The 62,603-nt window shown below is 57.8% G+C and overlaps 1 protein-coding gene across 1 annotated transcript; it reads right to left on the bottom strand.

Moving 5' to 3' along the window:
* Nucleotides 1-8,674: 8,674 nt before the first annotated feature.
* LOC119113153 (Krueppel-like factor 8) lies at nucleotides 8,675-58,690 on the bottom strand. The gene is made up of 6 exons (XM_037237508.1): nucleotides 58,448-58,690; nucleotides 44,740-44,945; nucleotides 37,512-37,665; nucleotides 17,740-17,896; nucleotides 10,449-10,657; nucleotides 8,675-9,732 (listed from the first exon to the last, which is right to left on the bottom strand). Exons 2-6 carry the CDS (start codon nucleotides 44,764-44,766, stop codon nucleotides 9,557-9,559), a joined length of 723 nt encoding a protein of 240 aa, XP_037093403.1. The 5' UTR covers nucleotides 44,767-44,945; nucleotides 58,448-58,690; the 3' UTR covers nucleotides 8,675-9,556.
* Nucleotides 58,691-62,603: the final 3,913 nt, after the last annotated feature.

Here is a 62,603-nt window from a genome sequence, read left to right as displayed (position 1 = left end):
AATGGTGAATGCAGTGCAACCTCCTCAACAAAGCGAACCGAAACCAGCCGCCCGCGTGCGAAGCGGTGTTTCCTACCTCGGTTTACAAAGCGGATAACAGCAATGCTTGTATATAGTGCCACGCCTACACGGGTAGCAGATCTACCAGCCACGATCACGCTGCCCTGAGAAAGCCTCGGCCGTACTGCAGCACCAGGCGCCTGTGAGGAGCAAAATACTCGTCTAATCAGACGAGGTACGGTCCATTATCACGTGATGAAGCACTTGCCATTTGACGTAGGACGGCGGATCACGCAAGCGGGCGACGTGTGATCTCGGAAATGTTCCAAAAGCACGCCAGCGAGCTCGATTTTTGTTAATTTATGTAATGTGTCCACTTGACACGGCATTCACATACACGTGGCTGCTCTCACATTAATCATACGGGTGCGAGAGGCGTGTGGATCATCTGGAATTGGGTAAGGTAAGCAAAGATGCGAGTTCGGTGAAAGTTACGTAATGAAATCTGCAAGGAACCTCAGTTGGCTATGATTTGAGATCTCTACTGGCTCGTAGCCATGCTCTGAAAATTTCAAGTTGGCAATTTTTCAAATAGGTGTGATGTTAAGCTCTTACTGTCGAAAGGCAAGACGAAAAGCATATGTACGCATGCAGTTAAATTGCTGATGAGATGCAGTTCTTGCCCTAGGATTCCGCTGTGTCGAGCTGAGATCAGACTGGTCGCGAAGACTTGCCTGCTTCACCATCCAGATCCAAGTGAGCAAATTAGGCGTTGTTCACTGCCTGCATCTTCAGTTAATGTGCACGCCTAACACGAGGCAGGTCATTGTCCCCGCACTCACCGCACGACCGATGACGACGGACGGTGCGTGGAAGCGCCGCCATCCGAGGGCGCATGCGTCATCCCGCGTGTCCGCGCCCACGTCATGCATCCTGGAGTTGGTGCGCCGCCGCCGCGTCAGCCTCGGCCCCTGTGCCGCGGAGGCCGGGCGGCGCCGTGCAGGTCAAGGTCGCCCGGGAGTGCCGGGTCACACGGCGCGCGGCCCCGGCCCAGCACGACGGCAGTGACGTCACGCCGACCCGTGCCCGCTGCTGGGAATCCCGACACCTCGGCTGGGCTGTTCTGTGAAGGGCAGTCGGCGCGGGTCGAAGAAGCGTGCTCGGTGGTCGGTGCTCGGTCGGAAGTTGACGTCGACCTGAAGGTTGAAAGCACCAGCGACAAGATCGACTGTTTCACATTTGTTCTACCAGCAGTACCACCATGACGAAGACTAACGCGCTTCATGTTGGAGCTAGCAGAGGCTTCATGTTGAATGGTGGTGTTTTGCTACATGGATCAAGATCAGAGAATATAGCAACATTGATTGCTGTTCGGCACACTCGTGCATCTGTGTCCTAAAGTGCATTTAATAAGCTTAAAGACTTTCCTGTTCTTCGTGGGGCGAACGGAAAATTTTGATTTAAAGATAACCCCGATGATTTCCGACAGCCTGAAATGTTTGCACATTTTCCTTGAGCGATTCGACGTAATGTTACAAACCACAACCACCGCCGTGATAAAAGCACACTATGAGTTGTTCTCCCACGATGTCCGCGTTGGGACCAAAACTTTTCAAAAGTATGTATTATTTACAGGGTAAAGAAAGTCTGTCAAATGTACCTGTTCAGTCAGGAGAGCGCACCACAATTCGATACATTTCCTCAAAAATGTTTTTTGGACAGATTTGATTTCTTCAACCGCTTTTACTGCATTTTAACTTCCTCCTGATAATCATACTGCCTGTTCGCTTCGGCATATTTGCCCAAGTATCCCCTCCCTCCAAGCGCTGCACCTGACAGAATTGACAACCTTAACTCATCCACGATAATGTTAAAGTTGTGCAGACTCCGGTAACCTCCGTGCTATACAATAGTATGCCAGGCCATGCCCGCCAAAGTAGACATTGCCGGCCAGCACATAACACAGCTCGCGGTTTCCCTGTCGTTCTGGGGATATTGCATGTAACTCAAAACCACATTCAGCTGCGTTGGGTTACAAGTGTTTTGTCTGGTATTGCAAGGCTTATGAGCTTTGAAGATGTTGGCATTGCCTGATAATGCTATTTCACAAATGAAGACATTCAACGACACCCGTTTTCGAAGGACGAGCTCATTTGGCAAGAATGCCTGCCAACCACGCTAGGTGAGCGAGCTCATAGCGCGATGGTGAAGACGCATATTGCTTACACAATTCGATGCTGTGGTTTGTGCAGCTGCTCATGCTGTCCTGTGGGCAGTGCAAAATAGCTGCATTACCGTCGGATAATCCATCTGTTCACCAAGCGTAAGTCGGCAACTCCGGACGGATCTCACGTTTCATCGGCTCGCCGGACAGAGCATGACTCGCCGCTGTAAGACCGGGCTCGATGTACTGTCGCGCGCCCGTCGTAGCATAGTGCGATGAGCACCTCACACGTGCGTGAGTCAACAGGCGGGACGGGCGGGGCCAGTAGCCGTGCTGACTGAATCCCTGTCCGGTCCGACTGATGGTGTGGGCAGAGCTGCGCACACTCACACCGGCCGGGTCACGCCCAGCAGCTGGTCCGCGCTGGGGCGGTCCGGGCTGGACGCCCACACGCGCCGTATTTAAACACGGCGCACCTGGTCCGTCCGTGCACTCTCCCTGCCCGAGCCTGTCGCTCGTCCGGCGTGTTCAGCCGTCCGTGTGTCGCCACGCTTCGCGAAGGCCGTCGACCGGTCTCGCCACTCTCACCTGCTCTCTCCCCGGGCGCGCACCAGCAGCGCCCACCCGTCCGCGCAGTCACCGCCATGTCCCCGCCGCGCCGCCTGCTCATCCTCTCGCTGCTCGCTGGGCTGGCGTATGTGTCTTCGCGACACGCGGCGCCCACCAGCGATCAGCTCGCCGAGCTGCGCCGCGGACCTTGTCTGCATGGCTGGACCCTCGCGAAGGACCGCTGCTTCCGCCTGTCGCCTGCGGCGGCCGCCTGGCCGCAGGCGCAGCACCTGTGCGCTGGTCACCACCCGGCGGCGCGCCTGGCCGGCGGCGAGTCCACGCCGGGACTCCTGCGCGCCCTCTGGCGTGAGGCGGTCCGGACCCGGCCGCTCGCGCGCCAGCCTGAGCCGGCCCTCTGGGTCCTGCCGCCACGCCGGTCACCGCGGCGTCGGGTGTCATCGGCCAAGTCCAGCCGCGTGGAGAGGTCGTTGGGGGACCCCCCGAGCCTGGAGGAGTCGAGGTTGTTGGCATACGGCGACGTACTGAGGCCGCTGGAGGACTCCTCGAGCTTGGAGGAGTCGAAGTCATGGGCAAGATACGATGGCGCGGCGACGTCGGCGTCCGCCGCGGTGTTCTTCAGAGAGTCAGCACCGCAGGATGCAGGAGAGTCGGTGGTATTGGTGGAGTCGGCGTCCCCTGGCGAGACGCCGGCCGCGGGGGATTCTGTCCCGCTGGGCGCAGTCTGTCCAGCCCTGGAGGTGGGAGAGGGCAGCTCCGGCATGCCAACCGACTCGGCCAGCGGCACGGACTGCCGCCGCCAGCTCCACTACGTCTGTGAAATGGACAGCATGGCTCTGAACGAAGCCGATGTACTGTTTTGACCGATGCAGTCCTCTGTGTTTGATGCAGTCAAATCGTGTGAATTTTTCCGTGTATTTGTCGCTGGGAAGTTCTGCAAGATATGAATATGATATTGTAGCTTAAATTGCCATGTGACTGATTTTTTTATATTTTTCCGTACTGGGTCTGGCTGAAAATGGATTGATAAATGTTCTACACAAACCGCGTGAAGTCATAAAGTATGACGCTACACTTAAGGATAGGATATAGACTGCACGCATTGCACGGGGATTATACTGTAAAACGTGCATTTCCGGTGCGACGCTCGTGTTATTTATGGGTTTACCGCTGTTTTATGTCATGAAAATATACTGTGCCTGATATACATCGAACACTGCGTAGGTACATGACATTGATGTGTTTTCACATCGGTGTACCGGTGTGTATGTGCACATTGCGGTATACGGCTTAACAGAGCGATCAAACCTGATCTCATAAAAAATAATCCTTGCTTTGAGCTTCGCATTTCACTCAACACTTAACCTAACGATATTTCACAAACTGACGTGGCAGGCGACGAAGCTCTCTGACTGAGACTTGTTAGGATATGCCACGGATAGATGCAATATGATTGCATGTACCGCAGTGCTGGCATCCGGCACTGGATCCGCCTCAGCTGCATTGCACCGGTGCCTGCACTTTCAGCGTCAGCGCAGGGCTTTGACGGAACCAGGGAATGTCAGCCTACGCTGAGTATACTGGAAGTCGGTACCAGCCCTGATACCAGCCAAATGTTTCCTGTTCTGGGCCCGTGGTCATGCATTTGGGGGTGTCTCAGTGCGTTGATCGTGCCAGGTTTGCATATGTGTGTTATCACTCGTGCATGCACAGTAAAACATCCCCAGTGTAGAGCAAACCGCTACCAATGCGGGGCTTATCGGGTCAGTAGGGCAGGGGGACAAGACCTGAATGCGGCATGAACCAGCAGGTGAGAAATCACAAGCTTGAAAACGTACGTGCTAGCGGGAAATAGCCATGGTTCGATCTGGAGAGGCTTACGGGATGGTTGGAAACCGACTCCAGAACAAGCGAGAACGAATAATGTAACGGAAGTATAGTCGTTATTTATGCCGCGTATCGAGGTCACCAGGCAAACTATTAATGCGCTAGGCAGCACACAGCTACAGTAATGCTATGGTGTGGTAAGGTAATGTAATATAAATAAACGTATGTCAGGCATGAACTAAGTATGTACCATCACTTATACATGCATGCACCCATACATTTTCTCGCTGCTCCAACAAGTCTGCGAGTTGGAAGAGAGCTTTTTATCTTTCGCGGCGCGCATTTAAATCACCAGCCACTTAGTGCAATCATTCGCAAATATATGAACTGTCTGCAGCCCGCATTTATCGGGTATTCTTGCATCGTCCATAACTCATTGGGCTGTCTTTTCTGAAAGGCCACCTATCGGGCAACTAAGAGCGTAGGTATATCATTTCGGGAGAGTCATAGATCATGGTAACAGTCATGTACTATACCCATCTGCAACACGGTGGAGCTGTGTTGAACCCTACTTCCGCAGAATTATTTCTGACTTCAATATAATGTAAACGATGCCGACTCCGTCCCCAAGCGGCAGGGAATATCTGCAAGTTGTTTTAAACATGGATTAAACATTAGGTTGCAATCCCAGAAAATAATGTATCTAGAATGCCGAGGCTAACTACGGATTAAAACTGTCTCTCTAGCTGTCCCTCTGTCCCTCTGATTAAAACTGTCCCTCTAGCTGTCCCTCTGTCCCTCTGATTAAAACTGTCCCTCTGTCCCTCTGATTAAAACTGTCCCTCTAGCTGTCCCTCTGTCCCTCTGATTAAAACTGTCCCTCTAGCTGTCCCTCCGTCCCTCTGATTAAAGCTGTCCCTCTAGCCCCGCCCCTTGCGCGTGTCCTGCTGAATGTATGTGCACTGCGTACACGTATCCACATGGGCGTATCGATCATTGGATTACGGTGGAGGCCAATGTTTGTTTCGGGTGCAAGTTATCAAATCGTGTTTAAAAACCCAATCAGGGAAACACGACGCTTCTGTTGTCACTCACGTTAGTTTTGTTTGCCTCTTCGCCTTTTCCATAGCCTATTACCCATCCAATACACAACATTATACTGCCGCCGCTGCAGTGTGGTGAAGTTTGGTGTAGCAGAGTGTGCGGCAGAGACGTGGTGTAGCAGAGCGTGCAGCAGAGACGTGGTGTAGCAGAGTGTGCAGCAGAGACGTGGTGTAGCAGAGCCGTGGCAGAGCTACTTACAACGTGGCCGCGGTCCTATCAACACGCGCCCAACGAATCCCGTACAGACCGGGCTCTAAACAAACGCCGAAGCGAAGTCCGGCGGGGAGAGGTCAGCTCCGTCTGGATGCTCCTGTAAGCCGGATCTCATGGCGACGGCTCATCTCTGTCTGTGCATGCTTCAACACTCTCCCTACCGTGACATCATATCCGTAACTGGTGACCCGCATGCGTGCGTGCCGAGATAGGCTCGGCCGGGGAAGTTCAACAACCCTGATCACGACAAAGCTGACGATTAGCAGGGTGACGTCAGCGAGAGCAGCTACTCGTCGTGATTCTGCTGACGAGTCCGGTAGTGTTTGGAAGCCACTCCCAGCCAGGCGCGGATAACGCCACTGGCAGTGTTTGGAAGCCACTCCCAGCCAAGCGCGGATAACGCCGCTCCTGGAATGAGCTGGTTTTATCCACCGAATTGGCCTACAGCTGGCGGAACTCGGCCAAGTAAAAAGGGAACGTTAACTTCCTTGGTCTGGCCTTGATTTGGCCCTCGCCAGTGTCGTGGTGTGTTACCGGTGCAGAAGTGGACGATCTTTTGTTGGGTGCTGGTTTGAAGGATGTATAAGCATTATTATAAGAGGTGCAATGGAAGAAGTCCAGGCACAGATTATGGGCGCCATATGACCAACGTAGTCGGTGCACCCCAAAGCCCAAATAATCATCACAGATTCAGTGAGCTAAGACATTTTTGTGCAAACCGTTTCATCATGTAAAATAGGTCAAGTTGATGTTTTTAAGGGGAAAAGGGTCGATCAGCAGCCTTCTTGGTGCCCTTTTAACTGCTGATCCCACGGGTAGATAGTGAGGTAACAGGAGAGACTAAATTGATGCTCAGGAGGTCGAGACTGGAAAGATATTTAGAACGATGCCAAGACGCATGTTCGGGAGCTAGCACTGGTGTCATGCGATCTGGGTTAGTGTATATGGCGTGAAAAAGTCCAGGCACTCATGATGGCCTTGAAAAGAAAGTTTCCACTTCCATGAGTTATGTTTCTCTTTTAATAAACAGCTCATGCGTTTTCTAGTAAACTTTGGGTCAAGTTCGGGTCATTTAAAAAGGCATGGCTTTTCTCTCTTTACGAAAATGTTGCAGACTCCTGGTATTTTTACATCGTGTTGCGTAGTCCCATTTTCTTCCAAGACACTAAATCAGGGGAATCGAGCAACGCCAATATTCGCGATGGGCGACTTTCCGAGACTTCGAGAGTTACTTCAGTGTTCCGACTCATATTTACTACCGCGCTGCCGTGTCCGATGAAGTGTCCATTTCGCCGAGCGACACATCACACGGAAGCTAACCATATCCAGTAAACTTCTGTCCATTGACACAGGGCGTGTCCCTCGCGCTCGGATCTGTGAGGTCTGGAATGGCGTGCCGTGCTTCGAGCTGCTAAAAAAACGCGCACGATATGCAGAGGGCTGGGTGTGTCCAGGAGTATCTTTTGCCTGAACAAAACGCCTGTATCGCTGTATCAAGGATGTTCACCCTGCATGCAAACGCATTCGAACGAGGTAAAGTGTTGTGCGCCGTCTGTGCGGTTGCGACTTTATGTGTCCCGGGGTTTTGGGTGCAGTTTTTCACCTTGCATTCATTTGGGCAATGACATGCTTTCTTGGCGCTCCTTTGTTGCATTCAGTTGCATGGGTATGGTACAAGCTGGGTTGCTATAAGCAAACCTCAGTGCAAAAATGCAAATATCAACCTCGGGTGAAAAGGAAACTACACACCAATGAATCCTCGTATTGCTTACTGGTCGTAATGTATTTTCCTGGACATTGCGCCCACGCTAAATTACTCGTGGACCCTCGCGAAATCTCGTGAAATCTCGTGAAATCACTCAAGACGCGTCTGGCTTCACACACATCACTAGCTCGGAATGCCGAACAACCGGAGCACTGCTCCGCTGAATCAACAGCCTAGCTGCGGCCGTAAGCCGGTGCCATCACGTCAGGCAACATCGGGGTTTGTCAGAGTCATCCGGTCGCGACACGGAACACGTCCGAGGGCGTGAGCATGGATACGGTTGATCTCGGATGATGATCGTAGATCCGCGATCAGTGGTGTGATCTGTGGTACTGATCCGTGATTTCAAACCTGTAGTTACTGGCCAATAATCAGTTTCTAAGCCCAGTGGCTTTAGCAGAGGAACAAAGACAAACTTTCGCCGAATCGTGCCGTCCAGTCAAGTGCCCCCCAAGCAAGAACCATCCGGTCACGCCTCAAGCAAAAGCCGCCCGGTCACGCCTCAAGCAAGCACCATACGGTCACGCCTCAAGGAGGAGCCGTCCCGTCACGCCTCAAGCAAGTGCCATCCGGTCACGCCTCAAGCAAAAGACGTTTGGGTGCTTGCAGCTCGGGAGCCTGAGGCTCCGCCAAGGCCGCCTGCTCCGCCACCGAGGACGGGCGACTGCTGCGCATTCGTCTGCTTTACCTCGGAAGCAGAGCCTTACAAACTTCTGCTATGTAAGCTGGAGAAAGTACTACACGTCTGCTTTGTACGCAGAAAAGTGTGTGCCTCTGAACATGCGTCGGCGTGTGTCACACACTTCTGCTTTGTAAGCAGAAACGTGTGTGCGTCTTAACAACACGTTTGCTCTCTCCCATTATTGCAATTGGCTGCCCCGCCTGCACAACAGACAGTTGACATACTGCCTGTATATGTCCCCTGATTATCGCGAACTGAGCAAGCTGTTGACGAGCTGTGAATCTACGATGTGTCTGTCCCAGATTACTGTCAGCACCACATATCTTCTGCTGGGAACTTTTCTTATCTGATGACAGAGTCATGCACCTTGATACAATATATATCATATATTTTGCACTATACAATATGGAATGTACAAAGTTGGCCTATGAACGAGGCACTCTTCAACCTACGCATACAAAAATATAACAATTATGACTTGGCACAAGATTGGTCTCAAGTTGTTCAGGGGAATACACGCACTTCAGGTACCACTTAAGGCGACGTGCGCGTGACGCGGCGGAGTGTGCAGATCACGCTTACGGCTCCTCCGCCGGCCAGGCGGCGCGCGGACGAAATCGGCCGGGAGGTGAAGGCACGTTCCTGCCGCGGGGGCCAGGCCGAGGCGTCGCCCCGGCCACACCCATCGGCAGTTCGAAAGACAGCGGCGCCTCGGGTGTGAGGTGTCGGGGCCAAGCGACCTAAGGGCAGCGCACTGTACGTCCCGAGTCTCCGGCCGCTGTGCGCCCACTTTTCGCGGAATTCATCTTGAGACCAACATGTTCACAACCCTGTAAGAATGCTTTAAGCACCTGACATGCGCCCACCGACGCGCGTGTATAAATTAGTAATGTACATATTTACCATGTCGTGTACAAACGTTTGCGGCGCGCCGTCGGCTGTGTGTTGAGTGAGGCCCCGAGTTCCTCCGTGGCCTCGAGGGGAACATCACGTTAACTACTGGGCCGTGTCTCACCAAACAGCTGGTCCTTTGTACCACTTGAAAAATCAAATGACGTCAAGAGCGCGGCGGCGGCAGGAAAGCGTCGTTTTCCCGTGAACCTCCGGCGACTAGCCCGGTTCTTCTGCGCTCGCAGAGCGGCCATCACTGCGCGTCCTCTCACACGGTGGCGCCGCCCGCACGCACGTCGGCAGCACTCGGGGTTCGGTCGTCCGTCCACAGATGTCACTAGCATCACACATGTCTCCGCGCGTGAAGCGACAAATGGTCCGAGCGCGAGAATGACCGGTTACACTGGGTACACCGGAACGGCTTCTGTCCCGTGTGCTTTCGGTAGTGCCGCGTCAGCTCGTCCGACCGCGCAAACTTCCAGTTGCAGCCGTCCCAGGTGCATTCGTAGGGTTTCTCCCCTGCAAAGGATGAATGGGGCTGTTTGAGGGCCGGACAGTGATGTGGCTCTCGCGCTGCATTGACGAATTCGACTCCCACCACAGTGCAAACTGAGGTGGCTTATCTTATCACATGCGCAAATTCTTGAAACCCTCAAATTATCATACGCAGAACGTATCACAGCAGGGGCTTTTATGCATACACATTCCACATCATCCCCACCACACTAATGCTAAATTGACGTATGTGCTGAAACCACACCGACCTCTTCGAGTTCATGCATAAAAAGACAGCGATGAAGGCAATAATCAGCAGTGCCTCATATAGGGTGCTGCAAACCAATTGCAGTCAAATTAGTATTGTTCCACGGGAAAGCTGTCAACTGAGCGTTCTTAACGGATTGTTAGTCACGCTTCGTGGCTACTCAGGCCTCTATATTGAACCCAGCATCGAATATACGCGGTCCACCATCGTGCAATAAAATCGCTCGCACCACATACCCGAGATCATATAAGGCCACGCCCATCTCTTACAATATATGCCAATCCCTTTCAAGGCGTTTCTTCATGTCGGTGCTCCATCCTTTTTGCACACATCTTTTCATTTCATCATTTCATCATCATTTGCTTTCTCTGCACACATCCACGTCAGAAATCACCAGCGCTGTTCTCAGATTGCAGCAATAAACATGACGCCCTCCCCGCGTCCGCCACCGCCCGCCAGAGGGGGCGCGTACCTGTGTGCGTGCGCTTGTGCGCCTTGAGGTGGGAGCTCTTGGTGTAGACCTTGCCGCAGCCGGCGTAGTCGCAGCGGTGCGACTTTTTCCGGCGCGCCTCGGCCGTCGCCTTGCTAGACGGTTGCGAGTCGGACGGCGGCAGGTTGGAGAACACGCTGTGGTGCATATCGCCGGCACCGGCCAGGCTCACTGACGACGGCAGCCGCGCACTGCGAAGAGAGGCACGCACTGGTCAGACGGCAGCGGCACAGACGGCGCCGGGCACCCGGTGTTGAGTGTCGGAGCGCAGCGTGACGGCGACCATAAGCTCGCGTACAAGAGGTGCACAAGGAAATTAGAACATAAAAGGCAGCAGAACATGATCAGCCTGGTAGGCAAACGGGGGTTCGGGTTACTGTGTCATCGCGAGAAGACATCAAGCGCCACAAAATATTCAACTGGCAATAATTACAAAATGACTTTACGAAACTGTCTACATGAAAGCATTTCTGAAAAGAAATTAAGGAGACTGTCCACGGATAAATTAAACCATCTCACAGAAACGTCACTAGTGACAGTATCGACATAACTCTTTCCCAAAACCTTCTCAATTGAGCTATGATCGGCGCCACAGGCCGCCATTTTGCCGATGTCAGCGGCGACGCGCGCGCGGCGGGCGGCCAAAGCCGGAGCCGGCCGGCTGCGGCAGCGCACAAAGCTGCAGTCGCCGACCGGCGGCGCTAACGACCAAAGCTCAGCTCTAATCAAGCCGCGACGGCGCCGCATTGCGACGTGGTTGGCGTCGCCGTCGGCGTCGCCACCGGCGGCGGCGCGGCGACGCCCCCCCCCCCCCCTCCCCACGCACGCCGCGCCGCCCGTGCACACGTCGCGGCGTCGGCCGGGCTGGGTGGTGGAGAGGCCGATGAGAGGCCTTTTGGCAGCGGCGCCGGCACTCTCGTGTGATTGGTCGACGTGGAGCCGATTTCGTGCTACCGGCCATCCAAATAGCGGTGCGCTGCGTTTCAAGCTGGGCGTGCCGCGCGAACATTGGCAGGCGATGGCGCCGTCCGTTGCGAAGGACATGCATCTAATGCAGCTCGTTCGGTGGAGTTAGAGGCGGTTCGGGCACCAAATGCAACTGTGACACGATGCCTGCTTTATATGCCGTTCATGCGCGAGTCATTTGCCCGACATTAAAGCGGCATAAACAGTCCGGATCAGCTGGAGAAGCTTACGTCTCTAATGCTGAATACGGTATCGGCCGTAAAGCGTCAAGTTTGGTCTGATAGCATCTTAATGAAACAACATCACGTTGTAACGTGGGCGTTAAGAATCCCCACCCTCTTTGCAAGCTGCTCAGTTCGATTACGTGGGATCTTTGAGAGCGGTCGAAGGAGGGCCGCTGGCACCAATGGCAGTAATGTAGAACGGCCACTCTGCTGTTTTAGGGGAGTGACACATTATTCGGCACTTCAGATTTGGCCAAGCATAATGATCACGTCGTAATTAAGTCTAAATTAGCGCTCACACTCACTCCCGACGCACAACCGCACCCACCCTGGGCATCACACTGAGGGGAGCGAAGCACCAGCGCCGAGAGAGGTTTTACACTAACAACAAATAATTGTGGCGAACTGAATAGATGCAGGGTCAGGTACTAGTGAAAGCATATATATATATATATATATATATATATATATATATATATATATATATATGTATATATATATATATATATATATATATATATATATGACACCTATATCCCAGTAAAACAAGTAATTTTTCATGTGTTTTGCGAAAAAGGAATAAAGTGAATCAACGTATTTCCCGACCAACAGACTGCTTGTGTCGACATTCTTTCGTCACAATGAATGAGCACCTGCCAAGCTTTACATGGTTCCGGTCCCAATTTCCGGCAAGACCTCGCCGGCACATATTGATTGGTTAGAGATGACCACACCTCTGACTCTTTTCGACGACGTGCCGATCCACACCCACTCCTAAGATCATTCATTATGTTTTACCGAGGCAGGAAGCTGGCCTGATTATACAGGCATTATTCGCTTTATTGGTTGGTCACGCTGTGCTTTGTGTACTTCTAATTCAAAACCATGATATGACTCATCAATCTTAAAAGTAATTGGCGATAATGATTAAGCAGGTGTGCCGAAAACAGTAAATGCAGACCGTGGGACCCCTGATTTCAGGACGGGCCATGGCAAACGCCCATTAATGACAGAGTGGTCTTTATAGATTCGTAAAACTCAATCACCTCGCGTACCAATTTGACAATGGAGTTGAAGTGCCGGCCATTTCACAACTGGTTGCGTCAAGCCCAGCAGGTTTCCGTCAAATGCGGGGCCACAACACTGGCGTTCTCACACGAGCTCACCGGCGGCGTATCGGGGACGCGTCGGCGCATGCGCGCCGCACGCCCGTGCCATTCTCCTCGGACGCCGTTTTTCTGCAACGGCTCGGGCCGTTCTTTTGTTCGCGCTGCACTGATGGGATGCACCACTGACCCGAGCAGGGCCTTTGTGCCGGTGAGAATTATGCCCGTGAAATGGGCCGGGCTGCACGGTAGCCGGAGCAGCGGTGTGACACGGCTGGCGGCCGGCGGGGGCGGTCGCGCCGACAGTCAGCCGCCGCCAGCCGCCGCCAGCAGGGACACTCAGCAGGGACCAGCAGCGCCCCAGCAACGACGCGCGTGGAGTAGTGCGGGAGCTCGCTCCCGTAGTCGCCAAGGAGGCTAACTCATTTGAGCCGGGTTGGCTCGCGCAGGCCGGGGCAGATCTCCCGATCCAAACGCAGCCTCACTGTCACGTCACGGACTCCTGTGCGTAGGCCGGGGAGAGGAGGGGGGGGGGGGGGGGGCTCCAGGGATAGGGCCAGGTGCTGATGGACGCAAAGTGTCCGGGGATAGCGTTGCCCGCGGGACAAGCAGTGAGTTACTAACGCACGCATCGTGCGTGAGAGAGAGGAAGCAAGGGTGCGGCGGCTCTGCAAGATACTGGCTGAGTGACGATGCACTCAATGTGCGTAATATGGGGACCTTAAGGAAGGGGTGCTGGGCGCAATGGTATGTACGCGCACTCAGCAAAATATATGTGAGAGCGGCTGGAACATTTGCAGGACGAAGAACGGTGCACTTTTCCACTCCGATGTACTGCCTGCGGATAGGGCGCGATTGATGAGCCAAGGATGGAGGGAAACGCCTGCCCCTGACACAGAGAGGTAGACCAAGGCTCGATACCAAACTTCGACGTTGCATCGACGGACTGATGCGGATCTGGCGGAACTCGTCGATCCGCCAGACCTCAAAGGACATACGAATTCATCAATAGTCACGTCGCGCACACTCCAGATCCATCAGACCACCACCCGCACACCCTGAGGGACCCACCCGACATCCAGCGTGGCGGCAGAACAGCTCAGGCCTCAAGGCTGAGCCGACTGTGGCTGCCCGCGTGACTGCAGACGTCTCGGCGGTCCCGGCGGCCCTCCCGAGTGGGGTTGGCCGTGACGAGCGCAGCGGCCGGGTGCGGCCGACGGTGCCCTTCGTTCCTCAATCCTTGACCCGGCCGTTGGCGCTAACGGACGCGGCCTGGCGCCGCGGTCCGCCGGCTGGCAGCCCCGCCGGCCACAAAGCCACGCATACCAATGAACGGGGCCGCGGCCGGCCGGTGGCGGCGGGCCCGCTCCGGCCAGCTAAGGAGCTGATGCGCCCGACGGGGAGCGGGTGCCTGCTGAGGACTGATCATCGGTGGAGGACTGGGTGACGGCAGAAGACCGGGCACCGGCGGAGGACTGGGTGACGGCAGAGAACCGGGCACCGGCGGAGGACTGGGTGACTGGCAGAGGACCGGGCACCGGCGGAGGACTGGGTGACGGCAGAGGACCGGGCACCGGCGGAGGACTGGGCAATGGACGAAGACCTGACATGACGGGCGCAGATTCAACACCAGCAGTTGGCCGGTGTGCGGGGGGTCACCCGTTGACGGCCACGGCCGTGCCACCGCAGCCGAAGACCGTGTTCACCGCCGGTAACGTGGCCGCTCCGGCGAACGGCACGCGCGGCCTCGCTGGAGCTGTGGTCCGTTACCCCACGGGGTACCGCATGTCCGGGAGTTGAAGTCGCCAGCGACCACAGCGCTCTAACAGGACGGCATCCGCCGGAGACTGGGTGTCGACATGGAAAGGTAGCACCACCGACGGGTGGCGAGTGGTCGAGGTCGAGTCAAGGTCGAGCATGTACGACAGTTGAAACCTGAGGAGTGGTATTTGCAAAGTTAGCTGTTCCCTTGCAGCGTAGTGTAAACTAGCGTTACTTAATGTCCCTGAACACCCTAACCCGTTTCGCTCGGGACCAGATTCGTTGCCCAGTCACGACGCAATGCGAGCGCAGTTCACGCGAAGAAGACGCTCACATTGCAGATTTACTCACAGCTATACGGACAGAGCGCGACACCACGCCTGATGATCCGTGTCGCCCGTATGGCCGTGTTCGAGATGTTCTCGTGTAGGCCGCCACACCACCGGAACCCAATGGCTGTCGCACGACGCGCGCGGTAGGAGCGGAAGCATCGCACGACTAGTCCAAGCGTCCGCCCTCCAGCGAGGAGCGTGAATAAATGACAGGTCGTGCGATCTCCCTCTGAAGGCGATCTGTGCTGCGTTAACATGTCTTTAAGCGTCTTGGTGTACAAACAAGTTTGGCCGTGTCTCTGAGAGGACATTAGAGTCAGATAAATCAAAACGACTTTCTTTAATGGTGTCATATCACATGACATAACACATGTCGTCCCAGGGCCCTGCCGGCAGCGCATTTCAAGGCGAGGGCATGACCAAAGGGTCTTGGTATCAACTCCGTGTTTAGCGAGATCGTTGGAACTGAACCCCATATAACGTCCAAACAGCACGCGAAGGGCGCAGTCATCTTCCCAGAAGAGCAGATTCTACCTGGAAAGACCGTCGGGCGCCGAGCTGACAAGACGCCCAAGGCTGCTGTCACGACCGCGGCCCGTTCGTTTGCGATTTGGGGGGCTGATATGAGCCGGTCGAGAGCCGGCGCGGCCTCGCAGGTCCGGGTACGCCACGGACACTGCTGAGCCGCTCCAGCGCGGCATTTCCGGACATTTGTCATCGGCGCCAGCCATGGGAACAGCATGGCTGGAGCCTTAGTGCAGGTCAAGTATTGTCCTATTTGTGTTTATGGCGCAGATCGCTCGTAACAATTAATAACTGGCACGTCGTCTTCGGCATGCGCCAATCCTGATCGGGGGTGATTAAGGGCTATTTTACGATACAATTCGTAAGGAATGGCCACGATGACTGCTCAATTTGTGACACGCCCAACGCCCGTTGTTACCTGACACTATCGGACAAGCGGGATGGCGAGTAAATCGCGCAGACGGCTACAGGCCGTGATATCCCATACAAAGCATTCGCCGCTGCTTTATTTGTCTGTCACAAGTTTATCGTTGCCCCAAAGAAACCAGATACTATAACGACCGTGCTAGCATCGAGTCGTCTCAGCTAACGAGATAATGGCTCCTGTGGCGAGTCAGCCATCAGCAATATCGCAATTTGAACGTGACAAGTCAATCGCTGCGTCACGCGCTAGACCCTCGGCTCACGTGTTAGCAGTAGCTTGCTCCACTGGTCGCGCTGCATTTGTGAGATCGGCAGGTTTCAGGTAGGCCCGTTTTATTGTGTCAGTTTGGCAGGATGAAAGATCGCTCTGTCAATCGAACCGGTTTATCATGTTGAGGTCATGTTTTAAATTACTTCTTTTGGGAAGCTTTACAAAAAGCAGGGTCAGATTGTCATGTGATATCGTTTCGCTTTCATTTGTTTTTGACCGTCAGCCCACCAACTACAGCGACTCAGGCGACTCGAAGGAGAACAACAACAGAAGAAGACGTTCCGTCCAAGAATCTTACACAAATAGAAAGAAAATAAGTTTAGGGCTAATGCTTCCTGAAGCATGTTCTTTAAATATGCATAAAGCAGAATAACTGGGAAAACGGCGACCTTTGTTCGTCTCAATAGCTCCGTCAGTAACAGCGTCTGCCTTCTGGTAACCACGGACGGGTCGGCTCAAATGGCTTCAGGCACTCGTCATAAGCGGCTGACTGGGATGGTCTGTGAAGATGGCAGCGGCCGAGCTAAAGGTCAGGTGATAGTTGAGGGCACGACGGACCGGGCTAGTATTGCTGCACGTTAAGATTTTGCCGCGAGACACTATCATCGACCTGGAGCTTGCCGACCGGATGGTACGGGCAGGGCTCTGCCGACCCGATGGTACGGGCAGGGCTCATGCAACAAGCAGTGCCCAGCGTAGGCGCTGATCCCATAAATCGATCCAATCCGAAGGTGTGAACTAAATCTTTCGAAGAAAGCTTGTAGACCAAGCGTAATAAATCACGGAATGCAGAAAACAATGTAAATCATCTGCTTAGGTCCTTCCTCAAACATATGGCCCCCTGGCCATAACAACTCTCGTAAGGACAAGGGCCAGCGTTTGGTCAAAGTCCTAAACTCCATTCCACAACGCCAACGCGATGCAGCTTCCTTCTACCATCACCACAAACGGACGCGACTGGGAGGAGTGAGTCGAGTCTACCCAGTATGTAAGGGGCGGGTCCCAGGCTCCCGTCAACCGCGCACGGGGATAAACAAAACTATAAATGAGATGGATCCGACCCGGTCGCCCGGTGGTGCCTCGTTCGCCCTATGCATATATCAAACTCAATTATGTGCTGTCTTGTTGCCGGGCTGGCGCCGAGGATTGGTATGAGGCGCGGACGCCACGCGCCGCATACGAAGCGACGGGGCACGCGGCCGCTACCCGCCCGTAAATCCCCCGGCGCAATTGTGTAAAAGGGTGTGAACCCAAACGATAAATCCGATGTAATCGGCGGTCAGTCGGCCGACCGGGCGCTCTTCTAAGCGGAATTACAGGGTCCTCCATGCCGTCGGCCCTCCCACACACTCTCCGTTTACGACCACCTAGTTCACTCGACGTTCGTATTGGGATATTAATTTCGGAGGTGATCAGAGGGCGCCCTACACAACTTCTGGGCGGCCGGGTGTATCATGCTTTCACAAGGTAACGGACCTTTTTACGATGAGAATGGCGATGCCCGCAACAGCACCTAACGCCCGTTCATGGCGGGTCCCTCCCGTGTACTCATTGTTGTCTATGATGATGCAGCCCACACGCCGACCCCGCCGCCGCAACATTCGTTTTGGGAGAAACAGAGACCACCCACGACAGAGGGCGCGCCACGTCCCAGCGCGGACTTACTGGTTGTATCCCTGGATCTTCTCCAGCGCCAGCAGGGTGGGGAAGCAGGCGTGGAAGTCGAACGGCGAGCCGTACCGGCCCGACATCAGGTCAGAGCGCGGCGAGCGGGGCGACCCGGACGGCGAGGAGCTGCCCGACTTGTCGCTGACCGGCGACTCTGCAACAGCGGGAGGGGGGCGACCCAGTCAGGCGGCGTGCGCACACGGAGCAGGTCGGGTCAGCGAGGTCTGGTCCTGAGCGACTCTGCAGCGACGGAGACGGCCACGGTTACGTCCAGTGCTGACGGAGGTGCAGGCGGCGCTCAGTTCAAAGCACGATACCCCCACGCCTGGAGCTGCCGACCACTGAACCATTTATTTGGAGGACGACACCTGCGGTATGACTTATTGCCGAGTGAGGATCGCGGCCCAAACTTGCGTGTCGAACGTTACACGTCCACAGGCAGCATAGGCAGACTGATCTGATGCACAACAGGGCCGAAAAACACCATTTTGCTCCCTGCGCTGGCGTCTGCTTTTTCAAAGTTCAATTCCCTGTCACGATCGGACAAGCAAGGCCCTATTCGTGTGGAGCCCTGATAAAGCTGATACTTGATCATTAATTCCGTGTAATCGTCTTTAAATTACAGAGTATGGATGCTTAGCGCCTGCCTAATTCTGCCTCGTCAGCGTGCCGCAGGAAACATTACACGCAAAGCTGGCAATGCGACAATACCCGGGGCGTGCTGGGCATTGTCGCAGAACTAACGTGAGCGACATTGAGCCAACTTTCATCCCGTCTACGCCCCGTTCAAGGTATTGGATCAGTATGGTATTGGTTAGCATTATAAAGTCATAGTCTGGTCACAAAGGCCATAAATCAAGCCTAATGGACCTCGAATAAAACCTTGGAAAGCCCAAACCTAATGGTGGCGGCTGGTGTGCATAGGCGACTTGAGCGCTCCTCACGAGCGAAACCCCATTAGCCCACCTATTTAGGGTAATGAACCTTTTCGGGGAATATGCAGCAGCGATGGCCCGATAGCGGCGCCTCGACAGCTAATCACGCCGTGGATACCGAGTACCCGGACCTCGCCCTGGCCGTACGCAGGGACAGCTCTCAGCCCAGCAGCGAAGCTCGACATCGACCGTGGGAGCAGCCGTCAGCTGACGTCGCTGAATCGCCTTACACTGGGCGTCAGCAGCTGTTTACCCTGCCATTGGCTCATCTCCCGTCGCCAGCCGCCCGTCGCCGTCCACCACTGGCCCGTCGGTCGCCATCTGGCATACACGACGGCCGGCCTGACGGACGGCGTAGGGAGCTCCATGCATGGCCGGATGGCGTCACTTGAGCGGCCTGCACGCGGGCTCCTCCCACGCCCGACGTTTATCACTGCCATCTGCAATTAGTGGCCCGTTGCCGGCGGAGAGCCTGCGTCGGCGCACATCGCTATCAATTACGCGCGCGCATCGGCGCCATATTCGGCCGCCGGTAGTCGGTAGTTAGGTACGGTTTGCGCGAATTATGACCTCATTCGCGGCACGCACCTGGCTATCACACGAAACCGGAGGACCCCTGCCCGTGGCTGGCGAGCGGCGCATCGCTGATCCGGCAGCGCCGACCCCGCGGCGGCCGACGAGACTGCAGCGCCCTCCGACGCCCCGCCTCCGACGCGGTGGCGTAATGTCGACGGCGTGGAGCGAGTGGGCGGTCTTCCCGCTATACAATGGGTCGACGCACCGTGACCGAAACGAGGTAGAGAGGCTGGGCTAGCTGCGTTCCAGTCCGGTAGCCCCTGATTGATATGCAGTGATGGTGGCAAGGACGGAGAAACACGTCATTAAGAGAACACCCCGGGCCGGCCTACAGTCGTCAGCCGACCCACGCGCACCACAGCCCGGTGGGTCTTCACAAGCCGACGGGTAATTAACACTTGGGAGACGCGCTATTAATGGTGGGCTATAATTGTTTATGTGTGTCTGCTACGTGCATACAGAACGATGCAGTTTGATTTGACAGATTTTGCGCATGCAACGGAACTGCTGCGCACGTGGTTTGCTAAGCCAATTCAGTTCGCCCACCCTTCTAATGCCTTGAAGTCCCGTACTTTCTACGAAGCGTAGCCAAGTTGCAGTCTTTTGGTATGCAGTCCACCTTGCCTGTCAAGCTCAGTAATTTAAGACCGAAATACATACATGAAGAGCATTCATAAAGAAGATTTGCAGGTTATCAATGAGGCTGTTCATTGAACAGTGCAAACAAAACGTATGTAATTCTGATCGACGGGGAGCGCTTCACTGCAGCATCGTTTTCATTTGGTTGCAGGCACTTCACACTATGATGTGGGCCACGAGGCCGGCAGACATACATCCCGCCAGCAGCAGACTTGTTCAGGTTTAGTACGATCCGAACAGAGAGCGTTCTTCTTCAAGATTAATATACAAATCATTACGCGAGCCGAAGGCTAATTGCGCGGTCCATTAGGGGAGATAAACGCGACCGCAACGACTTAAACGCGGCCGCTTGAGCCCTGCCGCAGCCGGCGAGCCTGGCGAGCCCGGCGCGCTACGGCGAACGGCTCCAGGAGAGGAGTGGCGGTGCCCCTGCCGCCGCCGCAGCCGGGACTGGGACCGGCAGAGAGCTGGGGGCCCGCGCCAGGGGGAGCCGGGACCGCCCGCCGCCACCGGTACTGGTCACTGGTGTCAAGAGAGAGTGGGAGAGAGGGGGGGGGGGGGGGGCTCCGTGCGAATGTTGGTGTCGTCGCAGCAAAAATATGCCACGCGTATGAGCCCTAGGGAAGCTTTCGCTAATCAGTATTTTGCTCCTGATAAACTGCTGATATCAGTTCGAATGCTCGCATAAAGTACTTATAATAGCCGGGATGCTCGGATAAAGTGCAGATAACAGTTCGGATGTTCAGATAAACTGCTGATAACAATTATAGCCGTTATGTTTTATAACTAAATCACTTCATCGGAATTATCTCAGCGCCGCAGCGGCGCACCCACCGGTCGTCTCTGGGCCGCTCCCTACCCTCAGGGCACCGCCCGGGTCGTCGGGGTCAGCCGGCCCCATTATCGCAGGGCGCGGCATGAGGCGATACCGATCACCGCCGCTGCCGTGGGAACGGTGACGGCGCGCCCCGGCGGCCGGGCCGCCACACGACCTCGGCGGCCGGCGGCGCGGGCTGGGGCCGCGCCCCCGCCCCGACCCCCGCCGCTGGGCGTCGCCGGCCGGCCGGTCAGGCGGGTCACGGGGTCAGGGGCCGTCCGGCCATCGCCGGTGACCAGACGGGGGCGGGGGCGGGGGCGGGAGAAGCGATGCCGCCCGGGCGGGGGCGGCTGACCGACCGCACGCGCCGCTGGCCCGTGCATCAGAGACGCAGGGCCCACCGAGCGCGGCCTCGTGATCTATGGACGCCGATGTGGGCAGGCGGGAGCGCACGCGTGTGCTAGCGCCGCCTCGCCCAGGGCGGCGCCGTCATTAAGACGGCCGCCGCTCCAGCACCGTCCCGTTAGCCATCCAGAGGAGCAGCAGAGCGCTGGCCGCCGTCAGCTGGCGCATGTGCCGCTCTTCTTAAGTCGACGACCATGCCCCGTACTAAAGAATATGTCATGCTAAAAGTTCCGTTTCAAAATTTATACGATTCGATATAGCGACTAAAACAACACATCGATGTACACTGCAGTCATGCAAGAGAGGGCATGCCCGGCGTATGTTCTCGCGCAAATTGGAGACTTAAGCTTTCGAAAGTTCGGGAAAAATGACGTCATATTTGCAAACTACTCAACGAGTCATTGGATCAGAGCCCACGGGTCAAAGGTTAGCCGCAGGAAGGACAAATTGCCGTTATGCGCAACGGGTTTCGCTGACTGTTGCAATGGGGAGATGGCATGCCATACTAGAATTGGAAGGTAATGAAAACCCTGGCGGGAATTAAGAGGCTGTTCACGGTGCAAAGGCTAACAAAGCGATGTGGACCGGAGCCCAATAAAAGCCTTACCCCAATTCGCCCTATAAATCATGCCAATCCAATTGCAGTGCCAAGGCTGGCTTACGAGAATTCACCACTAGCATTCTACATTATTACCCTCATCGTTCCTAATGTTTGGTTTTCGGGGTTTACATGCCCTAACGTTGTCCAAGATATTCTGAGCGCTATTTAACTATGAATGGCATACATCTGTGGCGGGCAGAGAGGCCCCACCCCACAAACCAGCATTATGCCTCTCGCGCCAGGAGGGCGACGATGGTACACAGACAGCTCGTAGGTCACGGTAGGCACAGGGCACGAACAAAGAGAGTCAGCACTGGCGTTGACATTGCGGTCCTGGTAGGTTCGTTGTGAAGGGCCCTGGGAACGTCGTGATCGCGAACAAAAGAGGTGAACGCCTTTAACGAGTCAATGAAATTACCTTTACAGTCAGCCATATGAGCAATTACCATGGCAATGGTTGTCTCCAAGCGGTAACGAATCTGGTTCCCTCCGACCGGCATAATAACAATCCTAGACCGTGCTGAGCTCGGCCGTCTGCAGCATGCAACGGCAATGAAACCAAGTCAAAGGTCGCGCTCGGCGGGGAAGCCCAAGCAGTTTGCACTAGTTTTCAGCCCGAATCGACAACGGTCGGCCAGCACGCACCAGCGGGCAGCCGTTCCCGCGTTCCATCTCGCTGAGCGCACCGCCAGAACGGCCGAGCTCCGTCCTAATGGCAGCTTCGAGGCCACCCGCCCCGGAGCGTGATGCCCTGCTGGCGGCAGCGATCCACAAACCGCATGAACCAGCCGCCATCGACGCCATCGGTGCAACTAACGGGCCGGCAACGACACAAAACGATCGGTTGGCGGCCGGCGTTTACACCCCCGCTCTCTCGTTCCCAGTCAATCACCTGTCGGGAATGGCGCCGGCGCATTAACGGCTAATTTCTCAAACGACAAAAACAAATCACGTGGCGAAACGTTCGCGGCGAATCCGCGCTGTCGCAACATCTTGCGCAGAATCGAATTAAGCCCGGCAGCCGGCGCCGACTCCGCCCAGTGGCAGGGCCTGCACGTACGCTGCACGTGCAGTCGCAAAAAGGCCGCCGGACATCGCACGCCCTCCCTACGCGCCGCCAGACTGGACAGTTTAATTAGCGTGCGCAGCGATGAAAGGCGCCTCTGCTGGGTCATGACAGTCTGCCCGAAAGGGGGCGCCGAGAGGCCGGCGTGTCACTTCACACCTCGGAGGGAGGGGAGGATTGCCCTTGCGCCCGCGCCCACCACTCATTAGTTCTACTTCTCAACACCACGCCGTTGACGATGCATGAAACTCGTTTTCCAAACGTGATCACCAAGTCTTACGCCTTTGAGCAAATGCTGTTTGAAGCCACGCCCGCACTCGCTGTAACATTCCACAGAAGCTGCACGTCATATGGGCATGCATGGAAGACTCTCAAGCACGCCGAATCATGGCGGGTCTGGCCTCCCACTGCATCACGTCAGATATGACTGTGGCCAGGGGCGTGAAAGTCCCGACAGCACGCATCTATCATCACGCAGCGATGAGTTGGCCGGGCTCTCCCACACAGCAGCATACATCCCAGGATTCGTCAGGGGCCGACTACGCATCAATACAAAACACGACCGACACCGGATTTGATTCTATGAAAAGTAAAAGTACCATGCTCTTCAACATGAGTGATTGTGGGAAGCCGGATAGAGCGCGTGGGTGAATTTGTGGAAATGACTGGCTTATGCCGCGCTGGCAAGCTATCGTACACTTTTTTCTGGTTTTCGGATCTCGGCGCACGATGCGGCGCGCTTTTCTATAGGCTGCGAACGACGGCAGGGCCCCACGTCAGCGCCGAAGTGCCACGATGCAACCGCCAGCTGAACCCAGCCTCCATGTCTGAGAGCCCGTGGTCCTAGCCACCCGGACATTACACCAACAGAAGCGTCGGGTTACTTCCCAGTGCGTGCAGAGCGGTACGAGAATCCGACCGCGGCCCGTCAGCTATGAAGTCACGCAGGGAGAACGACAGGCGAGAGCCAATCGCAGGGAGAACGACAGGCGAGAGCCAATCGCAGGGAGAACTACAGGCGAGAGCCAATCGCTGGCTCTGGGCCTAAAGGCCAGGCTGATGGTTCAAGGAAGACGTACAATGGACAAACCGTGAGACTTGACAAGGACGCATCCGCCCCTCAGCGCGCTACTCGTGCCAGTCAGCACTCCCTGTCGGTCATGAGGTAACGCTGTCGATCTCATGTGAATATAAAAGTCAGAACGTGGTACTTCTAATTGGGATGCCAAACCTAAGAAATGGCGGAAGGCATACATTCAGATTGTATGCAAGATAATTGATCGCTGGCTCGGCATCTACTAGTTCTATAAGCCCATAAAACCTGCAAAAATACGCCACGCTGAGGTGAAATCACCCTCGCACCCACACATTAACTCCAGACAGTCACGAATGCTGACTACTGAGAAGGGATAACACTGCATCAGATCAGTGTCTAGGTATTACTGCCGCCCCCGGGCCGTCCCAGGGAATGGGAGCGAAGTCGTCACATTTGCCCTGCTCCCCACGAATGGAAACCCAGCCAAGCTAAAAAACATGTTGCTTTGTGTCACAGCTTTGCGCAGGTGATGGTATTATCACAACCAGCCAATAGTGTCAACGTAGGATAGTGCTTGGGACATATGAAAAAGGTCAGATGATGCCTCTCTGACTTTCTTGAAGTACATATAAGCACATAAGACAAGGGCAAACTACACAAGGCTGCAAAAACAACATTCAAAACAGGGGCGCACCGCAGAGTCGCCAAACTTAACGCGACGACATCAGACGACGCCTACTAACACTACGTGGATCACCACTACGCGAACCAGCAATATACAAACCACGCCAGGTGACGTCTTCTGAATGCCTACTTAGCCCAGTCTGGGTGACCACACTGTTCCCCTCCCCCCCCCCCCCCCTCCGCTTGTTAGCCGTCGCCCAGTGGTTGGGCTGGCCGGCGCCTCCGCCGCCCACCACCGCCGGTCGTCACCGCTCCCTAACCAGTTTGGTCGGGCCATATCGGCCGGCATCATCAAAGCGGAGGACACATGACAGAGGTGCCGCCGCGCCAGCCGGCCCGGAGAGCCGGCGGAGCGCGCTCCCGCCGTCCGGCGGCCAGCCTCAGCAGCCTTCGCTGGCTGCGCGGCCCGGCCCCGGCCGGCCGACTCGCTGACGTTCCATGTGCGCGTCGGCGGCCGACGGCAGCGGCGGCGCCGGATCTGCAGCACCGCGCTGAGCCGCAGCACACGGCGACGCCAGTCTTCAGCTCCCATTAATTCCAAGCTGATCATAGGGGTTTTACCATTCTGATGGCGTCTCCTCCCCGAACGCGCGGGTCCAGAGGCCGTCATGCGGACAAGTCCGAAGTCGGGCCTGGCCTGCCCCGCTCGCCGGCGGTCACCTCCGGGAGATGCGCGCGTGGCGCCAGACGCGGCCACCGCGCCCCGTGCCGGTGACCGCACGTAGGGTCGCACGGTGCGGAAGCTTTCCCGGCACAAATGAGCGGCTTCCCAACGCCGTGAATAAACCATCACGAGGGAGGAGCACCTCAGACGCCGGCTTAGGAGCTCGCTGAGCCGGATTTCTGCTGAGATCGGACCGCCGTTACTTCGGGGTTCCAACAGAGGGACCAAACTAATCACGCGCAGAGCGTCGGTGTATTACTTATCTTGTGCTATGTGTAAATCTACAAATATATAGTAGACGTATCAGTAATACGTTGAGAGAAACGCAGACACAACTGCTGGTACAAATAAAGCACATGTCACTGGTCTGATCGCGACCTGGCCAAACTTAGCCACTAGTACACCGACAGGTGATGACGAAAGGAGCCACAGACCAGATTCAGGCGTGGTTTCCGCCAAAGTAGCAGCATTCTCCACGACCGTTCGCCGTGGAGAATGACAACAGCATTGTTTCTTTTTTTGTCGATGATTTGTAACAGCTGATATTACTCGCAGACCACTGCCTAACAAAAGGATCCCGCAATAATGCTGCCAATCGACGCACCCATCGCTGCCTCGGGCGATCGCCATCCTTGGGCAGGAGGCCGGTGGTATCCTGGTTGGTTCTACGTGAGTACCCACCCGCGAAAGCCCTGCTACTGGGCAGCTACACCTAATTTATAACGGCCGGATCCCCTCCGCCATCCACGATGTAATTATAGCGTACATAATGATATCGGGACGGCATTGCACATACTGCAAGGTAATTAATGACCGTAATTACAGAAGCGTTTCTTACGTACTCCCTGGTGGCGGTCGACGCAGCCATGTGCTACAGGCAAGGGTCAAAACACGGAGGGAGTCGGAAACCACGGAGATATCTGGGCACCAGCCAGAAAATGGAGTGGGCTCAAACACAGTTTGCCGGTGGGAAACGAGAAAACCGGGTTGAAAAGATTCGGATGCCCCGTTTGGTGCACGTGACATACAGCTCACACGTCGCATAGATGTCAGGGGCGCAGGTCGCACCCGATGCAAAGGGAAGAACGATAACGCGAACATTTCATTATAGCGACGGTGCTACCTAGTATCATCAATGAACCCGACTGAGCCGTTCTTTTCCTGGCACGGAATGTCCCGACAATTGCTGATGATTATGCTTCATTTTTGTTTTCCCAGCAGAGCTCACATCAAGTTTTTTGCTTCCCGAGAGAGAGCGACAAGACTTCATTGTCGCTATGCACGTCAACGAATTTTAAGCAGAAAAAAGGACTGGGAAGTCACGAATGCACGCATCCGGCCGCGGTCAAGCTGCAATCTGCACTTATTCTCCCTTAAAGGAAACGGCAACACCCGATGTCTAGGATCTGGGAAAGCAAAACACTGGCAGACAGGCGGCACACGGCGCTTGCTCTGCAGAGGAGAGCACTTTAACGGGAGCGGGACGGCGTGCGGATGTGGGTGCCGGAGAAGAACAGATCAAATTGAGCTGTGGTACAGACACGTCTGAATGAAAATGAATTAAGCTTTGTGCAAGTAACTGCCGCTCACGGATGTGGCGCAGCCCGCGGGGGGCTGCCGCGGCCTTATCAATGCATCTATAATGAGGGCTATTAGCATTGGCGGGAATACAATGAAGATATCAATGCGGGTGAAGCGTTGCGCCAGTTACCAGCTGAGCATCTGGGGAACCGCCAGCGGGTGCGGGCAAATGTCAGAGGTTAAGCCAACGAGATGAAGAGGTGACCGATGAGGCTCAGTTTGATAGCGTAATCAACAATTTCAATGTTGTTGACGTGTAACAGCATCTCGCATTTATTTAGATTCGGTACATTGTCTAAAACTGCATGCACGGGTGCGTTTACCAGCTCCATTTGGAGGTAAGCCATGACTGCATTACTTACGCCCCACTCAATTACTGTATCGCTGCCGTTACTGCCGTTTACTGCACCAGATGCATATGTAGATAGAGATAACTGCAAGCGCTGCAAAAGTGATGTAAAGTGTAAGGCCACTTTAATACGTATGGCTTAAGATAGCATAATTTTACAATTACACCCAATGAGCTGCACTGAACTCAGTTAAAACACCACGTCGGCGTTTGCACCACGGAGCATGCGTGCCTACCAGTCACTGAAATTGGTTAAAAACCAATTTGTCATTCGATACACCCGGCGGTAGAGAGAAGGAAGGGAAGCGCCGAAAGGAACGCGCCTTGACCAGAAGCGGCGCCGTTGCCTTGCTCCCTGGCAAGCGTAACATTAAGATAGCGTTCGATAACAGTTAGACCCGGCCGCTTCGTCGTAGATGATTTGATTGCGTCTGTTTTTACTGCGGCAAGTGTCTGCACTCTTCCAGCGGCGATAACATCGGCCACCGGAGGCGCGCGCGTGAGCAGCTACACGCTCCCCCCCTGCGGAGCGGCCGTCAACAAGGAAACTCCGCAGGAAGCGACCGGTGAGCCGCTGGGAACGGCTGGGAGCCGCCCCGCCGCTGCACGGGCGGCCGTATCGCACACATCGCTGCCACCAGGATGCGCGGCGTGAACGACGGCCTGCCTAACCGGACACCTCGCTCGTACATTTGGGAGCCTGGGAGCGGCGCCGCCAGCGCGGCGCCGCTGACTAAACACACGGCGGGCTGGGATTCGGCGCTGGAAGGTCCGGCTTCGCCCTGAGAAGCTCACGATCCGTGCGCCGCACCACCCCCATCCTGCTTCGCCGAGGCTCCCATCCGGATTCGGCGACGGAGAGCGTACGGGCCGCATCGGCGATGAGTAATGGACGCGGAGGTCCGGTGCCGGGGTCACGTGACCCCACGGCACGCCCGGCCCCAGCACGTCGTGCGCGCCGTGACACCGCCGTGACACCGCTCGACGGGGCGTGGTCACACGCTGACACTAGTTGTGTGTCAGTTCCCCGCCGTCAACACAGAAGCTGCCCGCAAAATTAGGCACCGGCGCGAAAAGGTGCGCATTGATAGTTTGAAACGATGTGAACGCATGTGAGCGAATAATGCGGCACATACCATTGATACTACAAAAAATCAAACCTATCGCAACTTCAATCACAAACATTTCTAAAAGTGATGCACAATCCTAAATAACACAGCGTTACTGTAAGCAATTTCACAGGACTTAACCCTTTTACCATAATATTTCGCTGCTTCTGAAGCGCCATGCGCTGCATGGGCGTGGCGTCCTTTTACGACAGATCCCACCTGGCCCTGCGGGTGCCTGATAATGTATGGAGCATCGATGGTGCAGTCTCCTGCCGCAGTCACGTCGGACACCACTCGTCAAGGGCGTGTACATCTTCGTGGAGACCACACATAAACATAAAAGCGCCGTAAAACATGCCGTGAAAATGCTCGTCCCGTACGCGCTCGGCATTCTAGGAGCACTTTACCATGTTTTCTCATAAAGGTTGAAACTGGGACTATCAATATGGCACCGTTGTAAATCACTTTTATGGATTCTCAGCGAAATGAAGGGCACGGGTAACGTTCACAGATACTGGCGTATCTCGTCCATCGTCGTTTTAAGTTGCGCCGCTCCCTGGAGCAATCGATCAGTGTCGTGGATAAAAACCGGCCAGCTGGGGCCTGAGTCCTACCAGCCGCGTGCACGGCGTCTGAGGCACGGAGATGCCGGGCCGTGCTGAGCGCATTGCCAGATCGGTCATGAAGCGCGGGGTCAACAGCGAACGCAGGTCGACTGGATTGTGTCGTCGTGAGGTAGCGGTCGTGGCGTCGCCGTAGTCTGCCAGGCTGGCCGTGTTCAGAAAGCTCCCAGGCGGTACTTAGCACTGACGACGGTGTGAAACGACGTGCTGTCGAAACTACGCACCAAATTCAGACATTCAATTCGGTGAAATAGATACAACATAGGCAGATATCAGCACGTCAGAAAGGCAACACCTAGCTTCGCAGCATTAACTGTCTGACTGTCTGCACATATTGTGCTTGGTTTCATTGGTGTTCGGGAAACACTGGCCGTGCACAGTCCATTCACATCTCATCACCTTCGCTGCTGCTCCCAATGTCAGGGCAGAGACGGCCGAGACCGAGCGAATGCATTCTTCCTTGCGTCCGTACACAATTGAAACACATGAAGGAGCGCGGCTTTTTAATGAACAGAATCCGACTTGAGGATGCCTCCAGGCACGCTAGTTCCGCGAGCAAAAACTGGCAGTGAAAGTATCTGTCATGCCGTGCGTACGCACACGTTGGCTCCAACTGGAAGGGATCCCGTTCGGCGCGCGCTAGCGGGCCACAGACGAGCTGGCACACCTGCCGAACTTGTGAGCGTTGAAACCTGTAGCCACGCGACGCTCGTGAGATTCAGTGGGAACAAACAGCCAGCACAGACCTCCATACTCTTCTACGAAGTCATGACTGAAGGAGGCCTCGTGTGTCAAGCTGCCATCAGCGAAAATTATGTCGTGGATTAATCAACTTGGCTTGTATCGATTCGAGTTAGAGTAGATTACCCGAGTGATTTGTTAGGGGTCATAGCAGGCAGGCTTGCATACTCTTGGCTTCAAAACACGTGTTTAACCTCGTTCCTCTTTCGCTCACATTCGCTGATGTACGTCCGTTCTGGCTATGTGGAATTTTTTTATTAGAACGTGAACGAATTTAGATCCTTTGAGATGGCCTTTGTGTCATACCCGGGCGGTACACTGACATACCCGCGCCCGTCTGCGGATCTCTCGTGCGTACCCCCTGCGGGACCCCTGACCACACCCCATGCGACTCCCCGGCGCACAACACGCCTCCATTATTACCGCCGGACGGCTGGCCAACCAGGGGTCACGCGACCGCCGCCGGAGCACATTACTTCCCCATTATCACTGCGTCATCCTCAGTCATCGCCGGCCCCGGCTACACGGCTATCCAGGGGCTTCGACTCTCTCCGTGGCTTCCGAAGCCGGGCCCTGGACCGGCTCTGTTCGGGCGCCTGGCTGCTGGTCGGGCTCGCCGTGCCAGCCGAGCACTTAATTAGGCGTCATCCGGCCAGCCCGCCGTCGGGTTCGCGTTGGTAAACAGTATATATCACGCAAACAGCACCTGCTATGGAGCGTGGCCGCAAATGGGAGCGATAATGCCGTCACGACGCCGCTCTTCCCACACGGGCTGATTTATCCACGGTCCGGGGCGGGCTCCCTAATTAAAATTAGTCAAAGCGCTGCACCTCCGACATTCAGTATGTAATACGCTCGTGATGTTTATTGGGCCACTCGGAGGCACGATAGTGAACGCCACCACAACTCACATTAGTCCAGGAATCATAAATCAATGGAGCCAATGATAATTATTATTGATAATGTATCGCCAGGCTAGCTTCGGGTGCTCCGCGGTCATTTATCACGTCTGTTGTATAATCTGCTCTTCAGATGGACGCCGTCGTTGTGTAACAGCCCACTGATATGCCCAAAAGTCCGCGCGCAGTACCGCTGCGGCGCGCTCAGTCCAGCCAAAGGCTCTCCAACATGCCAGCAAAACACCCCCGGACAGCCAGCACACCTCGCCAAAACACCGCCGGACAGTCAACACACCTCGCCAAAACACCGTCGGACAGCCAACACGCCTCGCCAGAACACCACCGGACAGCCAGCACACCTCGCCAGAACACCACCGGACAGCCAGCACACCTCGCCAGAACACCACCGGACAGCCAGCACACCTCGTCGAATGCACATGCTTGTCCGGCTACCAGTTAGACGATCTGTAACATCACGTGTAACATTTGTAAGATCGCCTGCTCACCGCCGGCAACCAGCTACGTCATCAGCCCCATCCCACGTATGCTATCCTTCACACCAGCCGTCTGGTAATTATTGGGAAACCTGTGACGGACGATTCGCCGTGAATGCGATGATTAATTGCCAGCGGGCGCGGCGTATGCCCCCGGACGCGCACAGCTACACGTGTAATGTATGCGGCGGGCGGCCGCCGACAGCAGACTGCTTGTTTCACAAGCAGCGGCCTCGTTTCTACATGGCGGCGCAGGCGGGCCGCCGGGCCGGCCGGTCCCGGTGACACCTCTGCACGTGGCCACGGCGCCCTACCGGCCCAGGGAGCGACGGCCGCCGGACGGCGAGCTGGCCGGGCTCTGGTGTTAGTGTGCTGTGCGGAGACCAAGGCGCCGGTGCTCGTTTTCGACCACGTGTTACAGTTTCCGAGGTACCATCAGCCTGCGAGATAGCTGGTGCGAAATGATGCCGACACAAGTACTGCATTCAAAGTCGCGCAACGATGCCATGCGATGCGATGCTACAGCTTACTTTCCAGTTCCCTTGCAGTCCAAGAAAATAATGTATCAGTCCCAACTGTCCTTATAAGCTCTCCTGAAATGTACTAGTCAATTCCTGGCACACAACTCTCAGAACCCCGCTGACGAGTTTTCCGTATCACTGAAAATGATGTCATCAGTATATTGCTAATCCGTATCAAACAGATGGTCTAAAATTACCACAACCTTACGAAAAACTAACCGTTTGACGGGCGAAATCGTAATGTAGAGCACACGATCCGTAGAACACCTGACTACATGGGAATGACGAAGTCTGTTTGGAACATCCTCACTATGAGCAATAGTATACAGAAGACCGGAACATTCCTCAGCTTGTGCGAGGTTCCAATATGCACGTGATACCGTAAGCTTAACCACTACAGCCAGCAGTGCACCTGACCAACGTCGCCGCGCCTCGCACTACACCTGCTGCCGACACCGGGCAGCCAACACGTCCGCCTTTCTTCTGGCGCCGCGCTACCCCCCGTCGGCAGAATGTGGGCCGAGGACTGGCAAAAAGTCGGGCGCGTCGCCACGCTGACGGGCTCTGCTGGCCGGCCCTTCACTCATCGCCGCAGTGCCGCCAGCCCCGCCCGTCGCCTTCCATGAATAACCGCTGATGCTCACCTTCCCAGCGAGTATCCAGAGCTGGTCCAATTACCCCACCAGTCGCTCACGTCGCGTCGCGTCGCGTCGCGTCGCGTCACGTCACCTCTGATGCCGCTCCACTGTCATCGGCCGGCAGCAGACCCCTGGCCGGTGGCAGTGTCGCGGTCCGCCTTCGGCTCCCGGGCCGTACGTTTCCTCCCGGCAGCCGCCTTCGCCTCTCCGACGCCATCTTCGCCTGGCGGGCGTCAGCGCCTCGCGCGGAGGGCGGCGCCGCCAGCCCACGCGCTCGGAGAAACGCGTCGGCGACACGAGCGGCCCTCGAGCTGCCGGCGCCGCCGGGGGCGGGGCGGCGGCGCCGGCTGTCGCCGCTGATGACGGCCCCTGCTGACTCACGGCCGTGTCCGGGTACAGCTAGTGACGCCGGCGTGGCCGTCATCCCGTCCACCCGCCCGTCTGTTACGGCTGGTGACGCCGATGTGGCCGTCATCCCGTCCACCCGTCAGTTCGTTACAGCTAGTGACGCCGGCGTGGCCGTCATCCCGTCCACCCGTCCGTTCGTTTGTTGACGGAAATTACTGGGGCGTGACTGGTGAACTCAAGGGCCGGCGTGGCAGCTGGGCCCTGCGGGGGCGGCTTTGGTAACTCTAGGGACCAATACCGGCTAGGCCAGGCTAGGCCCGCGCTCGCGCCACCCGCGCCCGTGGGTCGCGAGCCGGGTCAGCGCGGCACCGGCGGCGTCCGGGCGCTCGGTTCACGCCGTTTATCTTTCGCCAACTCGGCAGGCCGGGTGTGAAAACGCCCGGAGAGCGGGCGTACCACATGACTGGCAAAGCTGCCTCGCCTTGACACGAGCGAGAGACAGAGTGGGGTGAAGTTTCATTTGCATTCGCACTAACGAGGGGCATGGAACGGCACGGCTGCAGCGTCGTGTGTCGGCAATCTCTCGGCGCCGGCGGCATCCCATCGGACGCGACCCTAAGCGCGCTCCATGCACAGGACCAGCCGGTGGTGAGGTCCGCGCCGGAACTCCCGCTCCACACAGCGCCACTTTCTCGGACGATGTGATTCAGGGTCGACCGCCGCCGTTCGAGCTCAAACACCGGCCGATTTTCAAGCCACCAAACAGCGTGCAGTGCAGCACCACGCCACCCATCCGACCGGCGTCGCTCGCGGGGCGTGCTGCGATGCGCCCGCCGCCTGCGCCGGGCGGCTCAGCGGGAGCGGCGGCTGGGTCGGCCGGGGCGGGGTAGCACGCCCTCCCATTGTTGCCGCTCTCTCCGGCCGACAATCTGGCGGGTGGATCTTCCGCCGGCGGCCCTGCCGACGGGCGCCGGCGAAAGTCGGCCATCGCCCGTCGACCCGACATGTCGACGCTGCGTGTCAGCCCTGTCGGCCGAGCGAGCCAGGCAACGGGGTAAGGCCGCCCACCACACCGGCGACAGGCTCAGTCCGCCCCGCCACCGACCCCAAAGCAGGGCCTGAAATATGTCACGAAACTTGCCAGCCCTGAACGTGACAGCCTGACCACCCACCCATGCGCTTAACAATAATGTGCGGAACGTAAAGACCATCATGAGTACAGGCAGATGTGAAAATCTGATACGGAAAGTCATTCCTGGCGTAAATTAATGACAGCAGCTAATGTCCTCCCTCCAGATGTTTCGGGAGCCAGTATCCACGCCGGCACCAATACCCTGTCGCCGTCCCACCCAGTACCCGCCGGTACCGTGGGGCCGGGCGTCCGCCCGCGGCGGCCGCGGGCGGGGCCGGTCGATGGGACCGTCGTCATCGATCACGTGAGCGGCGCGGCGGTGGCGGTGACGGCCGCCGTCGCCCTGGTAGCCGTGCCGCCGCGCCGCCCGGTCGCGCCAGCAGAGCGCCGATCGCTGCCGATGCTATCTGCGGCGGCGGCGACCCCGCAGCCGCCGCCGCTGATGACCAGGCGCCGCGCAGGCTCGCTGCTGCAATGTGTCTTCATCAGCGGCCGGCGGCCGCGGCCGCCAAACATCGCGAAGACGGACGACGGGCGGCGGCGGGGCGAGGCCGCTGCGGCCTGGCCACACTCCAGGGCGGGATGGCCCGGTGCCCCCCCCCCCCCCCCCGGGCGGGGGCGCCACGCCACGCCGCACCGCGCCGCGCGTCGATTGTGAAACGGGCTTGATTGCGACGCGAATGCATAGATATCGCTCGGTGGAACGTTGCAGACGGGCCTAATAAAAAGCGGCACTGCAAACCCCGGCCGATGGCAACTTTATCGCGCGTTCGATTGATGACGCTATCGACCGTGTATATCATATTGGTGGGCGCTGATGAGTGCTTTGATATCTGAGCGTTGGACAATCCACGCCCTTCGCTGCCGGCAGGGCCACACAGATGATCGCTATCCTCTTCCGCGCGCAGTCGTATAACCGCGACAAAGTAGCCAATTTAGGCATCGACAAGAGTCGAGCCGCGAGTAACCGAACGGTTCACTGGCGACGACACATTAAGGAATCGCTTCCTCTCAAACACCCAGCGGGAGGGACGACAAAGACACGAGTTCGCCGCCGATAAAAACGAGCATTAGCAATGCTAACGAGGGCGCGTACCGCCGGCGAGATGAAGTCGACTCTGCGACGGCCGGTGCGACCGTGACCCAGCGAGGCGGTGACGCGAGACTCGGGCGCCGCGCTACACGGGCGCCCCTTCGCCTGACAAATCGGCCTGGCCGGCCTGGCCGGCTACGCCAAAACACACGCGACGCCACACACCGCGCGCCGCTAATTCATCTCGCCTGCCGCGCGTGGCGGCCAGTGGCAAGGCCGCGCGAGCGCAGGGGCGCCGGCCTCGGCACCAGTCGGGCGTCGTTCGGCGACAGCGGCGGAGAGCTCGCGCGGGCGTGTCGCCTCCAGCGTTGTGACAAGCCGGCCAGGGGACACGAGCCGCCGCGCGAGGGTCGGAGGCGGCGGCCGCAGAAACGATAGGCGCGATCGGCCGGGCGGACAAGGCCGGGAATCGGGCCAGATCCGCCGCTCCGCCGATGGTAAGGAGACCTCGAGCTAATGCGGCCGCCACCGCCGACGCGCCGCTGGCTGACGGGAGATACCCATGAATCGTTCGACATCTACGTAATGCACGTCTGGACAGGCGGGCTCTAGTTAATGCACGCCGCGACAGATATATCCCGCCCACGCGCACCCGTCAGGGTCTCGCTCTGACCGCAACCACGGCACTGTCACTTAAATCAGTCGCCTCGCCGCGCAAGCTCATACGCCGCGGCTGTTTGGAGTTAATGCTTCATTACCCACTGGGCTTGAGCCCCACCGCTCCATGCTACCAGCGCTCATATACTGTATTGGCTGCTTAACCGGGCCCAATTGTCGGCTTCCTCAGCCCCTCACAAGCCATGTTTCTCTGTTTTCAATCAAACCACCACTTTAATGCTTTACTGCCTCTCCGACCCGCTCGAATGTTCAAACACTTTCCGTTTCACTGTTTGTTGCACTCATCCTCCTCCATAAATACAACAGCCCATCCCAACTTTCACGGACCTAGTCGCACGCGTCCATAATGCCGCACACTCACGGCCCCAAGCGTCCACAAAGCCGCCGGTCCACGGCTACAGCTGCTTATCCCGCCGAATCTGCAGCACTGCAATGCTGGCGGCCGCGCCGGCACTGGGGAGGGTGGGGGGGGGGGGGGGGCAGTACCAGGCCCGTGTCCCGATCAGGATCGGCTCCATCAGATGAGGCATCCCGGTCTTTGCGCCACACTCCCAATTGACGCGGCGGGATAACTGTATCCGCGGTAAGATCAGGCACCCGGGGTCGCATGGAAGCCAGAGCTGATGTTTTCTTCCGGCCTAGTCACCAGCCACAGCCCGGCACGCTCGATCATGTCCTTGCGGCGTGTCCCGTCGTTTCCCCGCGGCATGCTTGACCGCTCCTTCGTGGCACGCCCACTGCCGAGACGTTCCCTTCCTGTGGCGTTCCAGGCCGCTCAATGGCGGCGTGCTCAGCCGTTCCCTGGGGGCGTGCTCAATCGCTCTCTGAGGGCGTGCTCAGCCGCTCCCTAAGGGCATCTCAGTCGCTCTCTGGGGGCGTGTTCAGTCGCCCTCTGAGCGCGTGCTCAGTCGCCCCTGGGGGCGTGCTCAATCGCCCCCCCCCCCCCCGCCGGTGGCGTGCTCAGTCGCTCCCTGGTGGTGTGCTCAGTCTCCCCCTGGGGGCGTGCTCAGTCGCCCCTGGTGGCGTGCTCAGTCGCTCCCCGGTGGCGTGCTCAGTCGCTCCCTGGTGGCGTGCTCAGTCTCCCCCTGAGGGCGTGCTCAGTCGCTCCCCGGTGGCGTGCTCGCTGTTCGGTCGTTCCCTCGCGGCGTGCCCGGCCGATCACGGCCGACACGCGTGCCCCGTATAAACGTAATTACAATTACGATCGATGCTCGCCGTCGGGCCGATAAATTCAGCCGCCAAGGTTGCCATTACGGCCGCCGTTTTGGCACGATTCTCGTGTAATGAGATGGCACGGTGGGTCGGCGCGGCGATGGGTGTGGGAACGCCGGCCGGTCCCGCTACGGGTCGAGGGTCGCCTCTTAAACCGACGCCGACCTGCAGCCTGTGCGCCGCCCTTCGCTCGCGGCCGCCGGCTGCAGGCTGCCCCACGCGCACCGGCATTACTAACGGGTCCGCGACATTCAGCCTCCCGTAAATAATCGGCGCCGGCCTGCAGTGATCGCCAGCCCGGCCCGCCCCGCGCCGAGCCTCAGGGTGTGGCCGCCGCACGCTCGCAGCATTAACCGGCCAGTCCATTGCGGGCGGGTGCTCGGTGCGAGTCCGGCGGGCCACGCCCGGCAACGGCGAACGGCACACGCGTGCCCCCACCAACGAACGACCGTCGTGCGCGACAGGCGACCGTGGACAATCGGTCCTAGATAAGCTGAGGTCTGAGAGCGTTGGCGTCACGTCAAATTACGTGGGCTTGTCCTGAGCTACGGTGACTGCTATTGGCCCTTATGATAATGCATGGCATAAAACACGATCGAGGCTCTGTTCGCGAATGTTAAATGATTTGCCTTACGTAGCAAACTGCCGGTTCCTTGGCCGTTTCGTTCCCACGCGTGTGACGTAAGTCTCACAACGTGATTCCAGAGCACTGGCCCAGTTTATAGGGCCCCGGAGGCGGCCATATCTCATCTGCGATGCCGGCGTGATATGCAGGGACCGAATATCGCGTTCCAGCGCCCCGATCAAACGTCCAGACCGCGGGACACTGCCGTGCAATCGGGTTCCGAAATCGCCGCGATATTAGCATTACAACTCGGGCCACGTTCAACGGATAACGTGCAGCCGGGGTGCATCGACGTACACGAGAACGCTATTATGCCAGGCCGGCGGGGTGGGCCGGGCGGGCGGGGGCGTGGCTGGGACCTACCTGTTTTTATCACAGTCAGTTCGCTGGAGTCGAAGTGCGGGATGTCTAGCACGACGGCGGGCTTGCCGGCCTCCTTCAGCCGGGTATGGCCGGCCGCGGCCAGCTTGTTGATGCTGAGGTCGACCGGCTCCATCTGCTCCGGCGCGCACTCGGCCTGCGGACGAGCGCGGCGTCAGAGGCGGCTCCAGGCGGCTGATGCGCCGCGGGGCGCAGGTCTGGGCGGAGGTACAGTGGCGGTTTATGTCGGAACGCTGCAGTCCTTTAGCCCGGTGATCAGGGTCCGGTGTGGCGATTAGCGAACGGCAGTGAGAGCTGAAGGCATTGGCCTTCCCTCAGCGTTACCTGCACGTGCCACCGAGCGTCACGGGTGAGGGTGGCGTATACCAGTGCTTGCCAAGACCACAGCCACGTCGTAACCAGAGCCCTGAACGCCTGGCGGGAGACGAACACCAGGCGACGGAGCGCCGCCGAAGCAGGTGACCCAACCGGACGCAAGGTCGCGAGAAGACCGAGGAACATAAGGCGCTTCCATATATCGCCCTTGCACTGGCGCTGACGTCACACGTGAGCCGTGATGAACGTGGCCGACATTTGGGAGCAGCTGGCTGACCATAATACGACGGCTTCCCAGGCAGCCTACGAGTCGTCCCACATCACAACAGGCCAAAGCACACACCAGTTCGACGCGGCTGGTGGTTCGCCCCATTCATCTTGCTTCTACACGTGAGGCACGGCGGCGGTGGGTGAACCTGGCGTACCTGGGTCGAACCCCAGCTGCTGCCAGTTAGCCTCGCCACGGTCGCCGAATTGACGGCCGCCTGGAATTGGCTGCCGGCTGCCTGGAAAACCCGACCATAGCCGGTGCCGGCTCACCGAGCGCAGTTTACGACAAATGTCCGCCGTGGAAACCAGTCGTGTGGTTAAGTGCAACACTGCACTCTGCCAGCGGCTGCCGTCACCGCAGATCTCCCAGGCGTCCCGCCAGGTGTAAAATGGGCCGCGAAAGCGGCATCGATCTCGATGAACTTTACGGACTCTAAACAGCAGTGAAGCCAGAGAGTCGCAACAACCGCGTCCTGCGATCCTGTGAATACGTTATGAGCGAGACGAAAACGGCCCATTCCTGCCTTCGGCTTTAAATGGCCATTTGGCATCGTCATTGGTTTATTTCTGCTTTTATGTATACACGCCAACACTGCTTCAGAATCCAGACAGTTCTGAGGCAATTACGCATACTATGGCGTGCCAACAGTTGACATCGTTGAAACAACTCACTCTTTGGATAGGCGCACGTGCAACTGACCGAACTCGTTACGTCACATTCATAACATCTCGCAGTAAATCATTCTAACGGGCACGTTTTTAAACCAGAGATGCACAACTCTGAACATGAGTAGTAGCAAAACTCCAAACTTCAGTAAGAATCGCTCCAAACGAAATACCGGGGAAGCGATTAGAACATTATAGTTAAGAAAACACATATTTCTGCAGTCAGCAAAACCAACAATCATATCATACCATCGTAGTGAACAGAGGTTTACCAAATGCTGTTTGTTTAATCTTGATGTCGCATTGATGCGCGCGATAACTATGTCGCCTTGACGCGGACGGCGGCATGGTTTGGGAGCGCTGATTATCATCAAGAAGCAAGTGGATTCGCTTGATAGCTAGTGGGGGAATAAGGAATCCATTTACCACGGCTGGGACTGTATGTCCTGACCAGTGGCGTTCATTGAATAGACTCGTGGTGGCAACGTGGACTACAGCTCAATGCCTGCAGTCTCACCTATGGCCAGTTCGATGTATAGACCATGAACAAATGTGGAATGGTGAGATTAACACATTCTTTTCTAATTGGAAGCCAGTGTGCTTCTCCAGCCAACGACGGCGTCAGTAGGATCCACCAGCGGGCGAGGGGTCACAAAACATCAAAATGGAGACCAAAAATCCTAGGTGGTGCGTGCGGCTCACAAGGCGTCACTAGCCGAAGCGTAAGTAAGCTTGGGTGCCATCCTCCCCGCCGACGGCACAGCAGTCCCGCGTCGTGAATGCCACAGCGTGACATGCAGCTGCCCCGTCGGCGGCGTGGCAGCATGTGGCCGTGCCCGTCGGCAGCGCGGCAGGACGCGGCTACCCCGCCGGCGGCGCGGCAGCACGCGGCCGTGCCCGTCGGCGGCGCGGCAGGATGCGGCTACCCGTCGGCGGCGCGGCAGCATGCGGCTACCCCGTCGGGCGGCGCGGCAGCACGCGGCTACCCCCCGTCGGCGGCGCGGCAGCATGCGGCTACCCCGTCGGCAGCGCGGCAGCACGCGGCTACCCCGTCGGCGGCGCGGCAGCATGTGGCTACCCCGCCGGCGGCGCGGCAGCATGTGGCTACCCCGCCGGCGGCGCGGCAGCACGCGGCCGCGCCGCCGGCGCCGCTAGTGTGATGCCGGGCGTGCCGGTGTGACGCGTCGATGGCGGGCGGGCCGTCGCGTGCCGCCACGGCCGGGCGGGGTCGCGGATGACCGCGCGGCCGCGCGTCGTCGCCTCCGCGGCCGGCGCGGTCACGAGCGGCCTCCGAGGCGCGGACGCGGCACAACCGGAGCCTAACGGCCGTGGTCCGAGGCTCAGGCGGGCGGCCGCGGCGCTGGCCCCAGGCTCCGACGCCGCGCGGCCGGCGTTGGCGTCGACGATCGACCCGGTCGCTAGGTCGGGCAACGACACGTCGACGTCGGGCCTGGCAGAGTTCGCCTGGGGCTGTGCCGTTGGCGGCGAGATGATGGAAGCGTTAGTTCTGGAGCAGGGCGTGACAAGTGTGGACGGCACGATTGGGGACGGAACGAGCACCGCATCACGAAACATACGTCCAGACGGGCCCAGGTCAACCGCACCAGAGTCTCATCCTGACGATGACGCCAGGCCATAGGACGGGCTAGAGAGAAAGAGGCAGAGAAGTGTGGAGCATCCCACACCTGTCGTCCACGGCTCGGTGCGGTACATGGTCGGCGGCGCCGACTGAGGCTGGTGCGGATGACGTTCAGATAACAGCTTCACTCCGTTCACCAACACCCCGGCTGATGGTGCGGTGGTTAAGGCAATGGTGATAGTTGCAGGGAGTAATTGGGGCTGTTGCGAGGGCAATCACAGCACATAGGTGTCGATAACTGGCAGAGATGGCGGAGATGTTCCAAAGCGGCGGCCCTGACCCCGAACACGGCCAGACAACGTCCAGCTTGAAGACGTCGGGACTTCCTAACGAGAACGGTGCGCTGGCAAGTGCCGTTTCTGGGCTTGGCGCTAGTCTAGTTTCCAGGCGGTGACTGCCAACACACGCTGGTCCAGATCTTATCCAAGATGGCGATAGAGGAGGTCCGGGGCACGGAAGACCTTGTTGTGGCGAACCACCCCAGCTGGAAGCAGGCGTTCAAAAATTAATATCCCGCCGAGACCCGGCAGTAAACCCACTAAATATCCCCGTTCAATTCGGCTGCTCACTCCTCGCGGAGGTCGCAGTCCTAAAGCCGATACTAAACGCCAATGGGACGCAAACGAAAGATTGAGGGCCGCTTAAAATCAGGCTAACAAGTACTAAACTCCAGTGCGGGACCACAGGCATTGTTAAAAGCGCATTCCAGTTTTGTTTGCGCCCGAGCGCTCCCCTGTTATCACTCATGAACTTACGATGATGGAGATAGACCAAATGGTTCAAAAATCATATATTGGTTCGTGCTATCAGCGCCAAGCACGGCGAGCTTTCCCTTAATATCACCATCACCCTGCTCAAAACGGCACATTTTGACATCGTGGCAAGTCAGCTGCACTGCGTGAATGTGTCTTGAAATATGAGGACACACAGCCTATCATTAAGGCCGCACCGTGCGAACTGAACGCCATAAATTCAATCGGATCCACCTGGGGCTTCATTAAATTTGGCGCTACCATCACTGTAATCATAATTGCCGTAATGCCTGTGAGATTCTAAATGATTGTATCGGTTTGCCATCCACGTTTACTCGCGGCTTCACGTCCATTGTTTTCGGAGGCCTGTTAGGATTTCTCAAGAGGCCTGCTAGATAATTGAACGCTGCATTACGCGTGGAATCCACCAGCAACGGTGACATAATGGTCCACTTAATCATCATTTCGTCCCCGGCTGCAGCGGTTTCGTCAGTCGTCGTCGATGGCGGGCTGGGAGCCGACTTCCACACATTGGCCTCATGCAAACGCGACCGGCGCGGAGGCCGTGCATCGGCATCCACAGAAGTGCACGAGGGATCGCTCCCAATTATGCACAATGTTTTACGGCCGATGAGGCCTCGGGTAACGAGCCGCCTGATAAGGGTCCTTTACGGGTCGTAGAAAGGGAGGGATGACCTCTATGGCGAAAGCTCCATCGGTTCCGTCTACAGGCGGCAACATTTGAATGTGGAGAGGGCTTGGCGGCAAGGTCGCGGCGAGACGCCGCGCTATCGGTAAGGCAAACAGTGACCGCCCATTAGGGCTATTCACAGAAGAGCGGGGGCAGATCGAACGGCGGCTGCCTGCGAAGCTCAGTGTCTGGGACGATGACTTACACGACTGTCGGCGGGAAATCAGCCAGTTGAAACGTCAGCACACAGCACAACGGAGTCTGCGTGCAGTTGCATGCATCACATTACAACTAACAACAATGCAATAAAATCACAAAACAACTAACAAATGCAAAACACAGAGATTGTGCAAACCCGGAGAGTCAGAACTAGCCACCCTTGTCAAAATTCATTGCAAGCGTTGTGTTCTCATTCGATGCCACGCACAAACAAAATACGCCGTGGGGATGTGCGCTCGGTGGGCAAGATAAATCGTTACATTTTGTCAATGTGCGCAAAAACTAAGACCATCGTATCGCAGCCGACCACATCAGTTTCCGTGCCGGTCACCAGTTTGCGTGTCGGAGTGAAATACGTGACGGTCGATAATATGACGACAAGAAAACTCGCTAAATGAGCCACGATAGACTCAGCCCACACAAAAACAGTAGCACACATATAAATTTAAATCATACCATGGCTAAAAAGGCAGAGGACAAAACCGTCCACCAATGATTTTCTGTAGTGACAGCATGCAAATTGCAACGCACACGCCATTTCGTTCGGTTAGCCATCCGACGTATATGCCGACATGCTGAAGTAAATTTCCTTTTTAAGTCTCCACTAGCTTCCGTGTGTGGTCGCCGCCCGCACGCTTGATTGCACATCCCACATCTACGAGAATCATGTAGGCGATAATCACATCCAATTTCGGTCCATTAAGCTAATTCGGCCATTTGCCAGGCTGGTTTGCATTTAGCAGAAAACACACCCATTGATACCACTTACCGTCATGTGCGGTAGAGAAAGCGCGCAGAACATCGGAACGACCGTATGCACATCACGACAAAAAAATAGACGAAACTGCCGCCACGGTGGGAAGAAGACATCAAAAATGCGACGTGTCCGACCCATGACAAATGGTGATAATCACTAATCACGCGTCCGGACCATGAGTAATGGAGGCGTGGCATCTGGAGCGTGAGGCAGCCGCGACGGTAGCGCCTCCTGATGGACAGGAAAATGCGGGCGCTGTTCGGACTGGGTCGGCTCGCCGCCGGCCGCCGCGCTCACGCGATGCCGACCCAGTGGGGCTGACTGCAGCCAATGTGACAAGGGGTGCCCTTGGCGCGGCCGACAATGCCGATCTGCAGCGGCCAACGGCCGTCGTGGCGAACGAGGAAGGAACTCCAGGCGAGGCGAGCAAGGCTAGGTCAGCAGCGGACCGCTGACAGCTGACAGCGGACAGCGGACAGCGGGCCACTGCCGCGGCGCGCCCCACTGTCGACGACCGTTGCCACGGGCTCACTTTCGGCCCAAACGCGGCAAACCAGCCCTGACACAGCGCGGTTACTCGGGCGTGACGCGCGCACCCTGACCCCGTGTGCCGCCGCTGGGAGCGTCGAGCGGGCCACTTCGGCACCCAGCGCCGCTACCGGCCGGCACCGCCCGCTCCACGGCGTCCACGCCGGCACGGTGGCATCATCTCCGCTAATGGGCCACACCTTCCCCGTGTTAGCGGCTGGAGATATAAATCCGACGGCCGGCCCCTAAACCCCCAATTTACGCGTATTTTCCACGTGTAAACAAGAAAAGTCGTAAAATCGGCCATGAAGCGCGCACGCTGGTATGCGCGGCGGCGGCGGCGGCGACGGCCGGGGCGAGTGGTTCGCCCCGGGTTTACGGCGCTGGGCCGGGCCGAGTGGTCTCGTTGCCCGTCGCCTGCCGTGCCCGCCTCAGCCGCTTCGGCTCGGCTGAATAACTGGCACAGGCGCGGCCGGACCAGGTCGCCTGAACAGCCGTCTGAGCAGGAAACGGCGACGGCGCTCAGCAAACGCTGTCCATCGGGAGAGACTCGAACGTGCGGCGAGAACGGACCGCCGACTGGCGGGACACGGACCAGGGACCAGCGGACGGTCCGACTGGCGGAGCACGGACCAGGGACCAACGGACGGTCCGACTGGCGGAGCACGGACCAGGGATCAGCGGTGTGTCCGATTGGCGGAACACGGACCAGGGATCAGCGGGCTTTCCGTCTGGTGGAGCACGGACCAGGGACCAGCGAGCTGTCCGATTGGCGGAACACGGACCAGGGACCACCGGGCTTTCCGACTGGCGGAGCACGGACCAGGGACCAGCGGGCTTTCCGACTGGCGGAGCACGGACCAAGCACTGGAGGACTGCTCGACTGGTGGAACAAGGAACTAGAGCCGAGGGGATTGCGGAGCCGGTGGAAGGAGCTCCCATGACATTCCGTACAGCGACTTTTAACATGGGTGGGGTGAGTCTAAAGGTAGGTGGGTCACGTGCGGCGAAATGCATAGTTGGGTATGGGAGAGACCAGCTCGTCTTGGCGCCCTTAGGTCAGCCAGCCGTCACACCAGGTAAATGAATGCCCTTCGGGAAAACCTGTCCAGATCAGTATGCTTGCTGGAAGCGCTGTGGTGCTCTCAATGAGAAAACCCAAACCAGGTATCGCTTGAGTCCCTGCGGTCCATGTAATTATTTCTGAACACGTATACCTGATAGCGGCAAATGAGCCTCCCACTCCCTACTGGTCATCACGCAGGGAGTGATGAGGTGTGCAGCAGTACATAATCGACTGCGGTACATGAAGCACCCCGGTCGAGAATGCCCTCTCACCACCGCGTGCTGGCTCTGGAGCGACGCCCACTCACCTCTTTTGACGTCATTTCTGCGTGCATCGACGGCACTCGTGGTATGACGCCGGCGCAAGGCAGAACTTCCGACGACTAGGGCGCCGCGTGCCGGCGACTGGGGCACGGTTGCGGACGACTACCGGCGACTAGCGCGCTGCCAGCGGACGGTTGCGGCGACCAGGGGCACCATGCGGCCGGCACGAGCCCCACAGCGGCGGCGAGCTCTGAAACAGGGCGAGAGAGACGCCATCAGATCAGGGAATCTCCCAGCTGAAGGCGCCCACGCAGAATGGGACGCCGTTAGAGACGGGAGGGGCATATATCGGCCTGGAACAGAAAGAGACGCGCTCAGGCCAGACCCGATACTGGCTGAATAACGAGCTGCATAACGCGGCCGCGCCGGGTCACTGATTCATGGCCCAATACATCCTGCTGGCAGATACATCACGCGGCGAGCAGCCCCTGCCCGCCGAACACGCCCAGCCAGGCTGCGGGCATAAATCCCGGGTCAATGAGAGCGTGCCGCGCAGGGGCAGCCGGTAATATATCAGAGCCAGCAATAGGAGCGGTGTGAACTCGGCCCCCGCCTGAACGGTGCGCGGCGGCCTTGGGCCGCAGCATGTGACGTGCCTCGGATCCGGCGCGTTTGCAGCATTACCTTCCCCGCCCACTATTGACAAGCGCTCGAGGAAACGCTAAACGCGCCGACAAAGCCAGCGACGTGCCCCAAGCGCCACACACCGGCGGCCCCCGTCCGCCGCCGAGAGCGGCGGGGACGGGGCGGGTCGCCCGCCCCCGCCCCCGCCCCGCGCGTGCCGCACCGGCGTCAGCCCGCCGCCGCCGGGCAGGCTGGTGGCACTGGGGGTGGCCTATCGCGGTCGGCGTGGTGCCATCGCGTCGGCGCGCTCGGTGTGGCCCGCTCCTCAGCCTTGTGCCAGTTTGTGCGGCCCGGTTTGGCGAGCGTGGCCGGTGCGGCGACGGCGCTTTTTGTCCGGGCAGATGGACGTGAGAGGACGCCGACGGCGCCAAAGATGTCGGCCCGACTGACCGGTGGTGGGTGCGACGCTGAGGGCCGTCCAAAGCTCTCCTCACGAAATGGGACTTCACCGGCTTAGGTCATTCTACCTAGGCAAGGTGGGGAAAGGCAGTGTCAAAAGCCGTCTCGAAGGAAGAAGATTACACAGGCCTCGGTTGTTTCGTGTTATCAGGATGAGGAAAGACAGCGTCGAAAGCCTTCCCGGCGGAAGCTGGCATCATGCATTTCGATTATTACGTCTGATCAACTGGATCTGTCTAACCATCGTCCGCTTGGTATAATCAACGTCAATTCCAGCGCACCACAAGCTGGGGATTTGACAGCAGCTGACCTTCTATCCTGGATCACGGCGAGGGAGCACTAGATTGACTGAGCTAAAGCCAGACTGGAATATTTTGTTTCCCTTCTCGCGGGTGTTCGCAGTGCAATAAAATGCATGTTTAGGACTGAAGGGAGTAAATCATGTAAGCCTACGCGCTGTTTAATTGAGCAATATCATGCATCCAAAGCATCAGAGTTGCAACCTTCACGCCGAGTTGTATCGGCTTCGGAACCAGCATAAATATATGTTATTATCAACTAAATACAATGCAATTGTATACGATCGCTGTTGCAAAGATAATAAATGAGAGCACAAATATACATGCTTTTGGGTGTTGCACATATACAATTAAGTACGCACGAAATGAAACTGAGTGCGACAAACAAAGCACCGACAGGCTGGCTCTTAAGGGCTGGTGAGCATATTCCCCCGCGCCGTGGGCATCCGGCCCTGTCCTGAGGCCATCGGGCAAAAACACTCGAGTCGGCCGACCCTCTGATTTCCCCGCTGTAGCGTGCTCAGCGGCAGGGGCACTCACCACGGAGCCAGCCAGCCCCATCCCACAGCGTCACCACAGCGGACGGAACACAGCAGCGCGGCCCACCAGCGCCGTGCACCCCGTGGACACTGCACAGCACTGTTGCCCGACCGATCGCGTCCGGGCAGCGCGCCGCGCCGGGTCCGTTTTTGCCGGGTCGTTTGGGCGACCCAATGCGGGCTCGACAGGCACATCAATGCAGCGCGGCAGGAAAAGGGCGTTCGACAGGCGCGCACCACCGCCCCGCCCGGAAAGCTGGCACAGGCCCCGCCCGGCGACACGGGCCCACACCCCCGACCCCGACACATCGTGACGTCACGTCGCTCCGGCGGCGCCGACAGCGGGCGCGGCGCCCCGCCCGACCCACGCCGGGTCGCCACCGCGGGTGGTGGGCTCCAGGAGAGGCGCCGAACCGTCCGGCACGCCAGTGCAGCGGCTCGGAGCTGGTGACGCGCTTCCCAGCCGAAGGTGAGTGGTGTGATTGGCGACAGTTTATGCGGTTTGTTCCACGCATTGGGTAATGACAGAGCTCTAACACATCGGCGCTTTTCGTCCGGTCGTCCGGCTGTCGGTAATGTCGCCCAGCCACCGACGTCTCCTCGCAGTGAAATAATTCGCTTCTTAAGCCCATTTGATTCAAGGTCTCGTCGCTCCATAACATGACTCTGCGAGCACGAGTACACATCCCAGCAAGAAACATGCCTAGCACGGTCAATGGATATCGCCGTGCGCGATTTCAGGCTCATAAACATAATGAAACATGACGTAAACAGGGCTCCTTCGGAGTCACCCTTTGATCCGAAGTGTTCTTAGCATTGGCCGACCTGCGCTAAATTATCCTGTCCAACCTTTGAAGCCGCCAGCACTTACGTTACGCTACGATTAAATGGAGAGCGCAAGGCTGGTCGTGTATCTACATCAAACTCGAACCGTACGGCAACGCGGACATCGCTCTAGCGCTGAAGGACCCGGCATTCATTTCGCATATCACGTAGGTGGAATCACGACTCGGGTGGGTTTAACGAGGACAGGGATTCGCTTCGGTTTGACTATACGCTTTCTCTAGTGCACAACAGTCGTAAAACACACCCCACATGAAAGTGGCCGACACGGACAAAAAATCAGCGATTCGTCTTGCATTTCCTTACGATCCATAATTGTGTGCCAGCTTTGTTCCACCATCCAATTTGCACGCACTCACCATTGTCATCAGGGCCGCGCGACCCGCAATTGCCAGCGCCACTTCAAGTGGAAATAGCCCGCAGAAAAGCCGGTGTAGACTGGACCACTCCAAGGCGCACGAAAACCACGCCTGCACAGGTCCAGCCATGCACTTCAGACGGGCGGCACCAGGGCTGTCAGCGATTGCACGGCCTTGATCATCGTCCTCCGCGGTGCGCGACGCACCGCAGACGCCGCAGACGTTAACGGCGCAGATAACCGCGCCGCAAATCAGCGCGCATTCAAACCATGCCGACTCTGACATGTACTGCGCGAGACAAACATAAACACCGCGACATGGGGGGCGTGGAGGGAGCAGGCAGGGCGCGGGGCGCGGAGCGATGAGTGTCATAGGGTGCGCTTCTCAGTGACGGCGACGCGTGTCGGGCGGCCAAACACGGCACCCCTCCCGCCCCCACCCCCACCGTCGCCGTCGCCGTTTCTTGCCGCTCCCAGGCAGACGTTCGGCGGTTATTTCCACAGCGGCCGCACGCGACAGCGGAGCGGCGTGCGCGGCGCCGGGGGCCCTGACACAGATACGGGCCCGGCGCCGGTGCACGGCTGACGGAAGTCCGCTCCTCTCCGCGGCGGTGTGCGAACACCGCAGACGGCTGCTGCGTCCGGTGAGGGGGCAGCAAAGCGAGGGGAGGGGCCGCGGCCTTGTCAGAGCAGATCGCGGGGAAGGCGGCCCGTGAATAACCGTCACGCGTTGGTGTCGAGAGCACAGCATGCAGGTCATGTGCAGCGATTTCACGTGCCTCCGCGCTCAGAGCCCCACCACCGTTACACGACCAAACTGCCACGCCATATTAGGCGCAGAGGCCTCTAAGAAAAGTCATGTGAGCAGTCATCAGAGGCCCACGCACCTGAGCGCTCCCATCGCACGATTGTGGACGCACGCGCTCCGCGTGCGTTCGCGACCGTGCGCGACGCGCGTGCTGACGTCACTGCGTCACCCGCCGCGCCCGCCGCCGCGCCGCAGCCGGACCGACCGGTCAACCGCAGAACGGGAAGGCAAGCCGGCGGAACGTCGCTCCATCACAGCCGAGTCCGAAGAAGCGCCTGGACGCTCCCACCGGGCACCGGCGGCCGTTGCTAATTTCGCCGTGGCTCTCACGCAGTGGCCGACGCTGTTAATTGCCGCGCACGAGGGGCCGACCGGCGCTGCTATCCACGGCGTGCCAGGCCGGGCGGCGCGAGGGGCGGGGCGGCGGCACCGCGCGCCCGCCGGCTACGCCCCTGGCCGCCGCTGACCTAAAAACTTATCGACACGACAACAGGGTGGGCGTGTGCCGCCGCGCGCGGCTGGCGACAGGGCGGTGCAAATATTTGCGCAAGGCGGGTCCGCCGGCGCGGCGCGCGCTTTCCTGCCGGTCGGCGGCAGACGGTGCAGCCGGCGCGACCGGTGCGATGACAGACGGTGCGTGGAGGCCCGCATGCAGTTCATTAGTCGTCCTATGATGGTGTGATGGGGGCTCGGCGGTAATGGAACGTCGGCCCTGTGGCGGTCCGGTGGCGGTCCGGTGGCGGTCCGGTGGCGGTTTAACGGCAGCTCCACGGCGGTGGCTGCAGTGCGGGTGGGACGACTCCTGCCGTGAGATGGCGTGTCGCACCCTGCGGCGACGGCGGCGGCGGCGGGTCGGCGCCCACCGCCATCATACCGGCGGCGCGAAGCAGCACGACAGCCGCCGCCGCCGCCGCCGCCGCCCCGCCAAAAACGGCCAAAAACGGCGCCGGTCGTGCGCCGCGCCGCTACCAGAGCACGCCGCCGCGGCACCGACGCGCGCGGCAAAAAGCGCGCGCAGGCGGCAGATGGCGCGGGAAACCGGCGGGTCGGACAGATGTGTGACGTGACCGCACATGGGCCGCGTGACCCGACCCCCAGCCGGACCCGCCCCCGCCGCACTTCCTGGAAGCGGAGGGGGACGGCGAGAGCCGGCCAGCGTCGCGGTGGACGGCCGGCCCACGCAATCACGGGGCACACGAGATTAGCTGCCCTTCCAGAGGTCGCCATGTCATCACAGGCGGCAAGGTTCCGCATGTCTTGGTGTAAACAGCGGCCGGCAGCAGGGGTAACTAGGTCAGCGCACGCCAGGAATGCCTCCTGGATGGGTTCGGCAGCCCGGTCCGGGCGCCTCTCTAGAGGGCACCCCTCCCCGGCCCAGCACCTGCCCCTCCCCTCGCGCCTGACCCCTCCCCTCCGGCCGGCCGCGCGCAGGAAGGGTTGGCACAATGCGGTGAAGAATGCGAGGGAGGGAGCCATCTGTCCTTGCTCCCCCTTCCCTTACAACGCCCCGCGCGCACCCGTCCAATGGGAGATGCCCCGTTCCCCATTTATCCTGCGCTCTTCGGCCAGCCCACGCCCGAAATCGGGTCAGCACCCCCAACACTTCCCAAACCCAAACGGCTTCAATTGCACGAGATGTCGTCAGATCGGGGCTCTGTCGCCAGCGGCAGGGCTCGTCCAGGCTCGTCAGCGCTCGTCCAGGCCCTGCTCTGCCTTAGCGCGGCGTGCGACGCGGCGCCGACCCGGCTAGAGGAAGCGCGCGGGTCGCGGCGTGCGCCCGGCGCCGGCCTTGGCGCCTGGCTAGCCGGTGGCCGACCCCCGGGCGCCACGCCGCCGGCGCGCCTATCAATCGGTCGCGTTTCACAAGAGCCTGCAAATCGGAACACAAAAATGACGGGTTGCACAACGCTCCGTGCAAATCTGATCCCAGGACCGTCACAGCGGCGGTCGGTAAAAACCGTCGCTGCCGGCGCGCATCGCTATTTTACATCGCACGTGCTGCAGTTGCGCGCTGCCCTCCGTGTGCGGACAAAGGCCCAGTCGGGGGCCGATCTGCCCGCTGTGCGAGGGGCGGATGCGTTGCCTCTGTCGCCCTCCACTGCCTCTGGCCTTCGTCTCTCGCCGGCCTTTCGTGTTTAATCGTCATCACCAGACCCGAACCCGGATCGAAGCATCATCCACGCTTGTCGCGGGCACGGACGCGTGCCGAAAACTATTGCTCACCAGCTAATTGAGTCGCCATGACAGAGCAAATTTGAAAATCGCCAAACCCTACACGCAGCAATTTGCAGATTCACTGCAGGCGTCCGTCTCCGGGCGACACGCGTCGACCGGCTGGTTGTTCACAAGCGGTCACTTCTGATAATGTTGTGTACGGACGCGGACACTGTGGCCAGCACGAGCCGCGCCGATACGAGCTCAGTTCGCCTGGCACGTTGGCAGCAGCAGACACTCCCCAGGCAGGACGCCATGTATCGCGTCACGTGCCGTCAGCGCTACGTGACGCACGGCACCGCTGATCTCCGACATAGCAAGACGCACTCCCGCGTGCGTGCAGCCGTGGTTGTGCACTCCGACGTGCGTGCGTGCGTGCGTGCGTGCGTGCGTGCGTGCGTGCGTGCGTGCGTGCGTGCGTGCGTGCGTGCGTGCGTGCGTGCGTGCGTGCGTGCGTGCGTGCGTGCGTGCGTGCGTGCGTGCGTGCGTGCGTGCGTGCGTGCGTGCGTGCGTGCGTGCGTGCGTGCGTGCGTGCGTGCGTGCGTGCGTGTGTGTGTGGTGTGTGTGTGTGTGTGTGTGTGTGTGTGTGTGTGTGTGTGTGTGTGTGTGTGTGTGTGTGTGTGTGTGTGTGTGTGCGCGTGGCCGGCGACAGCCACTCCGAATACCCGCTGTCATGGACCGGCACGCCGGAGTGCGTCCGCTGTCATGGACCGGCACGCCGGAGTGTGTCCGCTGTCGTGGACCGGCACGCCGGAGTGTATGCGCTATCATGACGCAATCGTAAGCTGGAGCGTGTGCTGCTACGCAATGGGTCCGAGACGTCTCTGCAGAAGGCTGGTTGACCATGTTTGGGGTTTACAGATGTGTCAACATCAGAGAGCACATTGCGGCCTTCCAGCCAGGATCATTTCATGTGGTTTTCCTCCTTCTCGTAGCAAACAGAAGGCGACGATCAGCCGCGTAGTCTACAACATCCGCTTACGACGGTGCCCAACGATCGCGTCCACTCGCTTCGCACTAAGCCCATTACCAGCGACCGATACGTGTTTAATGCCGCTGAAACGCACCACGCCCATGGTAGCGTTGCGACGTCGAAATGACGCGTGGCGTGAAGCGGAGCCGGAGCGGCGGCGGCGGCAGGCCGGTGCGTCCCAGCAGACCCGGGCGACCGGCCGGACACCAGCCGACAGTGACGTCACATCCACAGCAGCCGGAGAGCGGCGGCAGGCCGGTGCGTCCCAGCAGACCCGGGCGACCGGCCGGACACCAGCCGACAGTGACGTCACATCCACAGCAGCCGGAGAGCGGCGGCTGGCTCCTGGGACGCAGCGGCATCTCGCGCCCGAAATAGCCCGGGCTCCAGCCCCGCGCTGAGGCGAGCATGCAGAGCTGGCGGTGCCACCTCCTGGCCGGCAGACTGCGGCCAGTGTCGATACAAGGGCCGGCAGTCGCCGCCGCCGGGCACGGTGTGTCGTGAGGTCCCGTCACGGCTGTGAGGTCCGACTGCAGGCAGGCCGCCTTTGGCCACCAAAGAACGTCCGTTTCTTTGGGAGAGGTCAGCTGTTGCACAGAGCGAACTACCGCCATCGCATAAACTTGTACCAGGCCAACCCGCCATCGCTCGTCTGTCACTGAAGCTATCACGCCCGCAAACGTTCCTTATAAGCGGCGCTGGGCAGGTGTATGCGCACTGCGCGACCCAACGCTTCCAGGAATCCCGCTACTGGGCCGAAAGCGCCAGCGCCGGCCCTTCCCGCTTCTGCCGGGCCTTATCGCCGACATCGTCGCCGCTCGCTGCACGAACAGCGGCAGAGGAGCGGCCCGGCCGGCCCGGCCGGCTAGGGCGGAGGCGGCCGGCCGGGGCCGCCCCCGTCCGGTTCTCGGCAAAGGCCACTCCCTCGGCGCGTCCCGCCGCCGCCCGCCGCCCGCCGCCCGCCGCCCGCCGCCCGCCGCCCACCGCCCGCCGGCCGGCGGCGGTCCGTCACCGGCGGCCACCCTGCGGTCAGCGCGCGGCCGGAGCTGAGCAGCTCTGACGCAGGCGCGGCCGGAGCTGAGCAGCTCTGACGCAGGCGCGGCCGGAGCTGAGCAGCTCTGACGCAGACGCGGCCGCGGGCGGGGCGCCATTCGTCGAAGTCAGGCGCTGCGCGGACGGCCCAGTGGCTCCCGCAGGATGCGGCGCAGATTCGGCGAAGCGCTGAAAGCTGGCGCCGGTCTGAACACGTCACGGCATCAGTCTAAAGGGCGAGGGCTCTTCCCATCTGGTGAGGAACGTGACCGGACCTCGCGTAGGCGCTCGACTCTGATCAGCATCACGTCCCCGCGCTAACTAAATGTCCTTCGTTACACATGACTTATCGTCGTAGCCTCGTCACATGAGTCGCATGGTCTATCCAACCATTTTCAGCACCATGGCTAGCACTAACTAAAAATCGGCACGCAACGTGCCGGTATATGGGGATAGCCACGCGGTTCGGCTCCCGGGTGCAAAAGCACGGCAGTTTTGCATTCTGGTTCAGACCCCAATTGGTGAATTAAAGACGGTACAGGGAATATGTGTGAGACACTGTTCGTATGCTCTTTTCATATCATATATAATATATATATATATATATATATATATATATATATATATATATATTATCGTATTACAAATGGATGCAGTTAACATGTTACAGACATTGTTTGTGTACTCTTTTCGCGGCAAAAAGGGGCATAATCGAATCTCACTATAAATCCGTGCCTCCTCAAAATAGCATGGATGTGAATGAAAGGATGTGGAAAAGACGACAAACAGACCGAACAACACTTACAAATGTTTTAAAAGTTAACTACACATTGTGGGACGCTCCTTTGATCAGCTAAACACAGAACTTTGCCTCCGGTGTTAGATTCCGTTCTATGAGAAGGTGATTCCTTTCACATGTGTGTAACTCCTAACAGATATAAGTCGTAATAATCTGTGAAAACAAAGGAGTTATTGGTTTTCCCGCGTCGTTATCAGCCATCAATCGTCGACACCAAATCCAGGGACATATGGACAATAAACCGAGGAGCAGTGATTGGATGACAGCTCAAATTGACTTCCGACAGTTTAATAGACAAGTAATGAACCTGCTGGGACATCGTAACCGGTCTGACTACCATCGCTGGGACATGATCACTTGATCGCCACGATTCCCGCACAGATAGCGCCTGAACACGGCGACCGAAAAAACAACATTTGCCCAAGCCCAAACAGCTACCATTCGACTTTATCTCTGGGGATAACGATATCCGGGAGCAAACCGTGCGAGGGGGTCCGATCCGACGGAGCCCGGAGATAAGCCGCTCTAAGCTCGAACGTCTTCGGCGAAAAACCGTCCCGCGTGAGCACGCCGCGTGCGGGCGACTCACTGCGCCGACGCTGAATAAAATAGCAATTAGAGCCGATGGGCCATCCGTTACCGAGGCGTGGCCGGTGGCCCGGCTGGCGCGGCGTGCATATGAATGCGCCTGCGACCGCTTCCGCTGGTGCTCGGCGTCTTTCCCCCAAGGTTCCCCGACGGAATTACGGCACGGAGATCAGGCGATCGCGGCCGGTGAATAGCGATGAGGCGCGGCCGCTGGGCGCGCGGCGAACTGCTGGGCGTGGAGCGAACTGCTGGGCGTGGAGCGGGCCGTGCTCGGGCCGTCATCGAACGCCCGCAAACTCCACCTCGAATGCCGGCGGTTCTTCACTTGTTCGTCATCGGTGCTTTACCACGCACGTAACGCAGACGGGAAGAAGTATTCCGTTTCACAAACAGCGGCGCCGCCGGCGGCTGCTTGCTCTACTAATGTGCACTTCTCAGCTGTGGTACGCCCGTGCGTATATCCCTCAGACAGATACGACATGAAGCGACTAGGGCGATCCGTCCCGGCAAACCAGCGTTAACGGCCAACAGCACAAGGATTGCAAAAAGCCTGTTGTCCGACGCACAAAACACAAGTTGGTCACATCTACCTGGCTTCTTCTGAACCATGATCTTATGGAGCGGCAAGTGGCTTCCACGGCAGTTTACAACACGATGACCATGTGTCAGTGAGAACTATCTAATAACAGTTGCAGTGGTGTCTAGTGGTAGTGGGCAGTAAGCAGCTAGTGGTCTTGCCGGTTCGAATGCACCGCAAGGGCATCGTTTTACTTAACAAATTGGTTAATAAAGACTGAACAATCTATTAAAATACGCATATTGTAATTTGTTATGATATTAGGCACCACAAATGTCAAGCGGCTGTTACCAGCCAGCCTGTATGTGTCCACTCAGTTGTCTGGACAGCAGTGGAAGATGCATCATACCGCTACCGACAGCCGGGAACACACCATCCCCGGTTTGCTAGTTCTCATCACTTCGCAGTCATATTTCCAAAGAGATGATACAACTGCATAATACATATCAAACGTTCAGAGTTAACTGGCCCGTCACTGGTACAGCCATATTACCATACTACACCGCATATGTCAACATTTGCAAACTAAGTTAAAATTTGCAGAATCATGTGCTGTGTAGAAGTCATTACAACTACTAATGTGGGGCACCAGGAGCAAAATGTGAAGCACCAGGAGAGAAAAAAAGATTAGCGAGGTTATTGAATCCAAGCATCTGTTGTTTGGCTGCCGATGGCCCAAGCCAGGCGTGGCTTTCCTATCATCAACGGGCCAATTTATCATTACACTTCATTAGTTCACAACTGCATCACCATTGGCGTCATTAATGTTAAAGTGGAAACATAATTGAGCCAAATAAGAAAAACGTGCCAGCTGGACAGCCGGGACAAAAGCGCACAGGAACCAGGTCGGGCGACGGGCTGACATTGCCCTGAGGCTGCCGGAATCAGGGGCGTCATGTCCTCAGCCCGGCTCCCTGAACTGAAGCCCGATGGGCGGGGCCAGCTGCCATGCGGGCGCCTGATTGGCCACGAGGCCATGAGTCGCCGGATCGACGTCGCCCGCGGCGTATAACAGATGCGGGTCTGCCAACTGGTCCGTAAACGTGATACCCACTGGCGGCCAGTGGCGACGGTAATCTAGTTTGTAATGTGCGGCTACACCTGATTATTGATAACTAATCACCGTCGGAGATGCCCGGAGTCATTGTGGGCGTCTCAAGACACTATCGGTGCGCTCCAAAACGGTGCTTTCAGCAATGATGACCGCAATGTGAACGTGAGTACCGAGCAGTGCCTTTCGCCGACTACAAATTACACGCAATCCACCGGACTGTCAGAGAGTAGGAGCTGTTTGGATGCTGGATTCGGCAAACCCCAAGGCGACCACCGCATTTACATTCGCCGTGGTGCACCTGAATAAATTCGACCGACGTGCATAAAAGCTACCGAATGAAGACGGCAGCCATGAAGTGAGCTTGTCACGAATGGTGCCGGGTGCTTCCATTCCATAAGGTAGCGAGGTAGCCGCTGGATTGCTCCTCTGCTGCTGTGAAACTGTGAGAGCGATGGTTTCCCTGTCTGTCGGCACGGAGCACCGAGCCAATTGGCTAGTGGGCTTTATTAGGCCTGGTTAATTACCTGACATCAAAATCTTGAAATGACGCGTGTGTCGTGGCTTTGAGCCACATTTGGTGGCCGCACTACCGCCAAGTTAATGCGGCGTCTAGGTGTGGGAGGGCCGCACAAACATGAGCACGTACTGAGTTTTGTATTTACAATGCAACATGCTTACAGCACTGCTGTGTCCGAATGGAATGAGCCCTGAAGGTATCCGAAATAAAGTGACAGCTTACTGTAAGACTAGCGGAAAGACTGCTGCAAAATTTCTGAGCTCAGCGGAAGTGCTCAGTCATTGGCGACTTGCCAAATTCGCGACGGCGAATGAGACTCTCCGGTGTCAGGCAGACCCAGTATGCGGTTGCCTTTGCTCTGCGCGCGCGAGCACGCGGCATGCGGTTCCGTGAAGCGCGGGCAAGATTACTCCATCTTTGAGCGTAGAGGTCAGCTGCCAAGTGTTCATAAACGCAGGCTGCGAAACCGCCTGAGAAGCTAATCAGTTTTCCACTTTCACGTTTCTTCGTTCAAAGCGCGGCCTTGTACCACCAGCATTACGCGTTCCACCTGAGCTCTGGATGTCGTGGGAGTACATGCGCAGCTGCCACTGAGCTTGAAGTGCATCCTCTCCGTTTGGTTGAAATCGGGAGGACAGATCGCGTCGGTGTCAACACAGACCCAAAATACATCGCGAGATGAAAGAATGGACAGACGGATTTCTGCTAAGCATCATCTCACCACAAACGCTTCGACCCTGTGAAACCGCTGAGCGTTTTCCCAGCGTGTGTGTCCAGTTCAGGACACTGGATGCGTGCCCAGTCAAACATGAGACGCATCAGCAGTACTGGTGCATGCCTCACCCCCGTATAGCCCCAAAGCCCCGACGTGCTGACCCAAACCACGGCCACCACCGCGCCAGCTCCTCTCAGCCGTGGCCCGAGCTCCTGCCCTCCCTCGGGATGAAAGGGGGCACGCCCCACCCCCAGTCCCGCCGCTGGGGCGGCGTGAAGCCGGCGCAGGGGGGGGGGAGACGAGGCGCCCGCTCCAGGCCGTACCCATCACCCAGCTGTGTGCGGGGGCCGGGAGCTGGGGGCGGGGGAGGGGGAGCTTCCGCTGCGCCCGCCGCCGGCCGTCGATGGACGCGGGCGGCCGGGCGCCTGGGGTCGGCCTGGCAACAGAGGCCGTCGCCGCCGCGGCCGCGCGGCCGGTGCATAAATAAACAGCCACCGGGCAGGTGATCCTGGCCGGCCACGGCGACCCGCGGCCGCTGGGGCCAGCACGCTCGGACAACCACCAACAACCACCAACGGCTACAGGGGCAGCGGCACGCAGACCAGTACGGCGCGACAGTCGGCTGGCACTGGGGCTGGTACATTCGGACCGGCGACCCGTGGCCACTGGGGCAGCGGCACACAGACCAGTACGGCGCGACAGTCGGCTGGCACTGGGGCCGGCACATTCGGACCGGCGACCCGTGGCCACTTGAGCAGCGACACACAGACCGGTACGGCGCGACAGTCGGCTGGCACTGGGGCCGGCACATTCGGACCGGCGACCAACGGCCATCAAGGCCGGGGCTCTCGAGACTGGCAGAGCGTGCCGATCAACGAACGCTGACGCGGAGCCCCTGTGATGAACTGATCAGCACCCTTGGTGGCAGGGACGTGTGAGCCGGCGTGCCTCGAACAGCGATGCGTGGCGGATTGGCATTGAGGGTTGCTGATGAGCGCAGGCGCCAGATGAGAAAGGCCAAAAAACACATCCGGCGCAAATCCGTTGACGCTGTTGCGACAAGGAGGCGAGTCACGCTCTTCCAGAAAAAAACTGAACAAGGAAGAATCCGTATCACCATTTGTTGACAGCCAGGAAATGAAGGTAGAATGCATTTTTAGGCTCCTTAAAGAACCTTGCCGCCAAACTGTCCCTAATGCGCACAGCTGCACATTGCAAGTATAAACATTTAATTCCAAGAGCGCCGATGCTCACGACAAAGTTGCGATGACAGGGATCACAGGCCAGACAAAGACCAGCCTGATCGCAATCACGCCGCGCCCAATCTCAACACGCGCCCGCACAGCTACGCACCAATGCAGTGTCGACTGGCTGGCCGGCAGACGCCGCTCCCGTCGAGCCGCGAACAACACTCGAGCGTCACCGGAGGGGCGCGCGGGCGGCGCCGACGCCGCCGACTCACTGTTCACCGACGGGCGTGTCACCCGCCGCCGGTCGCGGGCAGAACTGCGCACGGGTCGCCAATTCACCAAAACCCGGGAGGAGCGCTTTCTCATGCAAATACGGCGAGCACCGCCCCTCCGACCGCCCGTCCCTAGAGCTCCGCACGGACTGGCGACCGAACCGTCGGCCGGGCGGCGCGGCGCAGAGCGGCGCCCGGCCGCAAACCCGCCCACGGCAGAGGTCTGAATGGACATGGGCGGGTAAGGGGAGGTGTGGCCACTGGCTGCGCGTCCCGGGCCCCCCGGCGAGGGGCGGAGTGCTCCCCGAGGCTGAGAACAGGATAGTGGAAAATTAGCGATTAATTTCGGTGAGAGTGAGCGCGTGGGTGGGAATGGGTCTTTGCAACACAACTGAATACGAATGGCGCGTAATGTGCCACAAGGGCAAATGATGGGATTGAAGATGTTGAAGGTAACTTGTGAGGTGTCCTGCCAATAGCGATAAGTGGTCCTTTGGCATCTGTTTTAGCTCAGCAAGAGGAGGTCAGATGTAATTAACACTCACTGATTCAAAGCCCGAAATGGAACACGGATAACGAATGGCAATCTGATCATCTGAGTCCTGACGTGCTTTATTAAGACCTTTGCGCACAGCAAGGTAGCACGTACCGCAATAAGACTAATTGCGGCTTAATTTAAGACATCGAAAATGGGGACTCTGTATCTCGTTTTGCACATCCAGGCATGGTCAGCCTATCCGCGGGCTTATATATGAAATGCTCACGTTATCTCTAGAAACCTCTCAGACGCTCTGACTCTGCTAATCTGACTTATCACCGATAATTGTCAGTGTGAGATTATGCACGCTGTAAAAATCAGCCCCTTAGCGCGACGCTACAATTCCAGATTAATTATGTGTGAAGAAAGATGATCATTGGGTCATGTTTTTGCGTCGTTCAAAAGCAACGATAACAACAGCAGCGTGTACATTTCAGGCTCGGTTTGTCCTCGGTGCAACGTGCCAATACATCACCATGCATGCCTGGATACATTCACGGCAAATATTTTAACTTGGTTTGATATTGTGAACAGAGATATCCTGACTCCCATACGCAACGAAATGCTGCCAAATATGATTTTACCAACGTATTTAAAGCTCTAGTCACTGAATGCTGGAAAGAAACGGCCAGCACGCGTGATCACGCATGATATCGACATTTGGTTGGTCATGTCAACCAATCTCTACAATTCCCGGTCGTTGATTGGTTCGATATGATGTCATAACCCAGCATGACGCAGCCGGGCCGAATATTTTCTTTTGCCTTGTTACAATGCTTCCAGCAATTTATTAGGAAGACAAATAGCATCACTATGTCGAGCGTGCGCTGCCGTTTTATCCCTTCGTGATGGTCACACAAGTTGAAACATTTCCAGCAATATAATTCAGTCCGACCTATCAAACATTCAGCATAAATTACTTGAGAAAATACGTGGAGAAACCGGACTGCGCTTGTGATGGACGGCCGACCGCAAGTGACGAATGTCTGCGCGCCACCCTACCTGGCAGGAGGCCGTTTAGTGACGCGTTCTCCCAGATCGCATGGCTCCATACACAATGGCCGGCGTGCCGCCTGGGCATCCATGCAAACGCCCATCGACCTCGATAATGTGTCGGACCAAAACAGGCGCCGCTCGTGCACGATGCCCAGCGCACACCGCGGGCATCAGGCGATCTGGAGACACGTGATCGCCGTTCTAGTGACCGACGTCTAGCCAAACCCCGGCATCCCTCCAGCGCTGCGGCGGCCGGAGGGGCCAGACACGACAGAGTGTTCGAGACAAGTCTCGAGAGAGGACAGAACAGGCTCAGAGAGGAAGGGCAGGTCTAGAGAAGGAGGAACAGGCCCAGAGGGGGAGGGGCAGGTCCACGGTGGGCAGGACAGGCCCAAGGGGCGGACAGTTCTAAAGAGGACGCGGCGGGTCACAAGAGAGGGCGGGACGAAAGACCGTCCCAGGCCGCTGCGCCTCGCCCGGACGAGGACGAGCATCACCACGGACGAGGACGAGCCGCTGGCGTGACGAGCCAAGGAAAAACGGCGCGGAAAACGAGCCGGGCGTGCCAGCGCCCAGACAATGCCCAGCTCCACACCCAGTCACCGGCGCCCCCGCCCTTAGTTTTCCTGATAACAGGCCTGCGGTAAGAATCGAATTTTTAGATGCCAGCGTTATACCTTATGGAACAGACTAGGCTTATCGAGTCAAATACAAAACTCATAACGGATACGAATCTGGCCCGGTACCCGAATTGTGCCCGGTTGCGAGCACTTTTTACACATGAGGGCCGGATCTGATACCGTCCTCGGTATGTCAGGAACAGTGATGCGGGCTATGGGGCCAGTCCATTGGTCAAACAGACACAGTAACTGTGATGAGCTGGCTGACAGACCGCCATTTCTTTTGGAAGGATGGATGTGACGGACTCACTGATGAGCGTGCGACCCAGCTGCGTGCAATGGAACTTCCACGCGTAGCTCGCATGTTGCCATTGGGCCGCACATGCACAATTACACAAACACAAACAGGATAGGGGAGTTTCATGACTGTAATTTTCCCTTTCCCAGCGTGCATACCAGACAGGATGAGGTCTTCTGAAACCAACAACCCGCCCCCGCTCTCCGTTCCAAGCCTCGACAAAGCTTTTCCTGCTGATGTTGGTTTCGAGTCCACGAGTTAAGCGACGCCCTCTTTTGCGCGTCGAGGTGCATAGAGCAGCCTTATGACGCGGCATACAGACGAAGGGTGATTGCAGGACGGCCGTGGTTCCAGGGCTTCACCAGGAAATTGATGGCGTAGAGAGCACCATGGTAGGTGGCAGCACTTGCAGGAAGGCTCTGCCAACAAACGCGGCGATGGGAGGCCCAGCAACACTTCAAAAACGGACGCGTCAGTAATGCACACACGTAGGACGGGGGTCATTTGAGAGCCGCTTCATACTCTTGCTTTACCGTTCGGTCTTCGTTAACGTTATTCAGCCGCCGGATGGCATACTGGGTGAACCGGGTGATTGGGCATCATTACGCAACAACTGACGGACATCGAACAGCCCGAGTTTCAGTCTCTTGTCCTGGGTCCTCGCTTCATCGGACATGCGCATGGCACTCCGTCTTATCGGAAGTGTGCCGTAACCAAAAGTTAAGAGGTGACGCTACGGCCACCCTTCCTCATGTCGGGGGTCCCGCCTGAACCCCTCACCCCTCGTACCATCGAAGTGCGGGTAAGACTCGTCGGCGGTGGTGCCCTGAACTGGCTGCGGAGCCGCACAGTTTCTTAGCTCTCTCCTTAACCTCACAGCTTCGCAATGGTCAGTCGTGAATGGAAGAGTTCTGGCCTCGCCAAGCCAAAGGCGTGCCGATCCGTTTCTTGTCCCCGAAAAAGAAAATGGTGACCATGATTTGAAATGTATCACCATAAATAGCATTAATTACATACTGCCCATATATCAGATGCATACCCACCGCATGTTGCCCAGATGTTACGCTAGTTATCGTGATTAGTATCTTACCACCAGGGGGTTACTTAATAAAAAAGTCTAGTCTATCATCGATTTACGGAATCACTGACGAAATTACGCATAAAAGCATCTCACCATGGAATGGACACCAATGACATCACAGTAGAAAACACATTGTCCCTGAAAATGTGCCTTTCCCGGAAGTTCAGGACCGTGTCAGAAACAGCAAGAGAGAAAAAAACACACTCGGCTAACCTAGGGACCTACTCTGAATGTACTCCGAGTCGATCAGTGGACCCTTTGGGGTCTACTGGCGCTGATAAACACCGCATCACCTCCATTTCGTAAAACAAAAAACCGACACCTGAGAATGAAGCCCGTCAAGGTCTATGAAAATATATACCGGGTCTGGGCGGCGGCATATTTACCTGATGCTCAGGATAACCTGATCGCAGATAGCGATCGACACCGACGTGGTGATTAATGAGATGTATGCCAGCAATCGTGTGCTGTCCTTGGGAATACCCATTAACATGGGTCTAAATCAGTTCCGCAG

This window comes from Pollicipes pollicipes, unplaced genomic scaffold, assembly GCF_011947565.3.
Source record: "Pollicipes pollicipes isolate AB1234 unplaced genomic scaffold, Ppol_2.1 Scaffold_2555;HRSCAF=2994_pilon_pilon_pilon, whole genome shotgun sequence".
NCBI lineage: Eukaryota > Metazoa > Arthropoda > Thecostraca > Pollicipedomorpha > Pollicipedidae > Pollicipes > Pollicipes pollicipes.
This window is presented reverse-complemented; position numbering and strand designations above follow the sequence as displayed.

Bases quoted from the DNA above. Each gene is read 5' to 3' on its own strand.
- LOC119113153 (XM_037237508.1), bottom strand. From the start codon at position 44,766: ATGCACGCAGAAATGACGTCAAAAGAG. The intron at 10,658-17,739 runs GTAAGTCCGCGC...CTCTCTTCGCAG, and splicing joins AAGATCCAGGGATACAACCA to TGCGCGGCTGCCGTCGTCAG. The intron at 9,733-10,448 runs GTACGCGCCCCC...CATCCTTTGCAG, and splicing joins GCACAAGCGCACGCACACAG to GGGAGAAACCCTACGAATGC.